Source organism: Zea mays, chromosome 2 (assembly GCF_902167145.1).
Source record: "Zea mays cultivar B73 chromosome 2, Zm-B73-REFERENCE-NAM-5.0, whole genome shotgun sequence".
NCBI classification, from domain to species: domain Eukaryota; kingdom Viridiplantae; phylum Streptophyta; class Magnoliopsida; order Poales; family Poaceae; genus Zea; species Zea mays.
In genome coordinates, this window is record NC_050097.1 from 62,599,831 (window position 1) to 62,671,919 (window position 72,089).

The 72,089-nt window shown below is 44.7% G+C and overlaps 1 protein-coding gene across 1 annotated transcript; it reads left to right on the forward strand.

Annotated features, from left to right (window-relative positions):
• Positions 1 to 9,562: 9,562 nt before the first annotated feature.
• On the forward strand, positions 9,563 to 10,358 carry LOC103646526 (uncharacterized). Its single transcript, XM_008671256.4, has 2 exons — positions 9,563 to 9,717; positions 9,890 to 10,358. The coding sequence occupies exons 1-2, from the start codon at positions 9,625 to 9,627 to the stop codon at positions 10,118 to 10,120; spliced, it is 324 nt and encodes a 107-aa protein (XP_008669478.1). The 5' UTR covers positions 9,563 to 9,624; the 3' UTR covers positions 10,121 to 10,358.
• Positions 10,359 to 72,089: the final 61,731 nt, after the last annotated feature.

Genomic DNA, 72,089 nt, shown 5'->3' on the forward strand with positions numbered 1-72,089 from the left:
ACTGCTCAAAAGGTGGACAAGTTTTAGTGGACCACAAAGGCACAGGAAGCTTTAGAAGCACTGAAAAAGTTCCTGACTACACCACCAGTACTCAAGCCACCACGCCGGGCCACGACAAATCAGCCAGCAGAAGATCTGTTGCTATACATCTCCTGCACGACTCACGTGGTAAGCACCGCGTTAGTAGTCGAGCGGGTGGAAGAAGGACATACATATCCAGTACAACATCCGGTCTACTTCATCAGCGAAGTTCTTGGACCCTAAAAAATGAAGTATCCCCAAGTTCAAAAACTACTATACGCGGTACTTCTAACCGCTCGCAAGCTTCATCACTATTTTGATGACCACAAAGTCATAGTAGTCATCGGGTTTCCAATAGGGGACATTCTTCACAACAAAGAAGCCATTGGAAGGATAGCCAAGTGGGCCTGCGAGCTAGGAGCTCATGACATAGAGTTTCGACCTCGTACAACAATAAAGACTCAAGCACTGGTTGACTTTGTATCAGAATGGACTGAGCATCAAGTCCCACACAACCCGGAGGCTACTGAAGTATGGCGGATGTACTTCGACGGCTCACTGAAGCTGTAGGGGCCAGGTCCAGGGATCCTCTTCATTGCTCCTGGAGGTGAACAACTCAAGTATGCGCTCCAGTTATTATTTCTAGCATCAAATAATGTAGCAGAATATGAAGCATTGGTCCACGGGTTGAACATCGTCGTGTCACTAATCATTAAGAAATTGATGCTATACGGAGATTCACTAGTGGTCATAAGCCAGATAAATAAAGACTAGGATTGCTCAGCTGATTCTATGGGCAAGTACTGTGCAGCCGTCCGAAAACTAGAAGACAAATTTGAAGGGTTGGAATTCCACCACGTGGAAAGAGACCGCAACGCCGCAACAGACGCGTTGTCGAAACTGGGATCCAGCCGGGCCTACGTCCCACCCGGGATCTTTGACCAAGAAGTGTCACGCCCGAGTATTCTCTCAGATCAGGCAGAAGAATGCAACACCTTGAGCCAACCAGAGTCGGACCCCAATGACTAGAGAGAGCCTATCATGAGGTACATAAAGAATGAAGAAGAACCAGATGATAAGGCCACGATAGAACGCATCGCAAGACAGTCGGCCCACTACACCCTCAAAGGGGGCGCACTGTACAGAAGGGGAGTGACTGGAGTCCTCATTGTAACATCCTAGTAATTCTCAAAGTCCCTCTCAGTGCTAACTCAAGAACCATTATTTCATGTGAACCAAATTGGGCAAAAGACACCAATTAACTTGAGAATAAAAGTTCCACTAAGTATTTTATCTTAAGAATCATGCCTAAATCATATGGTGCATTCCAAAAAGGGAAAGAATTTGCTAAAACCCTAGAACAACCCTAATTGAGACACTAAAGTAGAAAGGAAGAAAAGGGGTAAAAAGACCAGGAAAAACATGGAATCATGGCTTAGGCCAATTATTAAAGTTGAAATACACTAACTAAACTACAACAATTGTTATAAAAGTTTGGCCAAAATAGTTTATTAAAAACCCCAAAAAGGCCCTCAGTGAAAGCTTCCTAGGGGGAATCTGAAATTCAGATTTCTGAATTTCAGCCTTCACCTAGAACTTGAGCGCGTTCACCTTGATCCCTAGCTCAAATCCTTAAGTCCCCATTGACAATTTTGTTCTAAACTAACCCCTCTGCAATGTGTGTGAAGATGTCATCAAGATGCGTGCCCTAGACACGTCAAACCCGGGATTTTCTCTCGGAGTTCAGCAGTGAGACAATCCCAACTTCACCCCTCCATATCTCTTGATCCAGTTAGCGAAACCCATAAGCCTCCACACACAAACAACAAAGGATGTTAGGGGAAGAGATCTCTCAACGGGATCATGGCCATAATCTCAAAGATTTGGGGCCAATCCGCGCTTGAACATGACCTCTCTCTGCGCTACCTCGTGCTCGACGCCGTGCCCAAACACTAGAGCACGCACTGGTGCTCACCCGCGCACACCCCGAGCGCATGTCAGAGCCACCCCTCGGCCGTGCTCGCCCGCGCCTTTAAGACCACCCCCAGATGCGCCTCACCTCACTCCGCACTCACCCTCGCTGGCCAGACACCACCCTTAGCTCCAGCGAGCTTTGCGCCACCCGCCCGAGCCACCCGAGCACCAGCCACTATGGCCAACCATTTCCAGAGACCTTCAGCCTCAACCAAGCCCTTGGATAGCTTCCCCGAGAGCCTGTGAAGCTTCTCCAAGCTTGAGCCGAGGCATTGCCTCACCGGAGAAGCAGAATCGCCCTCGCCGGACTTTGGTCACCCGCCACCGCGCGTGAACCGAGCTATCTGGTGAGCCATTTTCCAATTCCTCACGCCTATGTCTTCCCTGACCTCTAGTGAAGCTCACTAACCAGTTCAATTGAACTGTACCGCCCTGGATAGGCCGGAGCCCTCGCCGCCGACGAGCTCGCCCGCCTGCACGCGTGGACCGACCGAATCCGACCATCGCCGGAGACGATCCGCACATCGGGGTGACCGTCAAGACCTCCCCTACACCCTCGACCACTTCACCGGAGCAATCTCACCGCCGGTAAGCCCCTCCGCCCTTTCCTCCGCCGCGGTTACTGTTTCATTAAGGGAAGGACCGCGGGTTTGATTTAGCAGAACCCTAGGGGGTTTTCTGCGTAGTCAGAGACTCATATGAATAGTGACCCGGGGACCTGTATGCAATGAAACTTAGAACTTTCGCTAGGGACCCAGATGCAAAACCTTTTTCCTTTAAACCATTTCTGTTTATTCTTTTTAAATAGCCAGAGGACTTAAGAAATTCATATCTTGAGAAATGTTTAACCAAATTTAGTCAAACAAACTGGATTCAGAATATTATGAGTTAGCAAATAAAAATGTTGAACCCTATGATTTCTGTAGTGATTTTTAGAGTTTGGAATTAAATAAGGAAACTGCCCCAAACCTTATTAAAATAAGGAAAAATAGTTATCCTTCTGTGCTAGACTTAAGAAAATTTGTAGAAGCCCAAACCCAATTTAGGCACTGTTTAAAAATATTAAGCACCCCAGTATACAAGAGTAACACAGGGTTATCTATTAAAAACTATACCTGCCCAAAACTTAGGAAAATAAGAAAGACAATAGAAATTAATGGACAGTGGATGAACATATTTTTCCTAATCCACTTAGGTAATAAAGAACCTAGGAAAAATATAAAGAACCCTAGTACAGAACAAATCCAAGGTGGAATATTTTATTAGGCACTATTAAACCAGAAAGGCCATCATTAAAAATATAAGGACCATTCAAAATTGGTAAGAACAATTTAGTAGACTTCTAACTACTAGAACATCCCTACAAAAATAATAAACACCCCAGCCCATCATCTTAAGTGGGTTGAACAATTAAAACTTGATTTTTAGCCATGTTCCAATTAAATCATAAGAAAGCCAAAAACTGTGCAACAATGGGCAAATAAATGTTTACCAAATTATTGATGAAGTAGACCACCAGAGAAAAATGCAAAACCTATTCAAAACTACAAAATAACACCCATTGCCTCTACCTCATGTAAAAGGCCATTTAATTCAAAAAATTCTACCACCCTTTCCCTTAAGCAAAAAGTTACCAAATTCTAGAATGATTGCTCTCGCACAAAGAAGCAGATAGGAAAATTTAGAAATATGTTGTTTGATATTTTTCAAGTATAATGGTAGTAGAAAGCACCCCTTTGGCTATAAACTTTAGAAAATCATAGTAAAATAATAAATAAGTATTAGTGGCTGAAAATTTGTACAAAACCATGTTATTACACCTAAATGCCAGCAAAAATAAGCCTTAGAGAATAACCTACTATTAAAAGGGAGTTGTAGTTCAAAACACCCCTCTGCCCTAATATTTGATAATTTGTACAGAGAGAACCCCTCACTTTTTAAGCTCCAACTTTTGAGACAGAGAGTTATACACCAATGAGAAGCCACTGTACTTTTTACATAATTTTTGGAAATTTATAAAACTGGCTTGTAGTTCAAACCCACCTTAAAAGCTTAAAAGAAAATGGAAAAGAAGAGATAGATCAGAAAGATTAATAAGTCTCACCCCAATAATTGCATCTAAGAATCTTGTTAAAATATCAGTAAGACATAAAAAGGAAGATCAGTAGAACACTAAAAACAATCTGACCATTCCGTAATCAAACTTGACCCAAATTTACTAAGTGTACCCCAGAAATCTCTAATAGCCAGACTTAGCTCTATTCCCTGTTAATTAATCTTTCACCCTACAATTTTAGTTGCTAAATTGCATATCATGCCATGCATATATCTTACTCATTGAATTCATTAGATTGCAACCTCGCTGATGGAGAGTACGTGCTCATTCCTGAGCAAGGAGCTGTCCACGAGGAAGATCAGGAGCCAGCTCCCGAGCGTGCCATCGAGGATCTCCCCGCAGCCCCAGCAATTGAAGGCAAGCCCCTGTTTTATGCATAACCAATTTATATATATGCTACTTTACTACACTTAATGTTTATAGGCTTGTAATGTGCACTTAAGTGTAGGAGTTGCTTAAACCCTTAGTTGCATGAATTCAGGATTCCTTTTTGAGATGGATACTAGTATGCTAGGTCGAGTAGCTTCTTTGCTAAATCAGGATCTCGGTAGAAGTCGAGTGATTTTTCTAGCACTCGCGTGAGGTCAGGAATTGATTGTATTTATCTTGATAACAGGATCTATGATGGTCTATGGACTTAGATCCAGGGAGGATTCCTTGTCCATGAGACAGGAAAAGGAATTAAGGATTAATGTGTGGATACCTGAGTCAAGCGTTTGAATGTACTAAGCACATGTCGAAAAATATGGTAACCGGTAAACCTAGTACCTGAGTAAAGCCGGGCGCAGACTTTACCCCTCACGCGTCCTGAGACTAGGTCTCCCATGCTAGCTATGGTGGGTACAAGTGCGGTCACTGCACGACGGCAGCCGGGGTCTATGGAGCATTGTATGCCCAGGCGGTGAGTCCTGGCCACGAACGGGGAATCGATGGGGACAGTTAACGTGTGTGGGGGCGGAGTGCCCCTACATGTCGTGTGTTTAGGTTTACCTTGCAAGGTTAAAACTCGATTTGAATCGTCTGCTTCTCGCAGCTAACGAGACTGCTTGACCCCTTGTACTACATTGAGTAAGAAGTGAAATGAGGTTTTACATGAGATAACATGTTGATTGTATTAAATGATTGTTACCATGTATGCTTAGAAGGAGTAAACTTAGCTAAAAGTAATGATATTAGAATTGGAAAAGTTAAAATCAATCTTAGACTCAGCTAGTGCTTTGGTAAACCAAACCCCTCAGTCAAACAGCTGTATGGTCTAGAGGTAGAGGAGTAGATTCCTCACACCGGGTAAGTCTAGCTGAGTTTTAGTATACTCAGCCTTGCTTGTGGCATAATTTTTGTAGGTACGCTTCAGGATATGGTTGATGGTGTGACTTGGCCTACCACCCTGCTACCGGGTTGAACGGTGGAGTGGGATGCTGCTCCAGCAGGAGAGGAGCAGGAGTAGTGGGCTAGGCCTGGCCCTATTTCTCACCTTTCGACGATATCGATTATCCGTTGCAGATTACATTATGAACTTATTTTAGTTTATTTGAAAAACTTCGATTTATGTAATAACTCCAGTACTTTAATTTGAGGTTTCCTGTTTTATTGTATTTCTTCTGTGACTCACCTTCGAGTGAGCTTGTGGTATTTGATCCTAGATAAGTGGCTTTATCATACTAGATCTGAGGGACTGACGGGTTATTACGATTTAAGTGTGTTGCGACCTCTGAGGCGTAACTTGGACACTTAAGCTGAAATAATTCGGGCGGTTCTGCCACAGCTGGTATCGGAGCAAATACCCCCACAAAGGAAGCAATAAACCATGAATACCAACTTTCAAAAATCTAAAACTTGCTTAGAAACCACTAATTGAATCGTTAGGACTAGGACGCTAGACCAAGGACGAAAGGCCTTAGGAATAGTGGGAGAAATAGGTGGCTAATTAAGTAGGCCCTATGGGCTAGTCTTAGGATTTTTTTAGGATGCCTAAAAAGCACCCTTTTTATTCGGAGAGGAGACGTTATTTTAAGCATGCATGCATTATAAAACTAAAAGGATTAAAAAATTAAAGAAGTAAAAATTTGATCTAACCCGCTTCCTTTTAAACCACCCAGGCTCTTTTATTTTTCTTTCTTCCACCAAATCTTTACATCTGATCCTCTTCAACAGATGACTTCACCCACCCCCGCCAATGGAGGAGGCACTCGTTTCAGTTCCGATTTTCTTTCTCACGATGGTTTTCCTTCCATCTTGTGGGAAATGCTCAACTCCGCCGATTACCCTACGCCCCTTTGTATACAGTGCAGTTGTACGAGGAGCATCGGGTACCACGTTGCCGAGTCTGGCTGACTCTGGAGGCTCATCCCCTTCAGTCGGGATGGCGTTCCCTTGACTCCGAGACTGTTGGATTTAGGACGGACGACACCATCAAAGCGGCAGCTATGAAGACCCTGACGACTTTCTATGGCTACCATCCCCTGGAGATGGTGATGCACCCCTTGGGACTTTTCCCCGCTGAGAAGTGGGATGACCCCATGTGGTGCAACCATGTGAGCCATGTGAAAGACATATGGGCCATGTATCCCGACTTGGTTGGGAGAATTACTGTTCAGTGCATGAGCGCATTGTATCGCCTTCAGGCCCTGCAGAGCGACACTATGGCAAATCTTGCTAACCTCGCTCAAACCACCAAGCTCACCCTCGACAGCTGAGAAGACTTCGTGGTTGACTTGTCCTTAGAGTTGGTGGAGAAGGACCTACAGGTGGAACTATTGAGCCAGCGCATCACCACCCTGGAGCAGCAGGTGGAGATCCGGGACAACACCATTGATGTCCTGGAAAACCAGCTCCACGATGTGCAGCAAGAGCTCGAGGAAGCTAATGACCACTTGGACATGCACCACCTGGAGATGGAGGCCAATGAGGCCGGAAGCGAGGGAGGAGAGGATCCCGAGGAGTTAGGACCAGCCCCTGGTGCCAATGCAACTGCCTCCAAGATGCCCCCTCCACCCGTATCCAGTGTCGCTTCCAATACTCATGGTTGATGAGTCATTTTGATGCTTTAGGAGGATAGAAACCCACGCGAGCTTAGTTGACGACAGATTTTGGACTAGGCTTACGGGAACTTTCCCCTAATTGATGTAACCCATGAGAACTTTTAGGATCAGTGGAATGTTGTAACCATGTTATCCTCGTTCGAATTAAATGTTATGATTATGGCAATTTCTTTCCATATAAGATAAAACCATATTGTTTGAAATTGTGAATTGGGATAACAATGGCGACAATCTCTGTTTTCAGATGGCAGCTAGGCAGCGTCGCGGGCATAACGAGCAAGTTTCTCTGCCACCTCCCCCAACTCCCATAGTGCAGGAGTTGATGGCTCAGCAGAACAAAATTCTACGACAGCTCTTGCAGCGCCAGCCCCACCCTCAGCAGCACGGTGGAGGCCAACCACAACAACCTCCAGCCGCGGTGACCTACCAGGAGTTCCTGAGTACGCAGCCACCCGGGTTCACCAAGGCAGAGGATCAGTTGGACGCTGACGTGTGGTTACGCGTCGTGGAGTCCAAGTTTCCCCTCCTCACAGGAGACTGCCCTGATGCCACCAAGGCTCGCTTCGCCGTGCAGCAGCTTTGCGGACCTGCTAGGACTTGGTGGGACCATTTCCACGCCATGCTACCTGCTGGTCATGAAGTTTCTTGGGAGGAATTCAAGAATGCCTTCAGAGGACACCACATCCCAGCTGGAATTCTTAACCGCAAGCTGAATGAATTCCTGGCACTCAATCAAGGAACCCACACGGTATTGCACACTACAAGAAATTTGTCCTTTTATGACAAAATACCTAATGACAAGGTCAGTTATCGTCATATAATGTCACATAATATGATGGAATTTTTTGAGTCGTCATAATTTCATGAGGCCATGAAGATTTTATGACGATAGTGTTTTTGTTGTCACATAAGGGTACGAAGATTCGTCATATATTGTCAGGCGCCAGAAGCCGGTAGACGGTTTTACTTTTATGACGCTTAGATGTGCCTTTATGTGATGATTTGGCGGCGTCACTTTATGTTTTTTTCCAAAAAAGGACTGTACCCCTTTCTGTTGACCGCATTCACTTTCCCATCTCCCGCCGAAGATGACCAAAATTCCCCTCCTACCTTATCCTCTCGGCTGCTCACCTCCACGTCCGCCCCCACCACCACACGCCCGCCCCCAAAACCCCCACAAACCCTAGCCGCCGCCAGCAAACGGGCAGGCTTACGGAGTGGTATTCCTCGTCTCCTCGTCCGCGTCTCTCTCCCGATCGCCGCACGCCATCGCCGCCGCTCGTCCACCTCGCCGGCATGTAGTTTGGCTGTACCAACCCATCAATCGCAAAGTGGCCCGCCGTACGTCCTCGTTGCCTTTCCAGATTCCACGCCGGAAGTGCAGGCGAGCCAGCCAGCTGGTCGCTCCCCACTGCTTCCACACCCACCCTCGCTCTCTCTCTTTCGCTGTCACGCGGGGCCCACCCTCCATGCGTGCACCCCATCCACCACCGACCCGGCGCCGTCACCGCCATCGAAGTGTTTCGTTTGGTTTGGGTTTCGAGGTGAGTGGTGCCGCGGCGGGGATGGGAGAGGAGGGGCCATGGTGGACGAGGCTGCGCCGAGGCTGCTGCCGGTGGCGGCAGACAGGGACAAGGACGACCGCCGCCGCTGGGCGGCTTTGCCGTCTTCGGCATCATGAGTACCCTCCTCGTCTACGGCTTCCTCCAGGTGGGTTGGGTCGGCTTGCTGGTAGTGTTTCCTCCCTCTTTGCTCCCCGCCCCCAATCTGCCACCATTTCTTCTCCACTCCCTCTCGCAGTCGTTTCGTTCCTGCCCGAATCCCCCGCCGCACCGAGACTTCTTACTTTCTTAGACAATAGCATCCACGAGGGTGGAGCGCTGCGTGTTGATCTGTTGCCTTCAGTGCTCCGGCCATGCCCTTCCGTCCGATTCAGCGGCGGCGGTGGCGATACAATTGGCGTTGTGGGCTTGTGGCTTCTGGTGCTCAGCTTCCTCGCGGATTTCGCCACCGTGTAGCACAGCATGCAATTTTCACAGTTTTGATTCGTCTAGCCAACAGAGGGTTCCAATCCCATGGCGCCGCATAGGAGACTTGTACCCTGGCGCACCGTCCTTCCTGCTCCCTATCGTCTCCCCATATACTGCCTCCAGTCCAAACCAACGACAAGCATGCCTATATCTTACTCGCTCTACCCTTTAGCGCATATATCACTAGTTAGTACTAGTAGTTACACTAGCGATTGGTGCATTCACAAACATGTTATTATGAAATGGTACAGCCATATACATGTACTCAAGGTGGAGCCTGAACCGCACCTGGAAGTGGAGCAAAGCGTGTCTCTAGCCCCAAGTGCAGCATTGTTCAACATGTTAGTATGTTAGGTTTATTATTAGTTCTTTCACCCGTTCAGCATTGTTCAATTTTGGGTTATATACAGGGCTTGGATTGAATGAAGAGGTTCGACCCAACATGGATTCGAAGACAAAGTTCAGTGATGTCAAGGGAGTTGACGAAGCTAAAGCTGAACTTGAGGAAATTGTTCACTACCTACGAGATCCTAAGGTGAATTGTTTTAGTCAGGCACACTATTTGTCTGTGATGACTGATGAGATAGAACAATGATTAACATTATGTCTAGTCCAATATGCCCATTATTGACTATGTTGTATTGCTGTTGGCATGTACCAATATTTCATGGCAAATCTTATATCCCAAGTTTTTATATGCTCAACAGGCCGCACTTGAAGAAATCTTATATCAGTTTGAGGAAAAACTCCAAGCTGAAAGAGAGGAAGCTGCTAGGAAGCAGGAAGAGTTGCAAGCACAACTACAAGCTCAACAGGCGGCACTTGAAGAAAACCAAAGTTTGCTGCGCCAGGCCCAAGAGGAAGTGAAGGGGATGCATACCAAGTTTGAAGAGACCAATGCACTGCTACGAGCTGTCCTGAAACTTCAGAAAGATTGAGGTAGGGATGCATACCAAGTCTGAGGATGACGCCTTTGCTTAAGGTTTTTCTACCTTGCTAGAACATATCTGTGGTTAGAACTTTGTCAGAACTATGTGCAATCTGTTTGAATGCTTCAAACCTTTGTGGTGGAACCTTTGTATGTTTGAACCTCTGTTGTGGAAGAACTAGTGTGCTGGAATTGTGTATGACTTGTGATGAGAATGTTGTGTATGATGGCTTTTCTGTGTATTATGATTCTGTGAGCTATCATGAGAGCTCAGTGTGTCGTCACTGTATGGTCACTGTATGTGGGTGCCATAAGTGACGATCCCAACTTTAGGTGACGCGTTGACTGGAAAAAATGTGACAGATAACACCGTCATATATAGCAACAATATGTGACGGACGAACGCAGCCGTCACAAAACGTGATGACATTATGTGACGGTACTCTGAACAGTCGTCACAAGGTACATAATGTGACGGTCGTTATATGACGACCCTTATGACGCAACATTTTGATCATAAGATGCTTTTTATGACTAATTTTGTACTAAACATGACACTTTACTTTTGTCATACAAAACCATTTTTTGTAGTGGCAGTATGCTCAGGCCTTCAACGACCTATGCTAGTACGCAGGGTATCATGTTGATTCTGATGAGAAGAAGAGAGACTGTTTCCGAAGGGGTCTCAACACCAAGTTGCGTGAGCGTCTCAACACTGTTCGGGCTGATAGCTTCAATAAGTTGGTCAACTTGGCCATCTCACGGGAGGATTGTATTGTAGCTCACCGAGCAGAGAAGAAGAGGAAGGCACCAATGCCAGCACCCTCCGCTCAACCTCAGAGGTTCAGGATTGTTTCCCACAATCAGAGCAGAGGATTTCAGCAGCAGGCAGGCAGATGGGTGATCAGGCCACCTCAGCAGCAGGCAGCCAATACCCAATCATTTTCCAGCTCCCGCTCCAAGGAACAATCAACCTCCGCAGCAGCATCAATTCTGCCAGGGAAATGGGAACAAGTGCTTCACTTGTGGCAATGTGGGCCATTATGCCAAGAATTACCCAAGGAATCAGCAGAGGTAGATGCCAGCACCGAATCAAGACAAGGGAAGAAAGCAGAAGGTGCAAGTCAGGCAAGGGAAGCTCAACTTCACTACTGTGGAGTAGTTACCTGAGGGAGCCCCCATCATGACTGGTATCTTTTCAGTTTTTAATCAACCTGCATTAATTCTGTTTGATTCTGGTGCATCTCATAGCTTCATTAGCTAGAAGTTCAGTGCTAAGTGTCAATTGTCGTTCTGTCATACCCGAGGGTCTTTTATGATCGCAACGCCAGGAGGCAAGGTTGCAACAAACCAATTAAATCAAAGTGTGCCCATTCGCCTGGGAAGCCACATTGTCAAGACCACCCTCCTTATTCTAGGATTGGAAAATGTGGACATTATTTTGGGAGCCAATTGGATGACCCGGCACCAAGTGGTGTTAGATATAGCCAACCGCATCATTGAAATTAAATCCCCAATCTGTGAGAGTTTCACCTTAATTCTGCCCAGCCAAGATTCTACTCGATCATGTGCTTTTGCTATGATAGAGTTAACCTTGAAGAAGATTCTAGTGGTTTGTGAGTATGCAGATGTTTTTCCTGATGAATTACCAGAAATGCCACCAGACCAGGATATTGAATTCGCCATCGAGTTGCAACCGGGAACGACACCTATTTCCAAGAGGCCTTACCGGATGCCACCCGCTGAATTGGCAGAATTGAAGAAGCAATTGCAAGAAATGTTAGACAAGGGTTTCATCCGCCCAAGTACTTCGCCTTGGGGATGTCTAGCCTTGTTTGTAAAGAAGAAACATGAAAGTTTGAGGCTGTGCATAGATTATTGCCCACTTAATGCGATGACTATCAAGAACAAGTATCCTTTGCCTCGTATTGATGTTCTTTTCGATCAATTGGTCGGAGCCAAAGTGTTTTCCAAGATAGACCTTCGCTCCAGCTATCATTAGATCAAGATACGAGCAAGTGATATTCCGAAGACTGCCTTCTCAACTAGATATGGGCTGTATGAATATCTGGTAATGTCATTAGGGCTGACCAATGCACCAGCATACTTCATGTATCTGATGAACTCTGTCTTCATGCCTAAATTGGACAAGTTCGTGGTGGTTTTCATCAATGATATCTTGGTGTACTCAAAGAACGAAGAAGAGCATGCTGGTCATTTGCATGTAGTGCTTCAACGTCTGCGAGAGCACCGTCTTTATGCCAAATTGTCAAAATGTGATTTTTGGCTAAAGGAAATCAAATTCTTGGGTCACACTATCTCTGAGGCAGGCATAGCTGTTGATCCTAATAAGGTGCAAGAGGTGATGAACTAGAAGCCGCCAACGACTGTCCGTCAGATTCAAAGTTTTCTGGGATTGGCTGGTTATTACCGAAGATTCATTCCGGATTTCTCTCGAATTGCAAAGCCCATGACTGAATTGTTGAAGAAAGGAGCCAAGTTTGTTTGGAGTCAGAAGTGCGAAGATGCCTTCCACTCATTGAGGCAACATCTGACCACAGCACCGATGTTAGCGCAACCCGACAACAGCAAGCCATTTGATGTGTACTGTGATGCCTCTGGCACTAGACTAGGTTGTGTTTTGATGCAAGACAACCGAGTCATTGCTTATGCGTCAAGAGCACTCAGGCCTCATGAGCAAAATTAACCCACTCATGACTTGGAGTTAGCATCCGGGGTTCATGCATTGAAGATGTGGAGACACTATTTGATGGGAACCCACTGCAACATCTTCACAGATCATAAGAGCCTCAAGTATATCTTTACTCAAGCTGATCTCAACATGAGGCAGAGAAGATGGCTAGAGCTGATCAAGGACTATGACCTGGAGGTACACTATCACCTAGGGAAGGCTAATGTGGTAGCTGATGCCTTGAGTCGGAAATCGCAATGCAACTGTGTTATGATGGATTCTCGCGTCAACATCCAGTGTGATGAGTTGAACAAAATGAAGATTGAAGTGATTCCTTCTGGTGCTTTGTCTCACATTTCCGTTGAGCCAACTTTGCAAGACCAGATAATCTGGCCCAACTCAGTGACAAGGGAGTGCAAATCATTAAAGAGAACCTCCATCAGAAGATAGAGAAGTATATGTGTTTCCACCAAGATGGGAAGGGTATATTGTGGTTTGAAAGCAGGTTGATGGTTCCTAAAAATAAGGATCTCAAGAAGAAGATCTTGGATGAAGCTCATCTCTCCAAATTCTCCATGCATCCAGGAAGCACCAAAATGTACCATGATCTGAAGCCGTTGTATTGGTGGACCAGAATGAAGAGGGAGATAGCCCAATATGTATCAGAATGTGACACATGTCAGAGGATAAAGGCAAGCCACTTAAAATCTGCTGGTGCCTTGCAACCCCTATCAGTACCTTCATGGAAATGAGATGACATCAGCATGGATTTTATTGTGGGTCTGCCCAACACCTCTTGACATCATGATTCGATTTGGGTCATTATGGATCGACTGACAAAAGTGGCACATTTTTTGCAGTGTACACCACTGATAAGGCTCAGAAGTATGCAAAGCTGTACATTGACCGAATCATGTGTTTGCATGGATTGCCCCGAACCATTGTCTCTGACCGAGGAGCCCAATTTGTTGCCAGATTTTGGGAACAACTGCAAGAGTCTTTGGGAACTAAGCTAATAAGAAGTTCAGCTTACCACCCGCAGACTGATGGTCAGATCGAAAGGGTAAACCAAATTCTTGAAGATATGTTAAGGGATTGTGCAATCGATTGTGGATAGAACTGGGATAAGTACCACTCCTTGGTAGAGTTTGCTTATAACAACAGTTACCAATCCAGCCTAAAGATGGCACCTTTCGAAGCCCTATATGGAAGGAGGTGTCGAACACCCCTCAATTGGTCTCAGCATGGAGAAAAAGAAATTTTTGGACCTGACTTAGTGACTAAAGCCGAGAGGAAAGTCAAACTAATCAGGAAGAATCTAGAAGCTGCTCAGGCCAGGCAGAAGAGTTACCATGATAAAATAAGGAAACCTCTCCAGTTCAAAGTGGGAGATTTCGTATATTTGAAGGTATCACCAACCAAAGGAGTGCAGAGGTTTGGGATCAAAGGCAAGCTAGCCCCTCGTTACATTGGACCTTATGAGATCATAGAAGCATGTGGACCCGTGGCATACAAATTGAAGTTACCTCCAAAAATGTCTGCCATCCACAATGTATTCCATGTATCCCAACTAAAGAGATGTGTTCGATTGCCGACCGAGATCATAGCAGAACCAGAATTGGAGATAGAGCCAGATCTATCGTACCAAGAGTACCCTTCCAAGGTTCTGGATTGCAAAGAAAGATCAACTCGGGCTAAATCGATCAAGATGTATAAGATCCAATGGAATAATCACTCAGAGGAAGAGGCTACTTGGGAGACTGAGGAATTTCTACGTTCGAACTTCCTCAATTGTCTACCTAAGGGAATTGGTACATAACCATGCCCAACCCCTCCCCCTGCCCTTTTAATCTAAATATAAGAAAAATGATCTTAATATAAAAAGGGTTAATCGTAAAAATAAAGCTAAAAGGACTTCCTTCTGAAGTTGCAAAGAAGATGACATTCGAAGAGCAGTTTATTAAAAGAACCTTGATAAATGAACCACCAAAAGTCAAGTAAGCCTTAACCTTCGCTTCGCCCCGGGAGGACTCCGACCCGAATCTCGGGACGAGATTCCTTTAAGGGGGGAAGGCTGTAACACCCCAGTAATTCTCAAAGTCCCTCTTAGTGCTAACTCAAGAACCATTATTTCATGTGAACCAAATTGGGCAAAAGACACCAATCAACTTGAGAATAAAAGTTCCACTAAGTATTTTATCTTAAGAATAATGCCTAAATCATATGGTGCATTCCAAAAAGGGAAAGAATTTGCTAAAACCCTAGAACAACCCTAATTGAGCCACTAAAGTAGAAAGGAAGAAAAGGGGTAAAAAGACCATGAAAAACATGGAATCATGGCTTAGGCCAATTATTAAAGTTGAAATACACTAACTAAACTACAACAATTGTTATAAAAGTTTGGCCAACATAGTTTATTAAAAACCCCAAAAATGCCCTCCAAGTGAAAGCTCCCTAGGGGGGAATCTGAAATTCAAATTTCTGAATTTCAGCCTTCACCTAGAACTTGAGCGCGTTCACCTTGTTCCCTAGCTCAAATCCTTAAGTCCCCATTTACAATTTTGTTCTAAACTAACCCCTCTGCAATGTGTGTGAAGATGGCATCGAGATGCGTGCCCTAGACACGTCAAACCCGGGATTTTCTCTCGGAGTTCAGCAGTGAGACAAACCTAACTTCACCCCTCCATATCTCTTGATCCAGTCAGCGAAACCCATAAGCCTCCACACACAAACGACAAAGGAATATCAGGGGAAGAGATCTCTCAACGGGATCATGGCCATAATCTCAAAGATTTGGGGCCAATCCGTGCTTGAACATGACAGCTCTCTGCGCTGCCTCGTGCTCGACGTCGTGCCCAGACGCCAGAGCTCGCACTGGCGCTCGCCCACGCACACCCTGAGTGCATGTTAGAGCCACCCCTCGGTCGTGCTTGCCTGCGCCTTTCAGACCACCCCAGACGTGCCTCACCTCACTCCGCACTCACCCTCGCTGGCCAAACACCACCCTTAGCTCTGGCGAGCTTTACGCCACCCGCCCGAGCCACCAGAGCGCCGACCACCGTGGCCAACCATTTCTAGAGACCTTCAGCCTCAAACGAGCCCTTGGATAGCTTCCTCGAGAGCCTGTGAAGCTTCTCCAAGCTTGAGCCAAGGCATTGCCTCACCGGAGAAGTAGAATCGCCCTCACCGGACTTCGGTCACCCGCCACCACGCGTGAACCGAGCTATCTGGTGAGCCATTTTCCAGTTCCTCGCGTCTATGTCTTCCCTGACCTCTGTTGAAGCTCACTGACCAGTTCAATTGAACTGTACCGCCCTGGATAGGCCGGAGCCCTTGCTGCTGACGAGCTCGCCCGCCTGCGCGCGTGGACCGACCGACTCCGACCATCACCGGAGACGATCCGCACATCGGCGTGACCATCAAGACCTCCTCTACACCCTCGACCACTTCACCGGAGCAAACTCGCCACCGGTAAGCCCCTCCGCCCTTTCCTCCGCCGCGGTTACTGTTTCATTAGGGGAAGGACCGCGGATTTGATTTAGCAGAACCCTAGGGGGTTTTCTGCGTAGTCAGAGACTCATATGAATAGTGACCCAGGGACCTGTCTGTAATGAAACTTAGAACATATTTTTCCTAATCCACTTAAGTAATAAAGAATCTAGGAAAAATATAAAGAACCCTAGTCTAGAACAAATCCAAGGTGGAATATTTTATTAGGCACTAATAAAACCAGAAAGGCCATCATTAAAAATATAAGGACCATTCAAAATTGGTAAGAAAAATTCAGTAGACTCCTAACTACTAGAACATCCCTACAAAAATAATAAACATCCCAGTCCATCATCTTAAGTGGGTTGAACAATTAAAACTTGATTTTTAGCCATGTTCCAATTAAATCATAAGAAAGCCAAAAATTGTGCACCAATGGGAAAATAAATTTTTACCAAATTATTGATGAAGTAGACCACCAGAGAAAAATGCAAAACCTATTCAAAACTACAAAATAACACCCATTGCCCCTACCTCATGTAAAAAGGCCATTTAATTCAAGAAATTCTACCAACCTTTCCCTTAAGCAAAAAAGTTACCAAATTCTAGAATGATTGCTCTTGCGCAAACAAGCTGATAGGAAAATTTAGAAATCTGTTGTTTGATATTTTCCAAGTATATTGGTAGTCGAAAGCACCCCTTTGGCTAGAAACTTTAGAAAATCGTAGTAAAATAACAAATAAGTATTAGTGGCTAAAAATTTGTACAAAACATGTTATTACACCTAAATGCCAGCAAAAATAAGCCTTAGAGAATAACCCACTGTTAAAAGGGAGTTGTAGTTCAAAACACCCCCTCTGCCCTAATATTTGATAATTTGTACAAAGAGAATCCCTCACTTTTTAAGCCCCAACTTTTGAGATAGAGAGGTATACACTAGTGAAGAGCCACTGTAATTTTTACAGAATTTTTGGAAATTTATAAAACTGGCTTGTAGTTCAAACCCACCTTAAAATCATAAAAGAAAATGGAAAAGAAGAGATAGATTAGAAAGATTAATAAGTCTCACCCCAATAATTGCAGCTAAGAATCTTGTTAAAATGACACTAAGACATAAAAAGGAAGATCAGTAGAACACTAAAAACAATCTGACCATTCCGTAATCAAACTTGACCCAAATTTACTAAGTATACCCCGAAAATCTCTAACAGCCAGACTTAGCTCTATTCCCTGTTAATTAATCTTTCACCCTACAATTTTAGTTGCTAAATTGCATATCATACCATGCATATATCTTACTCATTGCATTCATTAGATTGCAACCTCGCTGATGGAGAGTACGTGCTCATTCCTGAGCAAGGAGCTGTCCACGAGAAAGATCAGGAGCCAGCTCCCGAGCCTACCATCGAGGATCTCCCCACAGCCCCAGCAATTGAAGGCAAGCGCTGGTTTTATGCATAACCAATTTATATATATGCTACTTTACTACACTTAATGTTTGTAGGCTTGTAATGTGCACTTAAGTGTAGGACTTGCTTGAAACCCATAGTTGCATGAATTCAGGATTCCTATTTGAGATGGATACTAGTATGCTAGGTCGAGGAGCTGCTTTGCCAAATCTGGATCTCGGTAGAAGTCGAGTGATTTTTCTAGCACTCGCGCGAGGTCAGGAATTGATTGTATTCATCTTGATAACGAGATCTATGATGGTCTATGGACTTGGATCCAGGGAGGATGCCTTGTCAATGAGACAGGAAAAAGAATTAAGGATTAATGTGTGGATACCTGCGTCAAGCGTTTGAATGTACTAAGCACATGCCGGGAAATATGGTAACCGATAAACCTAGTACCTGAGTGAAGCCGGGCGCAGACTTTATCCCTCACGCGTCTTGAGACTAGGTCTTCCATTCTAGCTATGGTGGATACAAGTGCGGTCACTGCACGGCGGCAGCCGGGGTCAGTGGAGCATTGTATGCCAAGGAGGTGAGTCCTGGCCGCGAATGGGGAATCAATGGGGACGGTTCACGTGTGTGGGGATGGAGTGCCCCTACATGTCGTGTGTTTAGGTTTACCTTGCAAGGTTAAAACTCGATTCGAATCGTCAGCTTTTCACAGCTAATGAGACTGCTTGACCCCTTGTACTACATTGAGTAAGAAGTGAAATGAGGTTTTACATGAGATAACATGTTGATTGTATTAAATGATTGTTACCATGTATGCTTAAAAGGAGTAAACTTAGCTAAAAGTAATGATATTAGAATTGGAAAAGTTAAAATCAATCTTAGACTTAGCTAGTGCTTTGGCAAACCAAACCCCTCAGCCAAACAGCTGCATGGTCTAGAGGTAGAGGAGTAGATACCTCACACCAGGTAAGTCTAGCTGAGTATTAGTATACTCAACCTTGCTTGTGCATATATTTTGCAGGTACGCTTCAGGATATGGTTGATGGTGTGACTTGGCCTACCACCATGCCACCAGGTTGGATGGTCGAGTGGGATGCTGCTCCAGTAGGAGAGGAGAAGGAGTAGTAGTGGGTTAGGTCTTGCCCTGTTCCTCACCTTTCGACGATATCGATTATCCGCTGCAGATTACCTTATGAACTTATTTCAGTTTATTTGAAAAACTTCGATTTATGTAATAACTCCAGTACTTTAATTTGAGGTTTCCTAATTTATTGTATTTCTTTTGTGACACACCTTCGAGTGAGCTTGTGGTATTTGATCCTGGATAAGTGGCTTTATCAGACTAGATCTGAGGGACTAACGGGTTATTTCGATTTAAATGTGTTGCGACCTCTAAGGTGTGACTTGGACACTTAAGTTGGAATAATTCGGGCGGTTCTGCCACACTCATGAAGTGCATTTCCTCAACTACTGGGAAGCATCTATTGGATGAAATCCACGGCGGACAGTGTGGAGTACACGCAGCATCCAGAACTCTGGTTGGGAAAGTTTTCAGATCTAGTTTCTATTGGCCAACAACGAAGAGTGATGCCACCGAGTTAGTCCAGAGGTGTGAAGCTTGCCAATTCTTGTCAAAGCAACAACATTTATGGGCACAACAGCTGCAGACCATCCCTTTAACATGGCCATTTGCATGCTGGGGGCTGGACATGATCGGACCCTTCAAGAAAGCTCAGGGAGGCTATACTCACGTGTTGGTTGCCATTGACAAGTTCACCAAATGGATAGAGTACAAGCCTATTGCTTCTTTAACCTCAGCCAAGGCAGTGGAGTTCATACAAGACATAATATTCAGGTTTGGGATACCAAATAGTATCATAACTGACTTGGGATCCAACTTCACCAGCTCTGAATTCTTCGATTTCTGCGAACAACGGAGCATCCAGATCAAGTATGCATCAGTAGCCCATCCAAGAGCCAATGGCCAGGTGGGAAGAGCCAATGGAATGATACTGGAAGCACTCAGGAAGAAAGTGTTCGACAAAAATGAAAAGCTTACAGGAAAGTGGATCAGAGAGCTGCCATATGTGGTTTGCAGCCTGAGAACTCAACCTAGTCGAGCTCTACATGGAAATACTCTGTTCTTCATGGTCTATGGTTCAAAAGCAGTGCTACCCGCCGACCTCATGTTCGGGGCACCGAGGTTGGTCTTCGAAAACATAGCTGAAGCAGAAGCTACCATGCTAGAGGATATTGATGTACTGGAGAAAGAGCGATTGAACACAATAATTCAGTCGGCTAGATACCAGCAGACCTTGAGGTGCTATCATGATAAAGTCGTACGACACCGATCCTTTGTAGTGGGAGACTTGGTTCTTCGCCGAATTCTAACGGGGGAAGGACAACACAAATTGTCACCACTATGGGAAGGGTCATTCATTGTATTAGAGGTCACTCGGCCGGATCATACCGGCTTACTCAAATGGATGGCACGGAAGTGGGGAACTCATGGAACATAGAGCATCTTAGAAAGTTTTACCCTTAGCAAGGCCTCAAAAGCTCTCGAAGCAACATTGTACCCTGTAATTGGGGGCTTCATCATCAATAAAGTTGTCGTTTTCAAAGGCATTCAGACTCTTGACTATCGTCTGACTTCGATTCAATTGAACTTGAAATCAATATGCCAACTCGGCTTAGGGTAACCACTATACCCTACTAACAGAGCAATCGGCTTAAGTTGGTGACGACTTAAGACGGTGCGACATGCTCACGCTAACTTGGCTTAGGGTGACCACTATACCCTACTAACGGAGCAATCGGCTTAAGTCAGTGACGACTTAAGACGGTGCGACATGCTCACGCTAACTCGGCTTAGGGTGACCACTATACCCTACTAACAGAGCAATCGGTTTAAGTTGGCAACGACTTAAGACGGTGCGATATGCTAACGCTAACTTGGCCTAGGGTGACCACTATACCCTACTAACGGAGCAATCGGCTTAAGTCGGCGACGACTTAAGACGGTGCGACATGCTCACGCTAACTCGGCTTAGGGTGACCACTATACCCTACTAACGGAGCAATTGGCTTAAGTCAGTGACGACTTAAGACGGTGCGACATGCTCACGCTAACTCGGCTTAGGGTGACCACTATACCCTACTAACGTAGCAATCGGCTTAAGTCGGTGACGACTTAAGACGGTGCGACATGCTCACGCTAACTCGACTTAGGCTGACCACTATAACCTACTAACGGAACAATCGGCTCAAGTCGGCAATCACTTAAGTCGGCGCGATATGATCACATCTACCCATCTTAGGCGACCACTATGCCTTACCAGCCAGGCGATCGACTTAAGTCGAAAAAAGCCTCAAAACCAGCACGACACATTTACTTTCACAATTTTTCAGGGTGACTGTTATCCCCTAACAACAAAACAATTAGTACTCCAGGAAAAAAGAATGTTTTACTTGTCAGCACCAAGGGCATGTTCTGACACCCTGTCCACAAAATATTCGAACACAACCAACACACACACATAGAATTCATATTACAACAAGTGTTTTGCAGGACATCACTGCATCAAAATGTCTTTGCGAGCAATGTCTTTTGTACGAGCAATTGAAGAAGAAGGACGACTCGAAGCATCAGGCACAGCCTTAACGTCGGCGACAATGTCGTCAGGCACCACTACGCCGGGCCTCCTCATCAAGATCCTCCCAGCGTGAATGGCTTTGTCCATAGCCTTGTCACGCCGAGCCTTTAGAACAGCGCAGTTGTCCTCTGAAGCTTTGACAGCCAGTCGAGTAGCTTTTAGCTCCTGTGCAACAAGTTTCTTTGAAGCACGAAGATCTCTAATGGCTGAATCCTTGGTTGATAACAGCTGTCCAAGCCGCTGAACTTCATCTTGGGATACTTGCAGCTCGTGATGATGATGGTCTAGGTCCGACATAGTGAAGCGGTGGCTCCTTTCGAAAATAGTCAAGGAGTTGCTAGCACCATGGTATAACCTGTCCAGATTATCACGAGAGGCTGCGAGAGCTCATTTCTCCTCCTACGAACAAGAAGCAACATTCAGCACCCAGTCAACAATAAGCGTGGCAAAGTCAACCAAGGGAGTTTACCTCATGCGCCATCCTTTCCGAGTCAAGATGAGCATTGAGGGAGAAATTCAAAGAACGCGCGCCATCCAAAGCAGCAGAGACTTGGGCCAAGTCGGCTTGACCTTGAGAATACTTCTCCTCAAGGTCAGAGCACTGTTGGGTTAGGTCGACTTGATTTTGAAGATATTTCTCCTCAAGTTCAGAGCACCGCTGAGCCATATCCAACAATGCAGCTGAAAGGGATGCGTGACTAAGAACAAGGTGATCAATAAAAACAGTTAGGGAAGCTATAAGATCACAAACCAGCGTTGGACGCCTTCAAGTCATCAACCTGTTTCTGGAGTAACAATGGATTCCATTGCATGAGAGTCAGAGCTCGCTCGGGAACAGTGGCTCCATAGGATCTCAGTTGAGCAGAAATTCCATCGACAAGAGCCTATGATCAAAGACATATGAGTAGAAGAAAGATAACTCACTAATATGAACAATGTAAGAGCAAGAGGCTGACTCACCTGAAGATTGGAGAAGAACAGTGGTAAACCCAGAGCAGGAGGAGCTGTGTCATGGCTCGACGAGGGAAGATCAGCAGGAACAATCTGAAGGGCATCATCAGGGGTGATCTCAGCCCCGCTAGCAGGCAGCAGGATCCTCGCTTAAAGCTCGTTGGCCTCTAAAGCGACATGTCCATTTACAATTGTGGAAGCATGTACAACCGTCGCCCCATCGGACCGAGGAGGGGACAACCCAACGTGGACATCCATGGAGGCGTGGGAAAGGAAGCCCACCTGAACACCCTCGGGGGCTGGGTCATAGCTTGCACTACCCACCAGAGCTGGATCACTACCAGCAACACCCTCGGGGGCTGGGTAACTTCTGGCACCACCCTCGGGGGCGGGTCTTCTGCAGTAGCCACCTCTACGGTTGAGGGCCCCTCAGTCGCCTCCATGGGAGTCGGGTGACTCAGACCAGCATCTTGGCATTGAAGACTGCCCTCCAAAGTCGACGATGCGTGAGACACAGCTCGGGTTACCTCTTGCCCAGTGGAGTCAAGCAAGGAAAGCCCACCGTCTAGGACCTCTGAACAGACGGCCGAGATATCATCGGGAGTTGGCTCTAACATCATATCTTTGGGGACGACTTCCTCCAGTGCTTGATCAAAGTCTGATATTGAAAGTCCCTGAAGATTTACAAGAGCCAATAGAGCTGGAGAAGGAATATCACTACCCCCTCGCTACCTCTATAGTGCCGGCTGTTCTAGCGGATCAGCAGGACTTCATCCTCTTCTTCTTCATCTTCATCAAATATGCAGACAATAGCTTGTGCATGATCACAACCCTTGGCATCAACCTCAGGAAGGACCTCTGCCGACACTTCATCACGAACCGGAGCAGAAGGACCTGCATCCTGGTCCATGCATGACAGTCGCTGAAGCCGTTTCTTCTTCTTTTCCTCAACAGGTGCAGTCGGGCGGCTAACTCGGCGTGGACGCTTCGGGCGAGCACCTTCAGGCTTATGAGTCTCCACCGCTTCACCAAGTTCTTGTCCAGATGTGATAGCCATTGGCTCGGCATGGGTTGAGTCAGATGTTTCCCCAGCCAACAAACTAAGCACAACATCTATCTCTGCATCGTATGCTAGCTGACATCTCAAAATGAGTCTGCCTCTCATCATCTGGAAGACTCCAAAGTGGGGCAGTCAGAGCCTCAATGTCCTCGGGAGAAGGTCGCACTCTAAGACCCAGGCTACCATCGCGAGCAGGAGGGTTGGACACAAACTCAGAAAATGGCCTGATTGGTGGCAGGTTCCAAGCAGAATAAGCCACAGGAGCACCAGCGTTGGAAACTCTGCCCCTCAAGATCATATCCATTCGGCTGATCAGAACTTCAGTGGGGATTCTCTTGTTTGTAACCCGAGTAGAATCGTTGATGCCACTGTACAAATAAGGGTACGCTCTGTCCTTTAAAGGCTGGATGTTCTTGAAAACAAAATCAGCGACCACAGCCTCAGTAGTCAGACCTCTGTCCTTCAGCAAGCAAACCTCGGCAAGCAGTACTTTAGCCTCTGTTATCTCTAAAGGGGTGAGAGACTCTATCCAGCTTGGTGTGCGGACATTTGGCTGCCTCCCAGACTGAGGGGGAGGGACTTGCAATGGTTCTCCACAATGAACCACTCGAGACACCACCCCTTGATGCTATCCTTAAGGGGGATATCGAGGTACTCTATTTTCCTCCCGCGACGAAGCTCCAGACTCGCGCCGCCAATGAGCTGGTGCTGTCCCCCAGTCATCCCAGGCCGACAAAGATACAGATACTTCCAGAGAACGAAATGGGGGAGAATCCCGAGATAAGCCTCACATAGATGCACAAAAATGGAAACTTGTAAGATGGAATTAGGGTTCAGATGGGTCAGGTTCAGTTCGTAGAAATCAAGGAGGTCGCAGAAAAAGGGAGAAACGGGAAGAGCAAGGCCGTGAATAAGAAAGGGAACGTAAATGACAGATTCGTGGGTATCCTCTGTCGGAACAGTGACCCCACGGAAAATCCGCCAAGAGCAGAGCTCTTTCGGAGGTAAAACCCCAACATCGACAAGGTGAAGAAGGTCGGATTCTAAGATAACGGACATGTGGTTACCCGTGAATGGCAACTGGCTGTTGGGGTCGATGGGCGGGATGATTGCTGCGACAGAGCTTTGCCTCTTCCATTTCGGCGCCATCGCAACTTTGCCGGCGGAACGAACAGGAGCGAGATCTTAGGGAAGAAGAGGAGTGGTTCGAGGCAGAAATGCGAAGTTAGGGCTCGGAAATCAAAACTGCACGTCGGCGCGAGTATAAATGGGGTTTCCCGGGTCAGGCACTATTTCTAAAAAGTACCAAGTCATTACTCAGGAAAAGCTAAGTTCTAAGCGCTGGATATGACTCGGCGACTAACTCTAAAACGCTAGCAGCGTCACCCATCACTCGGCAGCTACCTCTAAAGCACCAACAGTGTCACCCATCGCTCGACGGTTACTTCTAAAACGCCGGCAACATCAGACATCGCTCGACAGTTGCCTCCAAAACGCTGGCAACATCAAACATGACTCGGCGGCTACCTCTACAGCGCCAACAGTATCACCCATCGCCCGGCGGTTACCTCTAAAACGCCAACAACATCAGACATCGCTCGGCGGTTACTTCTAAAGACGTCGACAACATGAAGCATATGGATGAACTGACACCCATGTGAACCAAAAAAGCGGCAAAAACAGGACTTTTACTGGAAACATCTTAAGCTTTTCATTAATATTGAGGGGGGAGATTACACAAACTAAAAGACCGACTCATTATGAGCCGGCCTTTTTCCCCTATCTTCTACTACATTACATTACCTTATGTTACATTACTACACTACTTACACCATACTATACTACTAACTACTCACTACAGGAATCCTGAAGATCCCCGTCGGCCAGGTTAACTCTCGTCGGCCTTTGCTCTGGCCGACGGGAATTAGTTAACTCCCGTCGGCTACCCAGCAGCCGACGGGAATTAAGTTAACTCCCGTAGGCTCTAACAGAGGCCGACGGGGATAGGTTAACTCCCGACGGCCATGACACAGGCCGACAGAGATAAGTTAACGTTCGTCGGCCTTTGCTCTGGCCGACGGGGATTGCTCTTTTATGGAGACCAGTGGACAGCCCGCGTGGCTCATTTCTCTCTACTCTCTCGTGTTTCCAAAAACCGCCGCCGCCCAGGAGCTCGCCGACCCCCCCCCCCCCCCCCGCGCGCAACGGCCGGTGCCCCCGCTCGGCCTCAACGCCGCCGCCGCCCCCGAAGCCCTCCCAGAGCGCCCCCAACCGCCTCCTTGAGCGGCGTCGCTGCCCCCGACGCCTCTCCCAAGCGACGTCGCCGCCCAAGTCGTTGAGGTATATATATTTTTGAATTATTAAATATAAATGCGAGTGTGATTGTTAAATATGTGTACACATGTTTATTTTCATCGGTTTTTTATGGCCGACGGGAGTTAACTTTCATGTGATTAGAGTTAGTTTAATATCACATGTGATTAGAATTAGTTTAATATCACATGTGTGGCTTGATGTTAGATAAGTATTAATTCTATTATTATAATAGATCTAACTTATGCTATTGAATTGTTGAATTTGATGTTATTTATTAATTAGATTAAATTTATAATATTATGTTGTATGAAGGTTTAGATATTGATAAATTTAATGTTATTTATGTATATATATATATAGTTATTTATGTATATATACAGTTTTACTACTTACCTATAGATGTATGTGTGACGTGTAGAAACGTGATTGTCTCACACACACTTTACTCGTACACACAGCCGCAATAATCGGTGATAGACGTGATTGGATGTATGAAGGTTTCAAGAAGGGTGGGTGTCACACAAGTGAATGGTTTGCCAAGACGCAAATGTTTCTGGACCATGCAGCTGCTTTGTCACAAATAGATAATATTAGGTGTCCATGCAATAAATGTAGAAATATGACGAGCCACACCAAGACGCAGGTCACACTACACCTGTGCTCACATGGTTTCGTGCCAGGCTATAAGGTCTGGTATCTCCACGGTGAAGATGTTGAACGAGCAACAGAAGTAGAAGTTGATGACAGTGAAGATGATGTTGATAGGATGGACCAGATGCTTGAGGATCTGCAGCCTGAACTGGCCCAGATCATCATGATTCACCTACACCGGAGGTTCAAAAGTTCTTAGGCCTCCTCAAAGCGTCAGAAGAGCCTCTTCACAGGCACACTGACCTGACCGTCCTCGAATTCGTGACCCGGCTGATGTCAATCAAGTCCAAGTTTGCATTCTCAATTAATTGTTACAAGGAGCTTGTGGATTTGATTAGCGAGGTTCTTCCTATGGGTCACAAGATGGCCAAAGACATGTACCAGTCCAAGAAATTGCTTGAAGGTCTTGGTATGGAGTATGAGAAGATTGATGTTTGCCAGGACAACTGTATGCTTTTTTGGAAGGAACATGGCAGAGAGCAGAAATGCTTAAAATGTGGGAAGTCGAGGTACGTGGAGCTTGTAAATGAAGATGGGGAGAAGGTGGTGACAAAGGTTGCACATAAACAGCTTCAGTACATGCCTCACTCCTAGAGTGAAACGTTTGTTTCTCTCAAGGAAGATTGTTATGCACATGAGGTGGCATAAAGATTGTACGGACAAACAAGATGGGTTAATGGTGCACCCGTCAGATGGTGATGCATGGAAGGCTCTTGACAACTTTGATCCAGATTTTGCCAGCGATGCAAGAAACATTCGTATCGGCTTGGCAACTGATGGTTTCATGCCGTTCAATATGACCGCTGCGTCGTATTCATGTTGGCCTGTCATTGCCATATCGTACAACCTTCCACCTGCTCTTTGCATGAAATATGAGTTTATGTTCCTATGTCTTGTTATACCTGGGCCTGAACATCCCAGCGTACGCCTCAATGTGATGCTTCAACCACTAATTCAAGAGTTAAAGAAGCTATGGCAAGGTGTGGAAGCTTATGACTGCTTCAAGAAGCAGAAATTCAATCTTCGTGTTGCATATTTGTTCTCGGTTCATGATTTTATGGCGTATGGTATTTTCTCTGGATGGAGCGTGCATGGTAGATTGACGTGTCCTTATTGTGCTAAAGATACAGATTGTTTTCGTCTTAGTGCTGGTGGCTATATATGTTACTTTGATTATCATAGATGTTTTCTACCCTTCAATCACCCCTTCAGAAGGCAGAGAAAGGAATTTAGGAAGGGCACCATCGTCACGAAGGGACCGTCCAAGCGACATAGTGGGATAGAAATTACATAAGAGCATAGGAAACTTGTCCTAGACGAGAGTGAGAAAAGGTATCAAGGTTTTGGTGAGGATCATAACTGGACTCACATATGTGGCATGTGGGAGCTTCCTTATGCTAAGTCATTGATTTTGATGCACAACATCGACGTCATGCATCAAGAGAGTAACTTTTGCTAAGCCCTCATAAATACATGCATGTATTTCCCTGATAAAATGAAAGACAATGACAAGGCACGCATGGACTTAGCAGTGATATGTGATCGTCCAACCCAAGTGCTTAGAGAAAACGGAGGCAAACCAAAAGCTGACTATTGTCTGAAACCTAAGCAACGGAAAGAAGTGATGAAGTGGATGAAGGATATTAAATTCCCCGATGGTTATGCTGCTGGTTTTAGAAGATCTATGAACTTGAAGACAATGAAGATGAATGGACTGAAGAGCCATGACTTCCACATAATTATGGAAAGGCTCATGCCTGTAATGTTTCGTGGGTACATTTCCGAAGCTGTGTGGAAAACATTAGCTGAAGTTAGCTATTTCTACAGACAGTTGTGTGCTAAAGAAATCAGAAGAGATGTGATGGAACAACTGGAGAAAGAGGCACCAGTGCTTTTGTGCAAATTGGAAAAAATATTTCCACCAGGTTTCTTCAATCCTATGCAGCATCTCTTTTATACATCTTCCATATGAGGCTAAGGTCGATGGTCCTGTTCAGTACAGGTAGATGTTTCATATAGAAAGAGCATTAAAGAAGCTTAGAGCAATGGTGGGCAATAAGGCAAGAGTTGAAGGATGTATTGCAGAACAATTTAAACTAAAGGAGGTAGCACACTTCACAAGTTGTTACTTTGCAGAAGAACATAATGTATTTGCTCGAAAGAAAAGGTACCATGATGATGAACGAGAGATGCCTCCGTGTAGTGATCTTTCGATTTTTTAGACAAACGGCAAAGTCGTTGGTCCACCCAAGGCATATCACCTCACTATGGAAGAACAGAAGTATGCTTTACTGTACATGTTCACGAATATGCCTGAGGTGGAGAAATACTTTGTGTAAGACTTATTTCCTTAAATTGTTCATATGTGGATTAGTTTATGTTATCAAATATCTCATGTCATACAATAATATTTGACAGCAAATTTGATGAACAAAACATGAGATGTCTCGGTAGGTCAACAACGAGAGACATAGACAAATTGCGACGCGATGGTACGCATGGGCGACCTAATTTCATTATGTGGCTTCGGGACCATGTAAGTCTTAATTATGTGGCTCCGAGACCTAATTTTAGTTAACTAATATTACAGAATATGCTAATGCTTTGTGGCATAATTGATAGTTTGGGGAGGAAATGAATTTGAATGATGACTTACGTCAGTTATCTATTGGAAGCGTAACTGCCAAAAGCTATGGACGTTACGACGTCAATGGATATCGTTTTAGTTCAAGCATTTTCGAATCAAGTCATCCTATGGCCGCCACTCAATAGTGGAGTCGTTCCTAGGGCAACCGACATGGAAGGACATGAAGCCTGCTATTACGGGAAAATCAAAAATATAATCGAGATTACATTTGCTGGAAATAAGCCTTTAGGGCTAGTTTTCTTTGAGTGTAAATGGTATGACCCGAAGTATTATAGGACCGAATTTGGGATGACACGGATCTAACCTGAAAAATTGATTCAAGGACACGACACATATATCCTTGCCCATCAAGCAGACCAAGTTTATTTCTCGATATATCCATGCAAAAAGTTGTCTACATGGAGGGTTGTGTACAATGTAAATCCCCGCGAACGCCTATACACTCCTGGTGAGGACGAATATCAAATTGGTCACCTTGAGCAGGTTGATGAGGTGTTTCAAGAAGAAGAGTTGCCAACTAGTTTTCATATTGATGCTGCACCGGCATTAGATTCACTAGTTGCAGAAGTTAACGACTTAACTTTTCCCGAGAGACGGAGAAGACAACCTGTTAGGAGAAAAGTTACATGGCGACCTCTGCATAGAAGAGAACAAATAGATCCTGATTTTGATGATATTTAACAAGTAAAGTTGTTTTGTTATTTCATTTGTTTATATTTTTTAAGGATTATGTCATATTTTATGCACTAATGAATAATTTCTTATTTTTTATGCAGGATGCCGCCAAAGTCAAAGAAGTCAGTGAAGGGGCTGTTCAAGGGCCTGGGCCTTTTTCAGGGCAGTTCTTCGAGCAGCATCAGACGTCGAGAGCTGTTGAGCGTTGTACATGGAGATGAGGTAACATATCTTGTACAAATAAATTTGTTTAAATGTTTACAAATAAATCTTGAGTTGTATGTACTAGGATGAGCAACACACTGAGGAGCAGCACAATGAGGAGGAGCAGCACAATGAGCCTGAGCAGCACAATGAGGAGGTGGAGCACGCGACATGGGACCAGGCCGCACAGCATCACCAGCCATGGGACCAGTGGGACCACCAGAGAGAGCAGCAACAGGTGTGGGACCAGTGGGGCCAACAGGCCGAACCAGCTGACAACCCGATGGATGGTGGCTCAGGAGGCTCTTCAGCGACATGCACACGTCGCTCAAGAAAAAGCAACTCAGTAAAGCCTCGTCACGCGATAGAGCGAGAGGCTGATAGGATCTTAATCATGCCACATGAAGATCGGTGAGTGTAATATATTAACTAATCTCATATAACTATTATGTGTATTGTTAATGTTTTTGTGTAATGCAGGAATTGGGAGGACCTGTCCTTTGACGGCAAGGGACACCACACTCAGGTTAACCTTACGTTGGGTTCTCTTTGCCACCTTCACTACCCTGGTATAGTGAAGGTGTCAAACGGTGATACCGAGAATGAGGTGCTCATCAGTACCTGGGACGAGTACAAGTTTAAAAAGGATTGAAACCACACCGACAGACAGGGACTTGTGCGTAATGACTTTTGCGTATGAATTCTTTATTGTTTTTGTTATGTTTCTTAATATTGTAATTCTATGACTTATACCATTGTATTTGTATTCTTTACGTTGTAGCTTCGATATCGGTTGCCTGACGGAGAGGATTACATGGGGCACGCTGAACATGTGTTCCAAAACAATGCAAAGAAGCTGGTGAAGGATGCCATATACTATACGAGAATTCAGGCTACAAACCTATATTTTCAAAATCATCCGGAAGAAGCAGGCCCCTTGAATAAAAAGGAAGGGTCCTGAAAGATATATTTGACTGAGGATCAATATCGTGAGGTTAGTATTTAATTTGTTTTACCCTTTTAATTGATTGTTGTGATTGATATAATATGTAACATTGTGTGTGCAGGTGATGGTTCCATGGATGGGGCCCGTGCCTGATGCGTACTATGCTTGGTGTCGATATTGGGCTTCCAAAGGCTTCCAGAAAGCGTCAGCGCATCACAGGCAATGTCGAGGAACCAATCCTAACCACAAGTTTGGCGGTGACGACATGCTCCGAAAAGCTAAAAGAATGGTAAATTTGATCTAGCTATGTTGATCAGCAAATAGTATGATTGCTTATGAATGTTTTTGTTTATACAGGTAGCTACAAGTGGCCAAAAGCCTAGTGACATTGAGGTCTACCAGGAGGGCCACAAAGGACCAGACCCTAACAACCCTGACCAGCTCTGCAGCCAGACAGCCACGGATCGGCTGGTGAGTTTTGGCCGAAAAGTACAAACATTCAAAGTATAGAAATTCCAGCATTTGTAAGGTTGTGAATGATGTATAGGCGGCATATGGGGAGGAGATGGTTCGTCGCCATGTCCCTGACTTCGACTGGCGACATGAACCGGTGGATCCCTCGGTGGTGTACGCAAGTGGTGGTGGCAAAGCGCATGGACAGTAAGCTCTAACTTATGAAATTATATGGTTGACACTAAATTGATTATGCAGTAATCACAATTTTTGAATCACTTATAGATACGCACTCTTCGACGGATTCATTGACTCGTTGTCGGTGAGATCTCAGAGGATGGGTTCGTCTTCCTGTAGCTCATGCTCTCGTCGACCGAACGAGCAGGAGTTGGAGATTATGAGGATGCGTGAAGAGATGAGACAACAACGTGAATTTATGGAGGCTTGCAATGCACATACCCAAGCGATGTATCAAGTGAGTATACATAATCCCAACTCTAAATTATTATATTTCAATACAACATCTTCAATAGTAACACATATGTTTAACAGTTAATGCAGCAACAGGGCATGACAACAAATATTCCACCGCCACCACAATGGAGCCAGTTTGCAAACACACCAGCTCTGCCACCATAGTTCAACACCCCTCCGACACATATACCTGCACCTGGAGATAGGGTACGTTTGATAACTCTCGATTAATTTATACACTTGTATACTTTTTGATATTTGTATTAAAAATGTTGATATTTGCTAACTTGCATAGGTTACGCCCGAAGCGGGTGGTAGTGGGTCTGATCCCGCAGCAGGGACTGGATTTGTTGACTCCCTCTTCGCGTTCCCTCCTCCTAGTGGTGGCAGCGGTCAAAGCTCTAACCACCCAAGTGGTGGTTATCTCTAAACACTTGAACTCGTGCACGTTATGTTTGCACGCTATGTTTCTTAACTCGTGGACGTTATGTTTTTGTAAACACTTAATCTTAACTCATATTTGAAATGTTTGTGTAAACACTTGATCTTAAGTTTGTGATGTGTGAATCATATCAATGCATGTGTTTGTGATGTGTATGTTCTATGTGATAATATATATGTTTGTGTGCATGTGTTTGTGATGTGTATGTTCTGTGTGATGATATATATGTTTTGTGTGCAATTGTGGAGAAATAGTGACCCAATTTGGTGCTGCTTTTGTAGCATTATAGGTTAATTCCCGTCGGCCCAGTTAATTCCCGTCGGCTATGGTCAAACCGACGGGGATTAACAATTAATCCCCATCGGCCCAGTTAATTCCCGTCGGTTGGACCAGGCCAACGGGAGTTAAGGCTTTTCCCCGTCGGCCCACGTAGCCGACGGGAGTTAAGGCTTATCCCCGTCGGCCCACGTAGCCGACGAGACTTAAGGCTTATCCCCATCGGCCCACGTGGCCGACGGGAGTTAAGGCTTATCCCCGTCGGCCCAGTACTAGCCGATGGGGATTACTTATTCCCGTCAGCTGCTGACGGGAATAAGTTTATCCCCGACACCTGACAGCCATCGGCTTGCGGCCGACGGGAGTTAGCCAGTTACCGATGGGAATTAGTTATTCCCGTCGGTTTATAGGTTATTCCCGTCGGTTTTTAGCTGACGGGAATTAATTGGATTCCTGTAGTGACTACTACATTATTCTACTACTACTACTTCTACTACAAATTATCTATACTAATGTTTAAACCAGTGGCGCTTTGCCACTTGCCTTGCTGCCGCTACTGCCGCCCTTGCCGCCGTCGTCGCTCCTGCCCTCGCCACTGCCTCCACCGCCGCCATTGCCGCCGTCGCTGCCACCACCCCCACTGCTGTCGTCGCCACTGCTGTCGCCTTCGCCGTCACCATCACCGCCGCCCCCTTCCTCGAACGAGTCGAAAGAGTTCTCCTCGTCCAATGAGACCTCCGACTCATCCGAGCCCTCGAGCCCGGCACGCTCGACAGATCGAATGTACATCCACACTTTGGCGGCTATCCCCTGGGAGTCGTCCGAATCATCGAACGACACCGGGGGAAGCGTAGACCGACGACCCCTCGGACCCAGAGGAAAACTCCTCCTCCGAGTACTCAGAGTCACCGAAGTCCTCTGAGGGAGGACTCGGCTCGCGTTTCCGCTTGTCGCCGGAGCAACGTGGCGAACCTCGACCCTTTTTGTCCTTGCCCATGGACAGATGGAGGAGAAGAGGAAGTTAGAAGAGAAGCAACAGATGATCGAGGGATAAGTGAAGAGAACAACGGTGCAAGTAGGCTATTTATAGAGGCCGGAAGCGACTGTTCACTTCCTACCACGCTCACAAAACAGTCGCAAGTATTCAATAAGCAATTCAAACCGCCTGAAAACGAGTCAGGCAACAGACGCCGCTTCGCGTTACACGACACCATTTGGACTAAGGTCAACTGCTCGGGCGATATGATTACACCCCGCAGTCACATCAAGTTACTACTCCAGGACAGTGTGCTAAACGCTCTACGTACCAAGACGTCCCTTGGCCACACCTGTTGGGGGGTGGCCAGGAATTTTCAATAGATTTTCTGAACAAGTCATATCCATATAGTATACGCAATGAATGTATGGAGACAGAAGGAAGAGATCGATAGAGATCAAAGGAAATCCAAATATAGCTACTGAACTGCAAGTCTAGTCAGCAGAAGCATTGAAGCACAGAGCGAGGTGAAGATCAGCCAAGATACATCTACTAGATGTCCAATCTATCACCGATTAAATAAATTTCGAACCTAACAAGGCATGGGCAGACCACATTGTTTGAGTTTGCTAGAAGCATGAAAAAGGCAAAATGCTGATTTCTAAAGCATGAGATGAAGATGAAATGTTGATTTCTAAAGAATGAGATAAAGATCTTTGAGTGGATTATTTTCAAAAATCCACTCAAAGCTCGGGGGCTACACCCATTGGGTGCACCTCCTGTGCGCCCAATAGATTCTCAAACTCTAAAAAACAGAATGCTGACTTCTAAAGCATATGCTGATGACAGAGCACCAGTTTCTGAGGCATGAGATGAAGACCTTTGAATGCACCAAAGGAGGACCCTTGAAGACTGTCTTTTACTAAGTCACTCAGAGTTCAGAAGCAATGTTCAACAGGTGCACCTTTGGAGCGCCCATCACCAAAATGAAAATCAAGCCACAGAATCGCAAGCTGGACCTGGAATCTTTGGGCTGATTATTTCAAAATCAACTCAAAGATTGGGGGCTTGTGGGGGACGGATATCCCCCGGGTCCACTAGAAGGCAGAAAGGCCCCGCGAAAGGCTTTGGTCCTATTGTCTCGCAAGGCCGTCCCTTCGTGGGTCGGGGAAGAATTGCTGGCAGAATGGGCCGACGCTGGGAAGGAGCAGACTCATGCCCAGGTGGCTCGTTGGACTTAAGTGATATCCACAGCACCGATCCGACCTTACCGCGCGGGATGACCTTAAACGATGGAACAGACTAAGGATAAATCGGATAGATTATAGGAAGATAAGTTCAGTCGGTTCACTATTACTTAGGAACACATCATCATCATAAACACATGTAATGCCCCACGGTAAAGTATATAAGGCCTCCCTTGTAACCCACCACATAAAGATCCACACCAGGATGTAGGGTGTTACACATCTCAAAGCGGCCCGAACCTGTAGAAAATCGCCTACCGTCTCTCGTGCGTCTTGCACGAACCATTGAGCTATAGTCAATAACACCGTCCTATCCAAAAGCACCTCGAGGGGTAACCTCGGGTGCACGGTCGGGCTCCAAACACCGACAGATACAAATAAGGATAATCGTGTGTCGAATCCGGAAATAGTCGGACACGAATAGCGTCGGTAAAAAATATTTTGTCGGATATGGTATAAGACACCATTCCATACATATTGTAGGTCCCCTAGAGTGGGGTGAATAGGCGAAACCGGTAAATTATAAACTTTGAACACGCACTTCACCCGGGGTTAGGGTTAGAAACAAATAATAATGAATACAGAGTGCACAAGAAAATTATTCTTGCTATGAGTTGCTCAATCAATGTGGATAACTTTGGGAGCTAACTCAAAACAATGTGAGCAAGAGAACTTGTAGTGAGAGGTGAGAGGGAAGAAACAAATCGAATGGTGAAAATCAACTCAAATGGACATCGCGATTTGTTTCCCGAGGTTTGGTTCCAATGAACCTACTCCCTGTTGAGGAGGCCACAAAAGCTGGGTCTATTTCAACCCTTAACCTCTCTCAATCGATCACTTAGACCGGTTGAGTGCTTCTTCTTAATCTCACGGGTCACAAAGACCCGCAAGGATCACCACACACTTAGGTGTCTCTTGCTTGCTTTACAAATCACTTGGAGAGTTTAGAAAAAGATGAAGAAAGCAACCAAGCAACAAGAGCAACAAATGAAACACAAATCTCTCTCTCTCAAGTCACTAATCACTACTGATCACTTGTCTTAATTGTGGGACTTGGAGAGGATTGGAATCTTTGAATGTGTATTTGGAATGTATTCTTTGCTCTTGTATTGAGTGCTGAGAGTGGAAAGTTTGGATGACTTGAATGGAGGTGCTTGGGGGGTATTTATAGCCCCAACCACTATTCTAGCTGTTGGCTGTGCTCTCTGTCGACGGACACACCGGACAGTCCGGTGCGCACCGGACACTGCATTGTTCATTGTCTGGTGCACGCCACGTCAGTCGACCGTTGGGGTTTGGAGCAGTTGACCGTTGAATTTGTCTGTCCTTGTGGCGCACCGGACAGTCCGGTGCGACCTGACACTGCATACTGTCTCTGACCTTTTAACGCTTCAGACTGTGGTGGCAGTCGACCGTTGGCGAAGGCGACCATTGCTCGTGGGATCACCGGATAGTCCGGTGAATTTTAGCCGAGGAGTGTTGCATTTTCCTGAGAGCGGCCAGTTCGCTTGGCGCGCCAGCCTAGGCATCGGACACTGTCCGGTGCGCCGCAGGCTGGTGCAAATCTATTTTGTTCCATACTTATAGAATTGCCCCCAAGGTTCATTTTCCGTATATGTGTATATGAACTTTATGCGCCTGAGAAAAGATCAACTAGCCAAACTAGTTAGTCCATAAGGTTTGTGATGGTCGTCAAACACCAAAATCGATTATAGGAAATGATTGAAACCATTTCCCTTTCACATATCATAGTTATTGTAATCATTTAACCCCTTCTTGAGTCCAAACATTTTTTAGGATTATATGTGAACATATTCTACACCTCCATAAAATGCTATGAATTTCTAAGGCTATTTGGTGTATTATTAATTTCTTTATGTAGAAAATCATTAAAATACAATTAAATTCATAAAGTGTTTTAGTTTTGACGAAAATTGCAAATAAGTTATCAAGACTAAAAAACATTCTACAAGAATACAACCTCAAGTACCCACACAAAAATAATAAAAGTGAAGTATTGTTTATGTTAAAACTTAGATACTTATGGTGATTTCATAGGTAACTCACACAAAGTGAAATGAAATAAATGTTGGTGTCTTGTGAATTTTATGGTTCAAATATTTTTGAGGATTCTATGTGGACATATGTTGCCCCTACCTCAAATTTCATGAACTTCTGAGACTATCTGAGTATTATTAATTTCTTCATGTAGAAAATTATCAAAATGCAATTAAATCCATAAAATATTCTAGTGTCAACCGAAAACTGCAAATAAGTTATTAGACCAATAAACATTCTACAAGAAAATAACCTCAAGTCCCTATGTGAAAAATGATAAAGTAAAGTATTGATTATGTTGAAACTTGAATACTTATGGTAATTTCACATGTAATTAACGCAATAAGTGGAAGTGAAATGAAAGAATCACTAGCATCTTGTGGACTTTATGGTCCAAACATTTTTTAGAATTCTATGTGGACACATGATACCTCTCCGTCAAATTTCATGATTTTTGAGGATATTTGTGTATAATTAATTTATTTCTCCAAAAATCATCAAAAACAATTAAATCCATAAAATATTCTAATGTCGACTGGAATTTGCAAATAAGTTACCAAAACTAATAAACATCCTATGAGATGATAACCTCAAGTTCCCATGTGAAAATGATAAAGTGAAGTATTGATTATTTTGAAATATAGATACTTAGTGTGATTTCACATGTAACTCATCCAACAAGTGAAAGTGAATTGAAGGTAACACTAGCATTTAATGGATTTCATGGTCCAAATATTTTTGAGGATGCTATATGGACATATATTGTCCCTCCGTCAAATTTTATGAATTTCTGAGACTATTTGTGTATTATTATTATTCTACAGGAAATTATCAAAATGTTATTAAATTCATAAAATATTCTATTATCAACCGAAAATTGCAAATAGCTTACCAGGACCAATAAACATTCTATAAGAATATAACCTCAAGTCCCCATATAAAAATGACAAATTGAAGTATTGATTATGTTGAAACTTGGATACTTAGGGTGATTCCATATGTAACCATCCGAATATACAAAATCTGGTAAGGTATGTGGGAAGATGTCTAGATATCTGAAATCTGAAATCCAAAAAGGTATCCAAGAAGATATACGGATATCCGAAATCCGATGGATATCAATCATCTCATATTCGTATCTGATATTCGAACTATACTATCCGAATTCAAATCTGAAATTTGAATTTTCTATAGATATCCGAAAAAACTATCCATTCGAACAATTGACCTCTTCAGACGATCGGATGCTCGGATAATATATGTACCGTTTACACCCCTAGTGCCACACCAAGGAGTTGTGCATCGAGTAGAAGTTTTGGTCGCTGGTTGATTATCTTTCACACACAAATAGAGGTATAACTTTTGTTTCAGTTTTTTTATCTTTTATTAATAAATGTGTCTGTGCATTACAACGGGAGATGAAATTCTTATCATTCGGTAACTTGACTTATGATTGGTGTAAATTATTCCAAAAACTGGACACTCGAGCAGGATGTTGACATGCGAATGAGTGATAATTTAGTTAAGAGAGTTGAAAAAGGCTGGGGAGGCTATACACACTAAGAAAAAAGGATCCTACAAACCATTAAGTTTGGATAGATTTTGATGTTTGACAAACAACTTTATCATTTGGAATAATGTTGTTTGCTACTATACAATGTATAGTTTAAATGCATACTTGATAGTGGGGCCACATGGGTGAACAGTGTGCTCGTCCTGTTCGACGCAACCAATCGTCCAACCGTCATACCATACTACCTAGTCCAATGCTACTATGTTAAAACAATATGCCTAGGGTTAGCCATCGGACTTGGCCATCGATCGGTCCGATGCCTGCATAGTCAAAGTTTGATGCTCTGTTTATTACCCTTTCTCAAAGGTGCCAACTCCAAATGTGTTACAAACATTTGTGCACGTGAATTAGGATTTTCCAAAGTATTGTTCAATTGTTTTTCTCATTCTAACTAAGTCTAAGGCACATGCATAGAGTCAATCCACCTAGTGGTATTTAGATAACCATGTTAAAAGGGAAATGTGCTATATAGCAATTTCTACCTATTTTGGTGATTAAGTGTCCAACACACCACCTTGGACTAACTAGTTTGATATGAGTATGAACACAGGTTCAATTTAAGGCAAATTGAAGGCAGTAAGTCCAACTGAGCAATACTGGAGGCTAGAAAGTGTAACTTGTGATAAAAAAGAACATGATGTGAATAAGTTGCATATGCCTAACACTATGTTTCTAGCACTTTGCTTTGACCTCTAACTCAATTCTGTGAGGAAAGTGCAATTTGGACTTAGGTTGAGCTAAACAGGAGGCCAGAAATACAACTTGGAATGAAATGGTAGATCTGTGAGGTTTGCACCTTAGACATGTTGCATAGGTCCATTGCAATGTTCCAGGCAGTTGCTTTTGGGCTCTAATTCTTTGTGTAGCAAAAAATGTATTTTGGACTTAGTTTTGGCCATATTGCAAATCCTGGAGAAACTATGGAAAAGAGGTAAGTTTCCCACACTTAGTCAATTGGATTATATACTAATTATATTTGTCTAAGTCATACTGAAGCTCCCAAGTATAGACGAAAAAATATTGGAGAACTTAGGCTCAAAAGAGCCTAAGTTGTGTTGGTCTGGGCCTCACTGGATCGGTCCGGTGGTGCACCAGACCGGATCTGTGGGGGGCCTAGACTTAGGCGTTGGGCGGCCTGGCGCATCGGACCCATGCGGGTGTGCACCGAACCACCCATACAAATGAACAGTGAGCTCTTTGGAATTTAATTATAAAATTCACCGGATCTTCACTGTTCATGGTCCGATGGCGCGCCGGACTGCCTCCAACGACTAATCTCCAACGGGCGCCAGCGTGCCAATTGCTAGCTGACGTGGCCGCCAGTTCGAAGGCACACCATACTGGTCTGGTGCCACACATTGAAGGAAGGTGACCAATCAGATCCCGGGTTGGGGCACATGGACCAGTCTGGTGATCCAATTTATACAATTGATCACACCTCAGACAAAATATCCTAATTTATACAATTGTCTTGAGCCGTTGCATTTCGTTTTCTCCTTCTTTTCCGAGTTTAGCACTTGATCAACACTTGTGTCTATTACCATTATCTCTATGGTTTCCATCATTGCTCAATATTAGATGTATATTTAACCGACCTCATACACAACACTAAAAAAATTAAAGGTTATTGCACTAGTTATCTCAATTACCAAAACCAAACATAGGGCTTTCACTAGCGAGTGGTGGCGGCTAGCAGAGCCAGTGCTTCTAAAACAGACAATCTACCACAACATCTTGTCTAGGCCATCATGACCACACCTTAGACCCTTAGTCGAACCACCGATGGTGGGTTTGCAATCTCAAGCGAAGTTGTGTTTGTGCTAGTTGTTGTTGCGCATTTGGTGCGGGGCGCTGATGCTGGCTGTTGAAGAATGTTATTTGATGAGTTCTATCATCAAGTATTTAAAGGGTGAGAGAGATTTCATGAATAAAGTGACTAACCTTGCTATTATTTGTGTTCCACAAGTTATGTTTGGAATATTTGAATGCAGGTTATGAAAAGAAGCAGAATAAGTGAAAATGGTCTAGTTTTGGAGGAAGAGGTGGTGGTGAGCCAATTTGCATGGCTGGGCAGCCATCCTCTTGGTCACCTGACCATCCCATAGACCGGTCGGCCATCCTCATAGACGCTCGACCATGATATTGGTCGCCCAGCCACCTGACTCAACCAAATGTACTCCAACTTAGTCCTACATGTTTGTCATGATGAAATTCACATAACTTGAAGGTACGATCCGACAGGACACCAGACGGTCCGCGGTGGGTTCCTAGATGGTCTGGTATGGGGTTGGACGGTTCGAGATCGTACTCGAACTGTCCAGTCATGGGTAGAGGTGCTGCCACATCAATTAGATGTTGTGGCCTATGGGGGCAGCAGTTGCCCTGGTATGAGTTCATTGGCATATCATATAATGGTTGGGACTGTATGTCCATTTGTCGTCGATGTATCTAGCGAGGTTGCATCTATTGTGATATCATGGAATGGAAAACTAGGAATAGTATATTTTCAAATGCACATGTGAGTTTTTTGAGTGTTTCTTCTATCCCTCCTATACATTGTTCCAACTGATCTCGTTGTAATTCCACATAGTGCTTAATAGATTTTCATCACCGGAATGACTTACATTATTGTCGTGGAATGAAGGTACAAGGGAGTCGAGCTTGATCTCTCCTTGCTTGACTATCTTCTGGTGTCGATCCACCATGAAGTGTGATAAGAACCTCTCCTTCACGCGTCTAGGCACGTCGTCGCAGCGCGTCATCGTCCCATTGCTTCATGAGATCCTCGAATCACTGTTGCTCCTCGGTGGCCAGACTTTCCATAGTCAACCTGATGATGTTACTTGGTGTGACATTGGTACGATCCTTGGAACTAGTCATTGGGGTTGATTTAATAGATCTAAAATGTAGTCGTTCTGTAGCGAAGTTGCCAAAAAGTGTGTTGACGCCTTTTTGTGCCAAACACCAATGATCCCTAGACCCCGCTCGCAGGAAATCAGACCTTGGGGAATCCCTCTATGGGAACGTGGATTGTCCATGATAGGTCACAACATCGACGACTCTAAGCAGGGAGCTTCGATTTTCACTATAGGCACGCGGACCGTTCATGAGGTCATAGAGGGCTTCATGAATCTACTGCAGAACCTAGATCTCACCTCCCGGGAGGGACCCTATCAGGGAAGAAAGATCCTAGGGTTGTCTTGGGATCGATAGGCCACCCAAGATGCCTCTAGACAATGTCGAGCCAAAGAGAGGTGAAGATTTAGGTTGAGGAATACTAAAACTAAGGCTAAATTACTCCTACTCCTAGTGCATAAGGTAAAGTTGGATTGATAGATCGATTGTTGTGTGTTTCAATCGGTCGTACCCCTTCATATATATAAGGGGAGTCTGGACCCGTTCCTAGGCAGTTTCAAACAGTTTCCTCACGAGATTGTTAGGATAATCACGCAAAGGACAAGGATTCCAGCATGAATTAATCTAATCGTAGACCGTTCGGGGCATAGACTGTTTGGGCCACATGGTCGGACCGTCCGTCCGTCGAGGCGATGCCAAATCTTGTGCTCAACATGTACTAGCCACTTTAATCTAGTGAGTTTTGCTTTATAAAAAATATATACTATCCACTCCCTCTAGCCATATAGATCCTATCAAGTGGTATCAAAGCCTCATTATTGTTAATTTCAAGTTTAACAACCAGTGGTGCTGAGAAATGGCTACTTATAATGTGGAAAACCCACCACACTTTGATGGAACCAACTATGATCGCTGGAAGAACAAAATATGTGCTTGTGCTTGAAGGCTATGAGCTAAAAGATATGTATTTTTTGTGGAAGAGCAGGTTGTTGTTCTTGATATAAAAGATCCTGAAGGAAATAGGTGACGCCTAAGAGGGGGGTGAATTAGGACTTCTAAAACTTTCACTAAACTAGGCCACAAATAATTCCCTAGAGCAAAACCTATGCAAATAATCAAACTAGAGTGTGCAAACTAGGTTTTGTCTAAGTGTTGCTATCTCTACCGCAATGGCTAAGTTTCAATCTACACTATATAAGTATGAATACAAGATTGAAACTTAAATACTTAATATAAATGCGAAAACTTAAAGAGAAAGGTAGAGGTGCAAACTCTCATGGATGACGCTGGTATTTTTACCGAGGTATTCGGAATCACGCAAGGTCCCGACTAATCCTCGTTGGTAACCCTACGCAAAGGGAAGCCCACATGAGGGCCAAGCACCTCGGTCAAGTAACTCTGTAAAGAGCCACGGGCCTTCTCCACGCGCAAGTGGTGCTCCGCTTCCTGCTCCTCTCGGACGCTCCCCGCCGTCTCCACTATCGAGCTTCCGACTGAAAACACCACGGGCCTCGTTCTCTCCGGTACACGGTGGCGGCCGTGACACAAACGCGGTTGTCACGGTCTCGCAAGACTCTCGCCCCACTCGGTACAATTACAATGGCTCACGCAAGAGCCGAGGGGTTGGTGGTTTATCTAAACTCACTCAACTAACTAGGATTCACCTAGAGCAAGCGCTAGAGCAGTCTAACTAACCTAAGCACTTCGCAAAGCACCTACGCTAATCACCGAGTGATTCTTTTAAGCACTTGGGTGTAAGAGCACTTCGGAATGTCTACTATATGCCTTGGTATGTCTCTTGGGCTCCCACACATGGAAATGGCTGGTTGGGGGTGTATTTATAGCCCCAACACAAAACTAGCCGCTGAAGGAAAGTTGCTGCTTTCTGTGGTGCACCGGACAGTCCGGTGGGGTCACCGGACAGTCCGGTGCACTTGTCCGGTGCGCCTAGCCGTTAGGTTTGTCAGAGCAGGTGACCGTTGGCGCGCATGCTTTATGCAGCGGACAGTCCGGACTTCACACCGGGCAGTCCTGTGGTCTTCCCTCCACGGTGCAACCTAGAACTAGCCGTTAGGGCTTCAATTCCTGGTGCACCGGACAGTCTGGCGTGTGGCACCGGACAGTCCGGTGCTCCTCGCACAGACAGTCCGCAGCACCACATTTTCGTTTCTTGGACTTTACTTGTTCTTCATAATGTCTTCTTTTGAGGTGTTGCTTTCATCAATGTCTCGGTCCAAGTTACTTTAGCATCATGTGAACTACAAACATAAGCACTAGCAAACGCATTAGTCCACATGTTATGTTGATCATCAAACACCAAAATCTATTAAGCCAAATGGCCCGGGGTCCATTTTCCTTACAATCTCCCCCCTTTTTAGTGATTGATGACAACACAACCAAAGCAAGCAAATATTATAAAATTGTGATTGAAGAATATGCAATCTACTTGCTAGGATGCATGATTGTCCCCACAATGTGATATTATGGACTTAAGCCTCCCCCTAACTCCATAATTCACTTACTTCCTATTTTAGACCAAAGGACAAAAACCACTTGAAGAATTAAAATTTTAAATTGGTGGTGTTTGGTGTTTGATAACATTTTATTGCTTTGGTTCCTACAACTTCTCCCCCTTTGGCATCAACCACCGAAAAGGAAGACATTAAAGAACATGTAGGAAGCAAATAAGACTTGCCCTCATAAAAGATTTGTCAATTAATACTAGTTGAAGCAATAAATTGTTACTCCCCCTAAATGAGTGTTCTCCTTTAGAAAGAATTTTTCTCCCCCTTTAGAGACGAAGAAATACTCCCCCTGACAGAGATTTTCTACTTAGGAAAAAGCATGTGAGAAATAGAGGTGCAAGACATGATTTGAATAGACTAACTTCCCTTATGCATAGGTAACAAAATATGAGCCAACAATATATGCATTTTATCAACATAGGAAGTATAAGATGTGAAACATAGTCTAATCAAATATTGGAGAAGACATGTAAATGATATTAAATGTAGTCTCAAAGATACCAATTGAAAGTCAATGGCGGACCAATGGCCGGCTTGTGAGACATGAGAATTCTTGTAGATTTTGCAGTGGAAGCTTGTTGTCTTTCTCTGGAGACTTCGTTTTCCTTACAATGAGACTACTACATGAAATAGACTCGAAAAATATATTAGTCTCAAAGTCTTAGATTATAGAGTAACCTCCCCCTAAAAGTGCGCATACAAGTTTTGAATACTTGTAGGAGACATGCACTTTGATTTGATATCAAGAGGGCCAAATTATCTATAATCTGAGCTTTGGCACATATAAGTTAAATGATACCAATTGTAGGATATAAAATTTTGAAGCATTAGTGTCATTTACTTAGGAATGTTAAATAAGCTATGTGTCGTGCTTAAACTTTTTAAACCATGTAGGTTTGCTCAAGAATATGAAATGAAAACGAGCAATCCTACCATGTGATTTACCTAGTATGCATGCATTTTAATCTAAAGTAAGTACAAAATGAAATACTAGGTATGGAAGGTAAAACTAGAAACAAGGAAAATAGATACGCATATCTAAAAATAAGGAATACAATAAATCTAGTTACCTTAGTCATGTGTGGGGAAATTTGGGTCCAAAATCTTTACTAACTCACTTGGCAATAAACTTGATCCAATATGATGTATCCCATGATATACATCCCATATTTGCCAAGTCTCCAAATTTCCCATAGCCCTTCGGACTACTCACTTCACTTTCGGGATCCAAACCTTCTTGGTGCTTTTCATGGTTGAAATTAATTCCTTTGGCACCCAGATGCGTTTGCCCCCCCTTTCCTTTATTGGCTTGCTTGTTGGCCTTGATTGCTTTCACCTTTCCATTCTTTTTTCTTCTTGATCAAATATGGTGTAGCAGTCTTTTTGTCCACCTTGTTGATGTAGGTGTTGGAGATTTTGCTTGATGGCTTTTGCTTGAGCTTTTCCTTTTGCTTATCCCCGGTCATCGCCTTGCATTGGAAAGACTTATGGCCTTCCTTGTGGCATAACCTACAAATCACAGTTTTGCCCTCCACAAGCTTGTTCACTCCCGCAGTGGTGTTATCCTGTGGAGGTTGGATTTGTTTGGCTTTGCCTTTTTGTTGTACAAAGTCTTGCCAAGGCGAGCCACTTCTTGCCTTAATTGCTCATTTTCCTTTGCAACCTCATCCAAACATGTTTCTACAACAATATTCTCAACAAGAACTTGGTTGCAGGAGTTAGAATCATCAATTAAATCAAAGCAAGAAGTAGAAGCATCCTTTTTAATAATTTCAGGAATTTCACCTAAAAATGCTCCTGGGGTGCTACCAATGTTTTCTAGCTTAGTAGTTAGCTCATTGTTGTGTATGCTAAGAATTTCCATTTTCTCTAGCAAATTTTCAATAGCTTCTTGAGAGCTAGCTAACTTAGCCTTAAGTTTTTCATTCTTTTTAATAAGGCCATCATCAGTAGCTATGGATGTAGCACTAGACTCTAATTGCTCAATTTTAGTTGATAGCTCACAATTCAAATTTGCAAAAGCTTCAAATTTTTCTAGCAAACTTTTATAGTCATTTTGAGAGCTAATCAACTTATTTTTCAAAGTTTTAAGTTGAGCCTTTTGTTTAGTGCATACATCTTGAAAAAATTTAATGACTTCCGCAAGCTCATCTACGGAGGGCTTTCCCTCATCTTCATCATCACTACTACTTTCATCACTAGAGGATGGAATACTCATTTTACCTCTTGCCATAAGGCACTTGCGTGATGACCGTGATGAGCGTGATGAGGATCGGTGGCTGCACGTCCTTGGAGGTTCATCTTCGCTTGAAGAATCGTCCCAAGTTTTGACACTTGTTAGCGCCTTGCCTTTGCTCCTTTCCTTTTTGGATTTGGCCATAGTTGGACAGTTGTCCCTGAAGTGGCCCTTCTCCCCGCATGCGAAGCATCCTCTCTTTCTTTGCTTTTTCCTGTCAATGTTAAAGAGAAGATCCTCTACCTGCAGGGGCACACCCATTAGATTAATCTTGCGGATCATCCCCATTACCTTTCTGACGCGTCGGATTATTTCTTTGTCTTCAGAGGATGATGTTGATGGTTGATTATCTCCTTTATCATCACTTTCTTCTTCCTCCTCTTCTTCACTTGAGGAACTTGGAGTGGGAGCCTTCTTTTTACCCTTCCTTTCATCACATGCAAAGCATATGGCCTTGAGGAAGTTGGCTCCTCTCCCTGACACATTTTTCGCGACATCTCAAAGGCCACGATTTTCCCAATCACAATGGTCGGGGTCATTGTACTCAAGTCCTCCATGTTGTTAAGAATAGTGATGATGCTCCCATATCTTTGTTGTGGTAGCAGGGAGATAATTTTTCTCACAATGTCCACATCACCTAGCTTATTTATGCTAATAGAGTTGAGCTCATTAATTATTAGATTCAAACAAGAATACATGTCTCTAACAAGCTCATTATCTTTCATAGCAAAAGAATTATACTCATTTAAGACTAGGCAATGTTTTTGCTCACGGACATTTGATGTGCCGTCATGGAGCTCATGCAATTTTAGCCAAATCTCATTAGCAGTTTTCAATGTAAATACTTGATTAAAAATATCCATGCTAAGAGATTCATACAAGGAATTTTTGGCTCTAGCATTTAAATGAATTTCTTTTTCCTCACTCATGGTGGGTTTCTCGGGATTCTTGGGAGGTTTCATCCCGTCATGAGTGACTCTCAAAACACCTAGATCAATGACCTCTAGGTAACAAGCCATTCTAGCACTATAACATGGGAAGTTAGTGCCGTCGAAATGTGGTGGCCTATGGGTAACCATCCCTTCCTCTAGAAAGCGTCGACTCTTTTAGCGGTGAAGCTAAAGCGTTTCAAATGAGCCAAACCAGGTTCTGATACCAATTGAAGGAAACAGGTGACACCTAAGAGGGGGTGAATTAAGACTTCTAAAACTTTCACTAAACTAGGCCACAAATAATTCCCTAGAGCAAAACCTATGCAAATAATCAAACTAGAGTGTGCAAAATAGGTTTTGTCTAAGTGTTGCTATCTCTACCGCAATGGCTAAGTTTCAATCTACACTATATAAGTATGAATAGAAGACTGAAACTTAAATGCTTAATATAAATGTGGAAACTTAAAGAGCAAGGTAGAGATGCAAACTCTCGTGGATGACGCCGGTATTTTTACCGAGGTATCCGGAACCACGCAAGGTCCCGACTAATCCTCGTTGGTGCCCCTACGCAAAGGGAAGCCCACGCGAGGGCCAAGCACCTCGGTCGAGTAACTCCGTAGAGAGCTGCGGGCCTTCTCCACGTGCAAGTGGTGCTCCGCTTTCGGCTCCTCTCGGACGCTCCCCGCTGTCTCCACTATCGAGCTTCCGGCTGAAAATGTCGCGGGTCTCATTCCCTCCGGTACACGGTGGTGGCCGTGACACAAACGCGGTTGTCACGGTCTCGCAAGACTCTCGCCCCACTCAGTACAATTACAATGGCTCGCGCAAGAGCCGAGGGGTTGGTGGTTTATCTAAACTCACTCAAGTAACTAGCAAGCGCTAGAGCAGTATAACTAACCTAAGCACTTCGCAAAGCACCTACGCTAATCATCGAGTGATTCTTTTAAGCACTTGGGTGTAAGAGCACTTGGGAATGTCTACTATATGCATTGGTATGCCTCTTGGGTTCCCACACATGGAAATGGCCGGTTGGGGTGTATTTATAGCCCCCAACACAAAACTAGCCGTTGGAGGAAAGGTGCTACTTTCTGTGGTGCACCGGACAGTCTGGTGGGGTCACCGGACAGTCCAGTGCTCCTGTCCGGTGCGCCTAGCCGTTAGGTTTGTTAGAGCAGGTGACCGTTGGCGTGTAGGCTTTATGCACCGGACAGTCCGGACTTCACACCGGTCAGTCCGATGGTCTTCCCTCCACGGTGCCACCTGGAACTAGTCGTTAGGGCTACAGTTCCTGGTGCACCAGACAATCCGACGTGTGCCATCGGACTGTCCGGTGCTCCTCGCACAGACAGTCCGCAGGCACCACATCTTCGTTTCTTGGACTTTACTTGTTCTTCATAATGTCTTCTTTTGAGGTGTTGCTTTCATCAATGTCTTGGTCCAAGTTACTTTAGCATCCTGTGAACTACAAACATAAGCACTAGCAAACGCATTAGTCCACATGTTATGTTGATCATCAAACACCAAAATCTATTAAGCCAAATGGCCCACGGTCCATTTTCCTTACAGATCCAACCCCAAGAGAAGAACAAAATCTCTAGCTCAATGATCAAGCTCTTGATGAAATTTATGAAGCTATTTATCCAAAAGTGGCCTTCTCCACGCGCAAGTGGTGCTCCGCTTTCAGCTCCTCTCGGACGCTCCCCGCCGTCTCCACTATCGAGCTTCCGGCTGAAAACGCCGTGGGCCTCATTCCCTCCGGTACATGGTGGTGGTCGTGACACAAACGCAGTTGTCACTGTCTCGCAAGACTCTCGCCCCACTCAGTACAATTACAATGGCTCACGCAAGAGCTGAGGGGTTGGTGGTTTATCTAAACTCACTCAACTAACTAGCAAGCACTAGAGCAGTCTAACTAACCTAAGCACTTCGCAAAGCACCTATGTTAATCACCGAGTGATTCTTTTAAGCACTTGGGTGTAAGAGCACTTGGGAATGTCTACTATATGCATTGGTATGTCTCTTGGGCTCCCACGCATGGAAATGGCCGGTTGGGGTGTATTTATAGCCCCCAACACAAAACTAGCCGTTGGAGGAAAGCTGCTACTTTCTGTGGTGCACCGGACAGTCTGGTGGGGTCACCGGACAGTCTGGTGCCCCTATCCGGTGCGCCTAGCCGTTAGGTTTGTCAGAGCAGGTGACCGTTGGCGCGCAGGCTTTATGCACCGGATATTCCGGACTTCACACCGGACAGTCCGGTGGTCTTCCCTCCATGGTGCCACCTGGAACTAGCCGTTAGAGCTACAGTTCCTGGTGCACCAGACAGTCCGGAGTGTGCCACCGGACAGTCCAGTGCTCCTCGCACAGACAATCCGCAGGCACCACATCTTTGTTTCTTGGACTTTACTTGTTCTTCAAAATGTCTTCTTTTGAGGTGTCGCTTTCATCAATGTCTTGGTCCAAGTTACTTTAGCATCCTGTGAACTACGAACATAAGCACTGGCAAACACATTAGTCCACAGGTTATGTTGATCATCAAACACCAAAATATATTAAGCCAAATGGCCCAGGGTCCATTTTCCATACAGATCCAACCCCAAGAGAAGAACAAAATCTCCAGCTCAATGATCAAGCTCTTGATGAAATTTATGAAGCTATTTATCCAAAAGTGTTTGAATCAATCAAAGATCTTGAGTTTTCATATCAAATTCGGAATATACATGAGGATACCTATGAGGGCACACCAACGGTGAAGTAAGCTAAGATATATATTCTAAGGACAAATATAAGTTCAAGATGTAAGATGATGAAAGTGTGTGTTGGGGACTTGTTCTCAAATACTACGAGTTAAGAACAAGGCAACACAAAATGTTAATGGTTGAAGTCCTTCGTCCTTCGAAGCATTATTTCCCTTAGGATATAATGATCTTCAGACGAAGGTTATGAAGCGCGTACCTTCATCATCGCAATATATATTAAAAGAAGAAGCATATGAGACATGAGAAATGCCATGAGTAATCATATGAAATTATTAATATATCTTTTCTATAACATCATGAATAAACATGAACAATATTGAATTACATTTGTACCTTCGGCTTAACAGAAGGCAAAAGTCCAAGCGTGACGCACGAGTGAATACAAGTCAGCGTGAACAGTGCGATGTCACTGTTCATCTATTTATAGGCACAGGATGCAGCCTGTGTGAAATTACAATCATGCATTTGACATTTACTATTGACCTAGGGATAACCTATCGAGGACTAGACAGCCTTTTCCCTTTTAAGTCGGTTCCATTTTCCACTGCTGAGCCGAAGCTTTTCCACGGGTAGCTTCGGCCTTGGTTCATCCTTCTCCTGAACTGCGCCCTTCATCTCATGTATAGCTTTATCCCATGTCCGAAGGTTCCTGTACATATATTACACTTGGGAAATATGTTAGTTGTGTTTTTGATGACCTTCGGAAGACGAAGGCCCCCAACAGTAGCCCCTCGCAGTATTGATTTGTTATAATAACGAATTTAGACTGCGACCTGAACGAAGGCCTTAAGCCGAAGGTCCGAAAAAACACCTTCCCTTTGCTAGAATAGCAACAGTCAATGACAAACGGGGTCCACCAAGTTGCAAAGCACTGGGCGTATACATATGAACCATAGCGGCAACATTTGATATGCCATTTCTGCCATTTGCGTTATTGTCTCAAATGTTTAGCTCTTGCTCACTAGCTCTTGCCTGATTTTCGAGTTTTTAGAGCTTCAGTTTAAAGACATGTTTGCTCCAAATTTGAAAAGAAGAAGATGAGTGGGGAGAAGAAGATGACTGAAGAGAAGAAAACGACTGGGGAGACGAAGCTGTATGAATTGAAAAAGGTTGTAGATCCTTTCATTGCTGGATTTATTGAGTCCATGGCAAAAACAAATACAGATAAAATTACTAAGGAGATCATGGAGGGTTTATGTGGCAAAACCACCCGAATTATTCCAGCTTAAGTGCCTAAGTCACGCCTCAGGGGCCGCAACACACTTAAATCGGAATAGCCCGTCAGTCCCTCAGATCTAGTCTGATAGAGCCACTTAACCAGGATCAAATTCCACAATCTCACTTGAAGGTGAGTCACAGAAGAAATACAATAAAACAGGAAACCTCAAATTAAGTGTCGAATTATTACACAGATGGGAGTTTTTTTTCGAGTAGCAAATAAGAGTTCACGAAATAAAATGCAGCGGATAATCGATGTCGTCGGTATCGAGAAAATGGGCAAGGCCTAGCCCACTACTCCTCGTGCTCCTCTCCTGCCGGAGCAACATCCCACTCGACCGTCCAACCCGGTGGCAGGGTGGTAGGCCAAGTCACACCATCAACCATATCCTGAATCGTACCTGCAAAAATTATGCCACAAGCAAGGTTGAGTATACTAATACTCAGCTAGACTTACCCGGTGTGAGGAGTCTACTCCTCTACCTCTAGACCATGCAACTATTTGGCTGAGGGGTTTGGTTTGCCAAAAGCACTAGCTGTTTCTAAAATCAATTTTTATCTTTTCAAATTCTAGCATCATTAACTTAGCTAAGTTTGCTCCTTCTAAGCATACATGGTAACAATCATTTAGTACAATCAACAAATTATCTCATGTAACCTCATTTCGCTTCTTACTCAATGTAGTACAAGGGGTCAAGCAGTCTCATTAGCTGCGAGAAGCAGACGATTCGAATCGAGTTTTATCCTTGCAAGGTAAACCTAAACACACGACATGTCAGGGTACTCCGTCCCCACACATGCTAACCGTCCCCATCGATTCCCCGTTCGCGTCCAGGCCTCACCGCCTTGGCATACAATGCTCCACTGACCCCGGCTGCCGCCGTGCAGTGACCGCACCTGTACCCACCATAGCTAGCATGGGAGACCCAGTCTCAGGTCGCGTGAGGGATAAAGTCCACGCCCGACTTCACTCAGGTACTAGGTTTACCGGTTACCATATTTCCCGACATGTGCTTAGTACGTTCAAAAGCTTGACTCAGGTATCCACACATTAATCCTTAATTCTTTTTTCCCGTCTCATGGACAAGGCATCCTCCCTGGATCCAAGTCCATAGACTAACATAGATCCCGTTATCAAGATGAATACAATCAAATCCTGACCTCGCGCGAGTGCTAGAAAAATCACTCGACTTCTACTGAGATCCTGATTAGCAAAGCAGCTACTCGACTTAGCATACTAGTATCCATCTCACAAAGGAATCCTAAGTTCATGCAACTAGAGGTTTCAAGCAACTCCTACACTTAAGTGCATATTACAACCCTACAAACATTAAGTGTAGTAAAGTAGCATATAATAATACGGTTATACATATAAACCGGGGCTTGCCTTCAATAGTTGGGGCTGCGGGGAGATCCTCGATAGCAGCCTTGGGAGCTTGCTCCTGGTCTTCCTCTTGGACAGTCCCTTGCTCGGGGATAAGCACGTACTCTCCGTCGGTGAGATTACAGTCTAATGAATGCAATGAGTAAGATACATGCATGATATGATATGTGCTTTAGTAATTAAACTTTGATGGTGTATGATCTACTTGAGTTATATAGAGTTAAATCTTGCTTACACGAGATTTTTGGTGGTATACTTGGTAATTTGGATCAAACTCAGCTAAGCTAAGTGGTAGGTTCATTTTGGGGTTCCACTGAATTCTTTTTAAAGTCTTAGTGAGAATTTCCAAGAATTCAAGTTGGACTTATTGGAGTGAGGTTTATCTTTCCTCTCTTTCCCTTGATTTTCTTTATGGTTTTAGGGTGGGTTTGAACTACAGGTCATCTTAATAAATTTCCAAAAATTCTGTAAAAATTACAGTGACTTATTACTGGTGTATAATTCTCTGTCTCAAAATTTAGGGTTCTAGAAGTGAATAGTTGTCTCTGGACAAAATTACCAAATTTTAGGGCAGAAGGGGTGATTTGAACTACAACTACCATTTGATAATAGGTAATTCTCTAGGACTTATTTTTGCTGGCATTTAGATGCTATAACATGACTTGGCACAAATTTCTAGCCATTAATACTTATTAGTTATTTTACTAGGATTTTCTACAGTTTCTAGCCAAAGGGGTGCTTTCTACTACCACTATATTTGAAAAATATCAAACAACAGATTTCTGATTTTTCCTAGCTTTTTCTTTGCGCAAGAGCAATCATTCTAAAGTTTGGCATCTTTTTGCTTAAGGGAAAGGGTGGTAGGAATTATTTGGATTAAATGGCCTTTTTCATGAAGTATTGGCAATAGGCATTATTGTGCATCTTTAAAATGGGTTTGCATTTTTCTCTAGTGGCCTAACTCATTATTGACTTAGCAAAATTTTATTTGTCCAATATTGCATTTTTTGGGTTACTCATGATTTAATTGAACTATGACTCATTATCAAGTTCTATTTATTTACCCTTCTTAAAATGATGGGCTAGGGTGTTTATTATTTTTGCTGTGGGGTTTTGGTGGTTACAAGTCCACTGGATTTTTATCATCAATTTTGGGTCTGGTTTTATAATTCTAATAATTGATTTCTAGTTGGAATAATGCTAAATTAAACATTTCACTTTGAATCTGATCTGGACTAGAGGTTCCTTTATTTTTCCTAGGTTCTTTGTTACTTAAGTAGACTAGGAAAAATAATTTCATCCACTGGTCATTAATTTCTAAGGCCTTTCTGATTTTCCTAAGTTTTGGGCAAAATGGATTTTAATAGATATCTCCACTAAATTTTTCAATACTGGGGTTCTCACTATTTTTAAACAGTGTTTAAATGGGGTTTGAACATCTACAAATTTTCTTAGGTTCAGCACAGAAGCATAACAAATTTTCCTTAATTAAACAAGGTTTGGTCAGTTTCTGTATTTAATTTTAAACTCTAAAAATTATAACATAAAGCATAGGGTTCAGTATTTTTAATTGATAGTCCATAATATTTAGAATCCAGAAAAATTGGTTTGACAATTTTTGGTTAAATATTTCTTAAGTTATGAATTTCCTAAGTTCTCTGTTCATTAAAAAGATTAAACAGAAATGATTAAATGGAAAACTACTTTGCAACTGGGTCCCTGTCGGGTGTTTTCAAGTTTCCTTACAGACTAGTCCCTGGGCTACTATTCAATTGAGTCACTGACATCTCAAAAAAAACCCTGGATTCTTCTAATCCTAACCCAAGGTCCTTCCCCCAATTTAAATAGTACTCGCGGCATAAGAAAGGGCGGAGGGGCTTACCGGCTGTGAGACTGCTCCGGTGAGGTGGTCGAGGGTGTAGGGGAGGTCCTGAGGGTCACATCGATGTGCGGGTCGCCATCGGGGATGGTCAGAGTCGGCCGGTCCACGTGCGCAGGCGGGGGAGCTCGTCGACGGCGAGGAGTCCAGCCTATCCAGGGCACAATTGACCGATTGAACGGGTCATAGAGCTTCACTAGGTGCTAGGGAAGACATGGGTGCAAGGAATTTGACAATGGCTTACCGGAGAGCTCGGTCCACGCGCGGGGGCGGGCGACCGAAGTCCGACGAGGGTGATCTCGGGCTTCTGGTGAAGTTCTGCCGGGTCCGAGGGCTTGGAAAGCTTCACGGGCCAAGGGCGAAGCTAACCGAAGCGTTGGCGCGACTTGGACGCGACTCGAGAGAGCTGGCCACGGCGGCCGAGGCTCTGAAAGCTTGGCGGGCGGTGGCGCGGCGTGCTCGGGGCAATTTCCGGTGATCTCTGACCTGGGGCAAGACTTGAGAGCACGCGGGGAGGAATGGCCGAGGCTTGGGGTGGCTTTATAGGCACGGCGCGGTGCACGGGCGGCCGTGGACCGGCGAGCACGCGCGGGTGTGCACTGGGAGGCGCGGGTGCGCGAACGGGCGTGAACCGGAGGTGTCAGCCACGGTCGAACACGTGGAACCGTTGCCTCTGCCCAAGTTCCAGCGCTGATTGGGTGCAAATCTTCGCGAATTTGGGCAAGATCGCAGTGAAAGATTAAGGAGAGTTTAAGAATATTCATTATAAACCTTTGCTCTAAATTTTCTTTTGATGTTCAACCCTTTACTAGGTTTACATGTGATAATAGGTTGGGGTTAGCTTAGGGAAGAACCCTAGGTGACACTGGGGTGTCACAGCCTTCCCCCTTAAAGGAATCTCGTCCCGAGATTCGAGTCAGAGTCCTCCCGGGGTGAAGCGAAGGGTGAGACATATAGGAAGTGGGTGCTCTTATTATTAGGGCAATCTGCTCTTCGAATGTCATTCTCTTTGCAACTTCAGAAGGAAGTCCTTTTTAAATTTTGTTCCATGATTACTTCATTCTGATTTAAGATCATATTTCTAAATTTTAGATTCGAAGGGCAGGAGGAGGGGTTGGGTGTGATTACGTACCAATTTCCTTAGGTAGGAAATCGGGGAAGTTGGATCGCAAGAATTCCTCAGTCTCCCAAGTAGCCTCTTCCTCTGAGTGATTACTCCACTGGATCTTATACATCTTGATCGATTTAGCCCGAGTTGATCTTTCTTTGCAATCCAGAATCCTGGAAGGGTACTCTTGGTACGATAGATCTGGCTCTATCTCCAATTCTGGCTCTGCTATGATCTCGGTCGGCAATCGAACACACTTTTTCAGCTGAGATACATGGAACACACTGTGAATGGCAGACATTTTTGAAGGTAACTTCAATTTGTATGCCACGGGTCCACATGCTCTATGATCTCATAAGGTTCAACGTAACGAGGGGCTAGCTTGCCTTTGATTCCAAACCTCTGCACTCTTTTGGTGGGTGATACCTTGAGGTAAACGAATTCTCCCACCTTGAACTGAAGAGGTTTTCTTCTTTTATCATGGTAACTCTTCTGCCTGGCCTGAGCAGCTTCTAGATTCTTCCTGATTAGTTTGACCTTTCTTTCGGCTTCAGTCACTAAGTCAGGTCCGAAAACTTCTCTTTCTCCAGGCTGAGACCAATTGAGCGGTGTCCTACACCTTCTTCCATAGAGGGCTTCAAAAGTTGTCATCCTTAGGTTCGATTGATAAATGTTGTTATAAGCAAACTCTTCCAAGGAGAGGTGCTTATCCCAGTTCTTGCCACAATCAATTGCACAAGCTCTCAGCATATCCTCCAGAATTTGGTTTACCCTTTCAGTCTGACCGTCAGTCTGTGGGTGGTAAGCTAAACTTCTAATTAGCTTGGTTCCCAAGGACTCCTGCAATTGTTCCCAAAATCTGGCAACAAATTGGGCTCCTCGGTCAGAAACAATGGTCCGAGGCAATCCGTGCAAACACACGATCCGGCCAATGTACAACTCTGCATACTTTTGAGCCTTTTCAGTGGTGTGCACAGGGAGAAAATGTGCCACTTTCGTAAGTCGGTCCACAATAACCCAAATCGAATCATGATGACGAGAGGTGTTGGGTAGACCCACGATGAAATCCATGCTAATGTCGTCCCATTTCCACGAAGGTATAGATAGGGGTTGCAAAGCTCCAGCTAATTTCAAGTGGCTTGCCTTTATCCTCTGACAGGTGTCACATTCCGATACATACTGGGCTATCTCCCTCTTCATTCTGGTCCACCAATACAAAGGCTTCAGATCATGGTATATTTTGGTGCTTCCCGGATGCATAGAGAATTTGGAGAGATGAGGCTCGTCCAAGATTTTCTTTTGAGGTCCTTGTTTTTAGGAATCACCAATCTACTTTTGAACCATAATACACCCTTTTCATCTTGGCGGAAACATTTATACTTCTCAACCTTTTGATGGAGATTCTCCTTGATAATCTGCACTCCCTTGTCACTGAGTTGGGCCATGATGATCTGGTCTTGCAAAGCTGGCTCGACAAAAATGTGAGACAAAGCACCAGAAGGAATCACTTCAATCTACATCTTGCTCAACTCATCACACAAGGTGTTGATGCGAGAATCCATCAGAATACAATTGCATTGCAACTTCCGACTCAAGGCATCTGCTACCATATTGGCTTTCCCTGGGTGATAATGTACCTCCAGGTCATAATCCTTGATCAGCTCTAGCCATCTTCTCTGCCTCATGTTGAGATCAGCCTGAGTAAAGATGTACTTAAGGCTCTTATGATCAGTGAAGATGTTGCAGTGGGTTCCCATTAAATAGTGCCTCCACATTTTTAATGCATGAACTACTGCTGCCAACTCAAGGTCATGAGTGGGATAATTTAGCTCATGAGGCATGAGTGCTCTTGAGGCGTAAGCAATGACTCGGTTGTCTTGCATCAAGACACAACCTAGTCCAGTGCGAGATGCATCACAATACACATTAAAAGGCTTGCTACTATCGGGTTGCACTAACACTGGTGCTGTGGTCAGATGTTTCCTTAATGCATGGAAGGCATCTTCGCACTTCTGACTCCAAACAAACTTGGCTTCTTTCTTCAGCAGCTCAGTTATAGGCTTCGCAATTCGAGAGAAATCCGGAATAAATCTTCGGTAATAACTGGCTAATCCTAGAAAACTCTGAATCTGACGGACAGTCATTGGTGGCTTCCAGTTCATCACCTCTTGCACCTTATCAGAATCAACAGTTATTCCTCCCTGAGAGATAGTGTGACCCAAGAATTTGATTTCCTTTAGCCAAAAATCACACTTTGACAACTTGGCAAAAAGGTGGTGCTCTCGCAGACGTTGAAGCACTACATGCAAATGCCCGACATGTTCTTCTTCGTTCTTAGAGTACACCAAGATATCATCGATGAACACCACTACGAATTTGTCCAATTCAGGCATGAAAACAGAATTCATCAGATACATGAAATATGTTGGTGCATTAGTCAGCCCGAAAGACATCACCAAGAATTCATATAGCCCATATCTGGTTAAGAATGCCGTCTTCGGAATATCGCTTGCTCGTATCTTGATCTGATGGTAGCCGGAGCGAAGGTCTACTTTGGAAAACACCTTAGCCCCGACCAACTGGTCAAAAAGGGCATCAATACGAGGCAAAGGATACTTGTTCTTGATAGTTACCGCATTAAGAGGGCGGTAATCTATACACAGCCTCAAGCTTTCATCCTTCTTCTTCACAAATAGGGCTGGACATCCCCAAGGCGAAGTACTTGGGCGAATAAATCCCTTATCCAGCAACTCCTGCAATTGCTTCTTCAATTCTGCCAACTCAGCGGGTGGCATTCGGTAAGGCCTCTTGGAAATTGGTGTCGTTCCCGGTTGCAACTCGATGGCAAACAATATCCCGGTCTGGTGGCATTCCCGGCAATTCATCAGGAAAGACATCTGCATACTCACAGACCACTAGGATCTTCTTCAGAGGTAACTCCGTCATAGAGAAAGCACATGACTGAGTAGAACCTTGACTGGGCAGAATTAAGGTGAAGTTCCCACAGAACGGAGAATTGATTTCCACGATACGACTGGCTACATCAAGCACAACTTGGTGCAGGGTCATCCAATTAACTCCCAGAATAATGTCCACATTTTCCAAACCCAAAACAAGAAGGGTGGTTTTGACAATGTGGCTTCCCAGTTGAATAGGCACACTTTGGTTTAATTGATTAGTTGAAATTTTACCCCTAGGTGTGACTATCATAAATGACCGTTTTGAGCGATAGGAAGGCAGTTGACATTTAGCACTGAACTTTTGGCTAATGAAACTATGAGATGCACCAGAATCAAACAGAATTAAAGCGGGTTGATTATAAACTGACAAGATACCGGTCATGATGGGAGCTCCCTCAGGTACTTCCTCTAGAGTAGTGAAGTTGAGCTTCCCTTGCCTGACTTGTACCTTCTGTTTTCTTCCCTTGTCTTGACTTGGTGCTGGCGTCTGCCTTTGCTGGTTCCTGGGACAATTCTTGGCATAGTGGTCCACATTGCCACAAGTGAAGCACTTGTTCCCATTGCCCTGGCGGAACTGCTGCTGCTGCGGAGGCTGATTGTTCCTTGGAGCGGGAGCTGGAAAGCGGTTGGGTGTCGGCTGCTGCTGCTGAGGTGGCCTGATCACCCATCTGCCTGCCTGCTGCTGGAAACCCCTACTCTGATTGTGAGAAACAATCCTGAACCTCTGGGCCTGAGCGGATGGTGCTGCCATTGGTGTCTTTCTCTTCTTCTCTGCCCGGTGAGCTACAATACAGTCCTCCTGGGAGATGGCCAGGTTGACCAACTCATTGAAGCTATCAGCTCGAACAGTGTTGAGTCGTTCCCGCAGCTTGGTGTTAAGACCCCTGTGCAAGCGGTCTCTCTTCTTCTCATTAGAATTAGCATGGTAACCTGCATACTGGCATAGGTCGTTGAAGGCTTGCGCGTACTGCAATACCGTGCGGGTTCCTTGATTGAGTGCCAGAAACTCATTCAGCTTACGATCAAGAATGCCAGCTGGGATGTGGTGCCCTCTGAAAGCAGTCTTGAATTCCTCCCAAGACACTTCACGATCAGCGGGGAGCATAGCACGGAAGTGGTCCCACCAAGTCCGAGCAGGGCCGTGAAGCTGTTGCGCGACGAAGCGAGCCTTGGCTTCATCAGGTCAGTCTCCCGTGAGGAGGGGAAACTTGGACTCAACGACGCGGAGCCATACGTCGGCGTCCAACGGATCCTCTGTCTTGGTGAACAAGGGTGGTTACGTGCTTAGGAACTCCTGGTAGGTTGCCGCTGCCGGAGGTCTCTGATGCTGGCCTCCACCATGCTGCTGAGGGTGGGGCTGGCGTTGCAAGAGCTGTCGCAGAATCTCATTCTGCTGGGCCATCAGCTCCTGCACTGTGGGAGCTGGAGGAGGTGGCGGGGGAACCTGCTCGTTAGGCCCGCGACACTGCCTAGCTGCCATATGAAAACAGATATTGTCGCCATTGTTATCCCATCTCATAATCTCAACGATAAGCCATTATCTCATATGGAAGTAATAATGCCATGATCATAATATGAGGTTCGAAATGAAGATAATAGGGTTACAAAACATCCCATAGAATTCAAAAGTTCATAGGGTTACATCAATCAGGGGAAAGTACCCGTAAGCCTAGTCCAAAATCTGACATTAACTAACTCGCATGGGTTTCTATCCGCCTAAAAGCGTCGAAGTGACTGATCAACCCTGAGCGGTGGAAGCGACACTGGATACGGGTGAGGGGGGGCATCGCGGAGGTAGTCCCATTGGCACCAGGGGCTGGTCCTAGCTCCTCGGGAGCCTCTTCTCCCTCGCTTCCGGCTTCATTGGCCTCCATCTCCAAGTGGTGCATGTCCAGGTGGTCATTAGCTTCTTCGAGTTCCCGCTGCACATCATGGAGCTGGTTCTCCAAGACATCAATAGTGTTGTCTCGGATCTCCACCTGCTGCTCCAAGGTGGTAATGCGCTGGCTCAGCCTTTCCACCTACAGATCCTTCTCCACCAACTCGGAGGATAAATCGACCACAAAATCTTCTCGACTGTCAAGAGTGAGCTTGGTGGTTTGAGTGATGTTAGCAAGGTGTGCCATAGCGTCACTCTGCAGGGCCTGAAGGCGGTACAACGCACTCATGCACTGAACAGTGACCCTCCCAACCAAGTCAGGATACATTGCCCACACATCTTTCACATGGCTCACGCAGTTACACCACATGGGGTCATCCTTTTTCTCAGCAGGGAATAGTCTCAAGGGGTGCATCACCATCTCCAGGGGATGGTAGCCACAAAAAGTCGTCAGAGTCTTCATGGCTGCCGCTTCAGTGGTGTCGTCCGTCCTGAATCCAACCGTCTCGGAATCAAGAGAACGCCAACCCGGCTGAAGGGGATGAGCCTCCAAAGTCAGCCAGACCCGACAACGAGGTACCCGATGCTCCTCATACAGTTGCACCGTGTACAAAGGGGGCGTAGGGTAACCGGCGGAGTTAAGCACTTCCCACAAGATGGAAGGAAGGCCATCGTGAGAAAGGAAGTCAGAGCTGAAACGAGTATCTCCTCCACTGGCGGGGGTGGGTGATATCATCTGCGGAAGGGTATCAAAGGTAAAGATTATGGTGGAAGGAAAAAAAGAGCTCGGATGTTTTTTAAAGGAAGTGGGTTAACTCAAGTTTTAATTCCCTTTTGTGTTTATAATGCATGCATGCTGGAAGTAACGTCTCCTCTCCAAATAATAGGGTGCTCTTAGGGCATCCTTAAAAGTCTAAGTACTGGCCCACGGGGCCTACTTAATTAGCCACCTATTTCTCCCTTTATGCTTGAAAGGGAATTAGGCTTACACCTAGTTCCTAAGTAATTTTGGTGGTTGAATTGCCCAACACAAATAATTGGACTAACTAGTTTGCTCTAGTGTATAAGTTATACAGGTGCCAAAGGTTCACACTTAGCCAATAAAAAGACCAAGATTTGGGTTCAACAAAGAGAGCAAGGGATAACCGAAGGCACCTCTGGTCTGGCGCACAGGACAGTGTCCGGTGCATCAGAGGACTCCAACTCAAACTCGTCACCTTCGGGAAAATCCAGAGGCGCTCCGCTATAATTCACCGGACTGTCCGGTGTACACCGGACAGTGTCCGGTGCCCCAAGGAAGAGCGGCTCTGGAACTCGCCAGCCTCAGGAAATTGCTCCGCTAGAATTCACTGGACTGTCCGGTGTACACCGGACTGTCCGGTGAACCAGCAGAGCAACGACTAGTTCGCGCCAACGGTCACCTGCAGCGGCATTAAATGCGCGCCAGAGGGCGCAGAAGTCAGGCATGCGCGCGCTGGCACACCGGACACTCTACAGTACATGTCCGGTGTGCCACCGGACATCCAGGCGGGCCCAGAAGACAGAGCTCCAACGGTCGGAACCCAACGGCTTTGGTGACGTGGCTGGTGCACCGGACATGTCCGGTGTGCACCGGACTGTCTGGTGCACCATACGACAGACAGCCCCACCAAATGGCTAGTTTGGTGGTTGGGGCTATAAATACCCCCAACCACCCCACATTCAAGTAATCCAAGTTTTCCCACCTCAACTACTTACAAGAGCTCTAGCATTCAATTCTAGACACACCCAAGTGATCAAATCCTCTCCAAACTCCACACAACGCCCTAGTGATTAGAGAGAGAGATTTGCTTGTGTTCTTTCGAGCTCTTGCGCTTGGATTGCTTTCTTGTTTCTTGATTCTTTATTGCGATCAAACTCACTTGTAATTGAGGCAAGAGACACCAATCTTGTGGTGGTTCTTGTGGGAACTTTGTGTTCCAAGTGATTGAGAAGAGAAAGCTCACTCGGTCCGAGGGACCGTTTGAGAGAGGGAAAGGGTTGAAAGAGACCCGGTCTTTGTGACCACCTCAACGGGGAGTAGGTTTGCGAGAACCGAACCTCGGTAAAACAAATCCGCGTGTCACACTCTTTATTTGCTTGCGATTTGTTTTGCACCCTCTCTCGTGGACTCAATTATATTTCTAACGCTAACCCGGCTTGTAGTTGTGATTATTTTTGAGAATTTCAGTTTTGCCCTATTCACCCCCCCCCCTCTAGGTGACTTTCAATTGGTATCAGAGCCGGTGCTTCATTAGAGCCTAACCGTTCGAAGTGATGTCGGGAGAACTCGCCAAGAAGGAGATGGAGACCGGCGACAAGCCCACTACAAGCCACGGGAAGGCTTCATCGGAAGAGTCCCGCAACAAGGAGAAGGGGAAGGAAAAGAGGAAGGAGAAGAAGACTTCTTCTCACAAGTCGCATCGGAGTGGTGACAAAATTAAGAAGATGAGGAAGGTGGTCTACTACGAGACCGACACTTCATCGCCATCTACCTCCGGCTCCGATGCGCCCTCCATCACTTCTAAGCGCCATGAGCGCAAGAAGTTTAGTAAGATCCCCCTACGCTATCCTCGCATTTCTAGACATACACCTTTACTTTTCGTCCCATTAGGCAAACCACCAACATTTGATGGTGAAGATTATGCTAGGTGGAGTGACTTAATGCGATTTCATCTAACCTCACTCCACAAAAGTATATGGGATGTCGTTGAGTTTGGTGTACAGGTACCATCCGTAGGGGATGAAGATTATGATGAGGACGAGGTTGCCCAAATCGAGCACTTCAACTCTCAAGCCACAACAATACTCCTCGCTTCTCTAAGTAGAGAGGAGTATAGCAAAGTGCAAGGGTTGAAGAGCGCCAAGGAAGTTTAGGATGTGCTCAAAACCGCACACGAAGGAGATGAGCTCACAAAGATCACCAAGCGGGAGACGATCGAGGGGGAGCTCGGTCGCTTCCGGCTTCGCAAAGGGGAGGAGCCACAAAACATGTACAACCGGCTCAAGACCTTGGTGAATCAAGTGCGCAACCTCGGGAGCAAGAAATGGGATGACCACGAAATGGTTAAGGTTATTTTAAGATCACTTATTTTTCTTAACCCTACTCAAGTTCAATTAATTCGTGGCAACCCTAGATATACACTAATGACTCCCGAGGAAGTAATCGGGAATTTTGTAAGTTTTGAGTGCATGATTGAAGGCTCAAAGAAGATCAATGAGCTTGACGATCCCTCCACGTCCGAAGCACAACCCATCGCATTCAAGGCGACGGAGGAGAAAAAGGAGGAATCTACACCGAGTAGAGCACCCATCGACGCCTCCAAGCTTGACAATGAGGAAATGGCGCTCATCATTAAGAGTTTTCGCCAAATCCTCAAGCAAAGGAGAGGGAAAGATTACAAGTCCCGCTCCAAGAAGGTTTGCTACAAATATGGTAAGCCCGGTCACTTTATTGCAAAATGTCCTATTTCTAGTGACAGTGATAGGGGCGATGACAAGAAGGGGAGAAGAAAGGAAAAGAAGAGGTACTACAAGAAGAAGGGCGGTGATGCCCATGTTTGTCGTGAGTGGGACTCCGACGAAAGTTCTAGCGACTCCCCCGACGACGAGGACGCCGCCAACATCGCCGTCACCAAGGGCCTTCTCTTCCCCAACGTCGGCCACAAGTGCCTCATGGCAAAGGACGGCAAAAAGAAGAAGGTTAAATCTAAATCCTCCACTAGATATGAGTCTTCTAGTGATGAAAATGCTAGTGATGAGGAAGATAACTTACGCACTCTTTTTGCCAACCTCAACATGCAACAAAAGGAGAAACTTAATGAATTGATTAGTGCCATTCATGAAAAGGATGATCTCTTGGACACCCAAGAGGACTTCCTTATTAAAGAAAAAAAGAAGCATGTTAAGGTCAAAAATGCTTACGCTCTAGAAGTACAAAAACGTGAAAAACTTTCTAGTGAGCTAAGCTCTTGCCATGAAACAATCGACAACCTTAGAAATGAAAATGCTAGTTTAAATGCTAAGGTTGATTCTCATGTTTGTAATGTTTCAATTCCCAATCCTAGAAATAATAATGATGATTTGCTTGCTAGGATTGAAGAACTAAACATTTCTCTTGCTAGCCTTAGGATTGAGAATGAAAAATTGCTTGCTAAGGCTAAGGATTTTGATGTTTGCAATGCTACTATTTCCGATCTTAGAACTAAAAATGATATTTTGCATGCTAAGGTTGTAGAATTAAAATCTTGCAAACCCTCTACATCTACCGTTGAGCACACTTCTATTTGTACTAGATGTAGAGATGTTGATGTTAATGCTATTCATGATCACATGGCTTTAATTAAACAACAAAATGATCATATAGCAAAACTAGATGCTAAGATTGCCGAGCATAACTTAGAAAACGAAAAATTTAAATTTGCTAGAAGTATGCTCTATAGTGGGAGACGCCCTGGCATCAAGGATGGCATTGGCTTCCAACAGGGAGGTAATGTCAAACTTAGTGCCCCTCCTAAGAAATTGTCAAACTTTGTTAAGGGCAAGGCTCCCATGCCTCAGGATAACGAGGGTTACATTTTATACCCTGCCGGTTATCCCGAGGACAAAATTAGGAGAATTCATTCTAGGAAGTCTCACTCTGGCCCTAATCATGCTTTCATGTATAAGGGTGAGACATCTAGCTCTAGGCAACCAACCCGTGCTAAGTTGCCTAAAAAGAAAACTCCTAGTGCATCAAATGAACATAACTTTTCATTCAAAACTTTTGATGCATCATATGTGTTGACTAACAAATCCGGCAAGGTAGTTGCCAAATATGTTGGGGGCAAGCACAAGGGGTCAAAGACTTGTGTTTGGGTACCCAAAGTTCTTGTTTCTAATGCCAAAGGACCCAAAACCATTTGGGTACCTAAAGTCAAGAACTAAACTTGTTTTTTAGGTTTATGCATCCGGGGGCTCAAGTTGGATTATCGACAGCGGGTGCACAAACCACATGACAGGGGAGAAGAAGATGTTCTCCTCCTATGAGAAAAACCAAGATCCCCAACGAGCTATTACATTCGGGGGTGGAAATCAAGGTTTGGTCAAAGGATTGGGTAAAATAGCTATATCTCCTGACCATTCTATTTCCAATGTTTTTCTTGTAGATTCATTAGATTACAACTTGCTTTCTGTATCTCAATTATGCAAAATGGGCTACAACTATTTATTCACTGATGTAGGTGTCACTGTCTTTAGAAGAAGTGATGATTCAATAGCATTTAAGGGAGTGTTAGAGGGTTAGCTATACTTAGTGGATTTTGATAGAGCTGAACTCGACACTTGCTTAATTGCTAAGACTAACATGGGCTGGCTCTGGCATCGCCGACTAGCACATGTTGGGATGAAGAATCTTCATAAGCTTCTAAAGAGAGAGCACATTTTAGGACTAACAAATGTTCATTTTGAGAAAGACAGGATTTGTAGCGCATGCCAAGCAGGGAAGCAAGTTGGCACTCATCATCCACACAAGAACATCATGACGACCGACAGGCCGCTTGAGCTACTCCACATGGATCTATTCGGCTCGATAGCTTACATAAGCATCGGCGGGAGTAAGTATTGTCTTGTAATTGTGGATGATTATTCTCGCTTCACTTGGGTGTTCTTTTTGCAGGAAAAATCTCATACCCAAGAAACATTAAAGGGATTCTTGAGACGGGCTCAAAATGAGTTCGGCTTAAGGATCAAGAAAATTAGAAGCGACAATGGGACGGAGTTCAAGAACTCTCAAATTGAAGGCTTCCTTGAGGAGGAGGGCATCAAGCATGAGTTCTCTTCTCCCTACACCCCACAACAAAATGGTGTAGTGGAGAGGAAGAATAGAACTCTATTGGACATGGCAAGAACCATGCTTGACGAGTACAAGACTTCGGATCGGTTTTGGGCCGAGGCGGTCAACACCGCCTGCTACGCCATCAACCGGTTATATCTACACCGAATCCTCAAGAAAACATCTTATGAACTCCTAACCGGTAAAAAGCCCAACATTTCATACTTTAGAGTCTTTGGTAGCAAATGCTTTATTCTTGTTAAAAGAGGTAGAAAATCTAAATTTGCTCCTAAGACTGTAGAAGGCTTTTACTAGGATATGATTCAAACACAAGGGCATATAGAGTCTTTAACAAGTCCTCCAGACAAGTTGAAGTTTCTTGTGACGTTGTGTTTGATGAGACTAACGGCTCTCAAGTAGAGCAAGTTGATCTTGATGAGATAGGTGATGAAGAGGCTTCGTGCATCGCGCTAAGGAACATGTCCATTAGGGATGTGTGTCCTAAGGAATCCGAAGAGCCTCCAAATGCACAAGATCAACCTTCCTCCTCCACGCAGGCATCTCCACCGACTCAAAATGAGAATGAAGCTCAAGTTGATGAAGTAGAAGATCAATCAAATGAGCCACCTCAAAATGATGGCAATGATCAAGGGGGAGATGCAAATGATCAAGACAAGGAGGATGAAGAACAAAGGCCGCCACACCCAAGAGTCCACCAAGCAATCCAACGAGATCACCCCGTTGACACCATCCTCGGCGACATTCATAAGGGGGTAACCACTAGATCTCGTGTTGCACATTTTTGTGAGCATTATTCTTTTGTCTCCTCTATTGAGCCACACAGGGTAGAGGAAGCACTACAAGATTCGGATTGGGTGGTGGCGATGCAAGAGGAGCTCAACAACTTCACTAGGAATGAGGTATGGAATTTAGTTCCACGTCCTAATCAAAATGTTGTAGGAACCAAATGGGTCTTCCGCAACAAGCAAGATGAGCATGGTGTGGTGACAAGGAACAAAGCTCGACTTGTGGCCAAGGGATACTCCCAAGTCGAAGGTTTGGATTTCGGTGAAACCTATGCACCCGTAGCTAGGCTTGAGTCAATTCATATATTATTGGCCTATGCTACTTACCATGGCTTCAAGCTTTACCAAATAGACGTGAAGAGTGCCTTCCTCAATGGACCAATCAAGGAAGAGGTCTATGTTGAGCAACCTCCCGGCTTTGAAGACAGTGAGTATCCTAATCATGTCTATAAGCTCTCTAAGGCGCTTTATGGGCTCAAGCAAGCCCCAAGAGCATGGTATGAATGCCTTAGAGATTTTCTTATTGCAAATGGATTCAAAGTCGGAAAGGCCGATCCTACACTCTTTACTAAAACTCTTGAAAATGACTTGTTCGTATGCCAAATTTATGTTGATGATATTATATTTGGGTCTACTAACGAGTCTACATGTGAAGAATTTAGTAGGATCATGACACAAAAATTCGAGATGTCTATGATGGGGGAGTTGAAGTATTTCTTAGGATTTCAAGTGAAGCAACTCCAAGAGGGCACCTTCCTAAGCCAAACGAAGTATACTCAAGATATTCTAAGCAAGTTTGGAATGAAGGATGCCAAACCCATCAAGACACCCATGGGAACCAATGGGCATCTCGACCTCGATGAGGGAGGTAAATCCGTCGATCAAAAGGTATACCGGTCGATGATAGGTTCTTTGCTATACTTATGTGCATCTCGACCGGATATTATGCTTTCCGTATGCATGTGTGCAAGATTCCAAGCCGACCCTAAGGAAGCTCACCTTACGACCGTAAAACGAATCTTGAGATATTTAGTTTATACTCCTAAGTTTGGGCTTTGGTATCCTAGGGGATCCACATTTGATTTGATTGGTTATTCGGATGCCGATTGGGCGGGGTGTAAAATCAATAGAAAGAGCACATCGGGGACTTGCCAGTTCTTGGGAAGATCCTTGGTGTCTTGGGCTTCAAAGAAGCAAAATTCGGTAGCTCTTTCTACCGCCGAAGCCGAGTACATTGCCGCAGGCCATTGTTGTGCGCAACTACTTAGGATGAGGCAAACCCTTAGGGACTACGGTTACAAATTAACCAAAGTCCCTCTTCTATGTGATAATGAGAGTGCAATTCGCATGGCGGATAATCCCGTTGAGCATAGCCGCACTAAACACATAGCCATTCGGTATCATTTTCTTAGGGATCACCAACAAAAGGAGATATCGAGATTTCATACATCAACACTAAAGATCAATTAGCCGATATCTTTACCAAGCCACTTGATGAACAAACTTTTAACAAACTTAGGCATGAGCTAAATATTCTTGATTCTAGTAACTTCTTTTGTTAAATTGCACACATAGCTCATTTATATACCTTTGATCATGTCTCTTTAATATGCTATGACTAATGTGTTTTCAAGTCTATTTCAAACCAAGTCATAGGTGTATTGAAAAGGAATTGGAGTCTTCGGTGAAGACAAAGGCTTCCACTCTGTAACTCATCCTTCGCCGTCGCTCCGAGCAACTCTCCATCTTTGGTATAATCGTTCACTCATTTATTTATGACCAAAGAGGGAGAAAGGAAATTCAAGGGCTCTAATGATTCCGTTTTTGGCGATTCATGCCAAAGGGGGAGAGAGTATGAGCCCAAAGCAAAAGGACCGCACCACCACCAATTTTAAAATTTAGTTTTTCAAAGAGTATTTTCAAATTGGTATCTTACTTATGATATAATTTCAAAATTAATATCAAAACCCTCTTGAACACTAAGAGAAGGATTTCATTAAGGGGGAGTTTTGTTTAGTCAAAGGAAAAGCATTTGAAACAGGGGGAGAAAATTTCAAATCTTAAAAATGCTTTGCAAAATCTTATTTATTTATCTTTGACTATTTGCAAAAGGACTTTGAAAGGAATTTACAAAAGAGTTTGCAAAAACAAAACATGTGGTGCAAGCGTGGTCCAAAATGTTAAAAATAAAGAAACAATCCATGAATATCTTATGAGTAGTTATATTGGCTCAATTCCAAGCAACCTTTGCACTTACATCATGCAAGCTAGTTCAATTATGCACTTCTATATTTGCTTTGGTTTGTGTTGGCATCAATCACCAAAACGGGGAGATTGAAAGGGAATTAGGCTTACACCTAGTTCCTAAGTAATTTTGGTGGTTGAATTGCCCAACACAAATAATTGGACTAACTAGTTTGCTCTAGTGTATAAGTTATACAGGTGCCAAAGGTTCACACTTAGCCAATAAAAAGACCAAGATTTGGGTTCAACAAAGAGAGCAAGGGATAACCGAAGGCACCTCTGGTCTGGCGCACCGGACAGTGTCCGGTGCACCAGAGGACTCCAATTCAAACTCGTCACCTTCGGGAAAATCCAGAGGCGCTCCGCTATAATTCACCGGACTGTCCGGTGTACACCGGACAGTGTCCGGTGCCCCAAGGAAGAGCGGCTCTGGAACTCGCCAGCCTCGGGAAATTGCTCCGCTATAATTCACCGGACTGTCCGGTGAACCAGCAGAGCAACGGCTAGTTCGCGCCAACGGTCACCTGCAGCGGCATTAAATGCGCGCCAAAGGGCGCAGAAGTCAGGCACGCGCGCGCTGGCACACCGGACACTCTACAGTACATGTCCGGTGTGCCACCGGACATCCAGGCGGGCCCAGAAGACAGAGCTCCAACGGTCGGAACCCAACGGCTTTGGTGACATGGCTGGCGCACCGGACTGTCCGGTGCACCATACGACAGACAGCCCCACCAAACGGCTAGTTTGGTGGTTGGGGCTATAAATACCCCCAACCACCCCACATTCAAGTAATCCAAGTTTTCCCACCTCAACTACTTACAAGAGCTCTAGCATTCAATTCTAGACACACCCAAGTGATCAAATCCTCTCCAAACTCCACACAACGCCCTAGTGATTAGAGAGAGAGAGATTTGCTTGTGTTCTTTCGAGCTCTTGCGCTTGGATTGCTTTCTTCTTTCTTGATTCTTTATTGCGATCAAACTCACTTGTAATTGAGGCAAGAGACACCAATCTTGTGGTGGTCCTTGTGGGAACTTTGTGTTCCAAGTGATTGAGAAGAGAAAGCTCACTCGGTCCGAGGGACCGTTTGAGAGAGGGAAAGGGTTGAAAGAGACCCGGTCTTTGTGACCACCTCAACGGGGAGTAGGTTTGCGAGAACCGAACCTCGGTAAAACAAATCCGCGTGTCACACTCTTTATTTGCTTGCGATTTGTTTTGCACCCTCTCTCGCAGACTCAATTATATTTCTAACGCTAACCCGGCTTGTAGTTGTGATTATTTTTGAGAATTTCAGTTTCGCCCTATTCACCCCCCCCCCTAGGCGACTTTCAATGCCTAAGGCCTTTCGTCCTAGTTCTAGCGGTCTAGTCCTGACGATTCGTAGCAGTTTCTAGGCAAGTTTTAGATTTTGAAATTGGTATTCATGGTTTTTTGTCCTTCTCTGTGGTGGAATTTGCTCCGATACCAGCTATGGCAGAACCACCCGAATTATTCCAGCTTAAGTGACTAAGTCACGCCTCAAGGGCCACAACACACTTAAATCGGAATAACCCGTCAGTCCCTCAGATCTAGTCTGATAGAGCCACTTAACCAGGATCAAATTCCACAATCTCACTCGAAGGTGAGTCACAGAAGAAATACAATAAAACAGGAAACCTCAAATTAAGTGTCGAATTATTACACAGATGGGAGTTTTTTCGAGTAGCAAATAAGAGTTCACGAAATAAAATGCAGCGGATAATCGATGTCGTCGGTATCGAGAAAATGGGCAAGGCCTAGCCCACTACTCCTCGTGCTCCTCTCCTGCCGGAGCAACATCCCACTCGACCGTCCAACCCGGTGGCAGGGTGGTAGGCCAAGTCACACCATCAACCATATCCTGAATCGTACCTGCAAAAATTATGCCACAAGCAAGGTTGAGTATACTAATACTCAGCTAGACTTACCCGGTGTGAGGAGTCTACTCCTCTACCTCTAGACCATGCAACTATTTGGCTGAGGGGTTTGGTTTGCCAAAAGCACTAGCTGTTTCTAAAATCAATTTTTATCTTTTCAAATTCTAGCATCATTAACTTAGCTAAGTTTGCTCCTTCTAAGCATACATGGTAACAAGCATTTAGTACAATCAACAAATTATCTCATGTAACCTCATTTCGCTTCTTACTCAATGTAGTACAAGGGGTCAAGCAGTCTCATTAGCTGCGAGAAGCAGACGATTCGAATCGAGTTTTATCCTTGCAAGGTAAACCTAAACACACGACATGTCAGGGTACTCCATCCCCACACATGCTAACCGTCCCCATCGATTCCCCGTTCGCGTCCAGGCCTCACCGCCTTGGCATACAATGCTCCACTGACCCCGGCTGCCGCCGTGCAGTGACCACACCTGTACCCACCATAGCTAGCATGGGAGACCCAGTCTCAGGTCGCGTGAGGGATAAAGTCCACGCCTGGCTTCACTCAGGCACTAGGTTTACCGGTTACCATATTTCCCGACATGTGCTTAGTACGTTCAAAAGCTTGACTCAGGTATCCACACATTAATCCTTAATTCTTTTTTCCCGTCTCATGGACAAGGCATCCTCCCTGGATCCAAGTCCATAGACTAACATAGATCCCGTTATCAAGATGAATACAATCAAATTCTGACCTCGCGCGAGTGCTAGAAAAATCACTCGACTTCTACCGAGATCCTGATTCGCAAAGCAGCTACTCGACCTAGCATACTAGTATCCATCTCACAAAGGAATCCTAAGTTCATGCAACTAGAGGTTTCAAGCAACTTCTACACTTAAGTGCACATTACAACCCTACAAACATTAAGTGTAGTAAAGTAGCATATAATAATACGGTTATGCATATAAACCGGGCTTGCCTTCAATAGCTGGGGCTGCGGGGAGATCCTCAATAGCAGCCTCGGGAACTTGCTCCTGGTCTTCCTCTTGGACAGTCCCTTGCTCGGGATGAGCATGTACTCTCCGTCGGTGAGATTACAATCTAATGAATGCAATGAGTAAGATACATGCATGATATGATATGTGCTTTAGTAATTAAACTTTGATGGTGTATGATCTACTTGAGTTATATAGAGTTAAATCTTGCTTACACGAGATTTTTGGTGGTATACTTGGTAATTTGGATCAAACTCAGCTAAGCTAAGTGGTAGGTTCATTTTGG

Excerpts from the sequence above, each read along its gene's own strand:
- LOC103646526 (XM_008671256.4), top strand. The coding sequence starts at position 9,625 with ATGGATTCGAAGACAAAGTTCAGTGATGTCAAGGGAGTTGACGAAGCT. Across the intron at positions 9,718-9,889 it reads ACTACCTACGAGATCCTAAG|GCCGCACTTGAAGAAATCTT; the intron begins GTGAATTGTTTT and ends TATGCTCAACAG.